At 43.6% G+C, this 72,089-nt stretch overlaps 1 pseudogene; it reads left to right on the forward strand.

The window, feature by feature from the left end:
* Positions 1-16,196: 16,196 nt before the first annotated feature.
* LOC124509700 (phosphatidylinositol N-acetylglucosaminyltransferase subunit P-like) lies at positions 16,197-32,475 on the forward strand (annotated as a pseudogene).
* The last annotated feature ends 39,614 nt before the right edge of the window (positions 32,476-72,089 follow it).

The following is a 72,089-nucleotide window of genomic DNA, read 5'->3' on the forward strand; positions in this document are numbered from 1 at the left end:
AGAACAAAAGGCAGAAGAAGGAAGAATTTGTGCCCTTTCCCTCCTGCCTTGATGATTGCGATGGGACATCTCATTTCATTTTCTCCAGCCCTAGAGCTTGGATTTATACTACTGGCTCCCCTGGTTCTCAGGGCTTCAGACTCAAACTAAATTACACCACCAGCTTTCTTGGATCTCCAGCTTGCAGATGGAGATCATGGGGCCTCTCAGCCTCTAAAATCTATGAGTCAATTCCTCATAATAAATCTTCCATCGATTCTGTTTCCCTGGAAAACCCTGACTTGTACCCTCCTCAAGTCCCCACATCGGACAGTAAGACATGCACCTCTCCCTCACCTCCCACATCTGAATCAGCCAAGTCCTTAGAGACGCAAAGCATCATCACATCACTTCTTACCTCAATTACTGAAATCTTCTGTAACTACCCTCTCCCTGCTTCCAGTCTGTTCCTTCACCCATCCTTTTCCCAATAGCGTACCACAGAGCTGCCACAAAAATGATATAAAGCTGCTCGTGCTTACAATCAAGCCTTCCTGATGCCTCAGGCATAAAGTTGAAATGCCTCTGTGTGTCATGTAAGACACTTTCTGATCTACTTCTCTCTCTTCCCCCAAAATGGAATAGTTTAACCAGTTAAAACAAAAGGAGATTTACTGAAAGGATATGGGGGCTGAGGCTTGGGAAGAGGCAGGAACCATGGATACTAAGGAGGAAATAGAAAGGACAGCAGGAGTGTTCCAATGGGAACAATCCACTAGGCATGCCAGTATTGCAGTGAATTACCTCCAAGTCTTCATTCCAGCCTTGGGTCAAAAGTGAAGTTCAAGGAGAGAGAATCTGAATTGCATAGCTCAGCTTGCTGTCATTGTACTATTGAGATCACTTAAGGAAGGGTGTTTAATTCAAGTCTCTAGGAGAAAGGGACCTGTGTATTCCCTCCTGTCAATAGTACAACAGTGGGCAATGGGTAAGGAGAGAGTTTAAGTCCCCAGAATAAATCAGTGTGGGGTGCAGCTGCTGGTCATCCGAAAAGTAACAATTGTGTATGTCACGACGCTGTTTTTCTTGAAACACTTCATCCCACCCTTCCCACCCACCATTACCACCCTCATCCTGCCTGATGCATTCTTGCTTCTTCTGGGAAGCTTAGCTCTGCATTACCTCATCTAGGATGTCTTCTTTGAACCCCACAGTCTATGTGAGGGGCCCCTCTTCTGCATATCTTCATTATAGCTCTCATCATACCAAGCTGAAATTATTTCTTTGTCCTCTTACACGATTATGAGTTGAATGGCCCCTTGTGAACTGCCAAGGAATCCTTAACCACCAAGGGTAACACTGAAAAAAAATGCAGATGCGTTTCAAACAACTGATTTAAATATAGTGACCTGCCAAAAATGATTTTTTGGACTGCCTTACGAAACCATTTTTAATGAAAGAAATGGAGGCTTCTCTGGGAAGCCCTAAGAAATCCCTGAATAATTCATGCATCTCTACACTGCTGCAGTGATTTGCATACTGCACACCTAAGGGGATTCTAGAACCAAATCCAGTCTCACCTTTGGTTCCTCGCTGATGTAATTCAGCAGCATATCATGACTTTTCTCTCCAGGCTAAAGCAAATAAGCTCATTGAACGCTTGGTTGGGATTCCTAATCTTGGGAATTTTCTGTTTGTTTTAATATCTGCGAAGAATCTTAGTTTAATGTGTGGAAAGAGAGACACATATTAATATATTTCTATAACCATCTTGTGTGCTTTTGAGAATGATTCATTCATTTTTAAACCATGTTCCCTACTAAATTAGTCTGGCTGTCCTCCAGATCCATTTCGTTAGAGGATATTACAAATGTATTACAAAAGGGCTTGCTAAGTGAATCATTGATGGGCTTAATAAAGTCATTTAAAGGAAAACTCAACTACATCAACTGGGCTTTGTCAGGCACTGAGCCATATTCGGAGAGGAATGCATGTTATATGGGAAACAAAGGACATTACAGATAACCTATTTTAAAACAGCAAATTTAGGGGCGCCTGGGTGGCGCAGTCGGTTAAGCGTCCGCCTTCAGCCAGGTCACGATCTCGCGGTCCGTGAGTTCGAGCCCCGCGTCGGGCTCTGGGCTGACAGCTCAGAGCCTGGAGCCCGTTTCCGATTCTGTGTCTCCCTCTCTCTCTGCCCCTCCCCCGTTCATGCTCTGTCTCTCTCTGTCCCAAAAATAAATAAACGTTGAAAAAAAAAAAATTAAAAAATTAAAAAAAAAAAAAACAGCAAATTTAGGGGCACCCGCGTGACTCAGTCCGTGACTCAGTCAGTTAAGCATCCAACTTTGGTTCAGGTCATGATCTCACGGTTTGTGGGTTCGAGCCCTGCATTGGCTCTGTGCTGACCGCTCAGAACCTGGAGGCTGCTTCAGAGTCTGTGTCTCCCTCTCTCTCTCTCTCTCTGCCTCTGCCCTACTCATGCGTGCGCTCTCTCTCTCTCAAAAATAAACATTAAAAAAAAATTTTTTTTAAGTAAATTTAAAAGATAGTTGGGGGGGTGCACCTAGGTGGCTCAGTCATTTAAGCATCCAACTCTTGATTTCGACTCAAGTCAGGATCTCCGTTTGTGAGATCGAGCCCCACATCGGGCTCTGTGCTGACAGCATGGAGCCTGTTTGGGATTCTCTCTGTCTTCCTGTCTCTCTCTGCCCTTTCCCTGTTACCTCTCTCTCTCTCTTTCAAAATAAATAAATAAAAATTAAAAAAAAAAAAAGATAGTTGCGGGGGGAGTAAAGCATGCACACATGCGTACATAAAGAAGAAATCAGTATTTGTGCACTAGTAATTGAACAGAAATCTAACACAACAAGTTCCTAAAGCTGTGAGCTTGGTAGACTCTCAAGGTAAGCCAAGATATGCTAGATCTCCTCCACAGTACTACGGATAAAGTGGGCACCTGGGTGGCTAGTCCTTTAGCATGTGACTTCCGCTCAGGTCATGATTTCACAGTTTGTGAGTTCAAGTCCCACATCCGGTGAGCCCTACTTTTGGTAAAACACAAACCGTGCATTGGGTGAGCGCTGCTTCTCCCTCTCTCTCTCTCTCTGCCCCTCACTCGCGCCCTCTCTTCCTCTCTCTCAAACAAACAAACAAACAAAAAATACTGGGGATAAAGTATTGTCTTGCATGGATGAAGCCCGATTCCAAGTTTATTGCTTGAATTTGAATGGGGTGGGAGTGCCTGCCAGAAAAAAATATGCAGTTGAGGTGAGGGCTTAGATGAATGTGAATCTAGAAAAGCAGGAATAAACAAGCCAGACCTTGTGGCCAGGACATGGGCCAAACTGCCAGTGACTGAATCCGAAATGTCCCAGCGTCATCATAAGAAAGGAGTCCATAGCCACCAACACAAAACCAGGTTGTGGACAGGGACCCTGAGTCCTAACTGGAAGCAACTGCAAAACTGTGAGACAGGAAAGAGTAAACAGGCAGAAGAGAAAGGGATAGAAAAAGAAAGTAAGAGAAACTCTGTGTGACACCCCTCCAGATGTACATCACGAACATTAAAATGCTAACACACTTAAAAAAACTAGCACTAAGAAAGGCAGCCAATAACATCAATATTGGGAGACTTTCATGCCACATTATATGAGAATAATAGCAGAATCTGAAAGTTCATTTATTTTTTATTTACTTAGAGTATGTGCAAGTGAATGGGGGAGGGGCAGAGAGAGAGAGAGAGAGAGAGAGAGAGAATCCCAAGGAGACTCCCACACTGTCAGGACAGAGCCTGATGCGGGGCTTGAACTCACAAGCTGTGAGATCATGACCTAAACTGAAATCCAGAGCCAGATGCTTAACTGACCGAGCCATCCAGGTGCCCCTGAAAGTTTACTTAAAATAAGGGTTTTTAGAATCTTCAAAGAGAAAAAGAAAGAATATCCATTAAAATGGTCAGTAAACTGTGGAACAAAACAGGTGTGTATGGAAAAGATCAGATTGGAAATCCTGGTAATGAAAAGCATAGTACTTTAATTAAAAGTGCCATAGACAGGATTAATTCCATCTTGGAAATAGTAATAGAGACAACTGGTAAACTGGAAGATGATATGGAGGAATTTACCCAGAATGCAACATAAAGAATTAAACAGGGGGCTGAACTGCAGCTAAGAGACAGAGAACACATACTGAGAGGTTCTAATATATGTCTAACGGGGGATTTCAAGAATAGAATAGAGGAAAATATCTGTGAATCAGTAGCCCAAGAGACACCGGCTGAGAACTTTTCATAACAAAGGAAATGACATGTGTTCTCAGAAGAAAATAATACATGAAACCTTTTACGTCTGTAAAAGGGAGCACCAGATGTCAAACAGAATACATAATAGGGAATTTAACCAAGAAACATTTGATAGTGACATTGGTAAACATTGAAGATAAGAGAAAATCTTAAAAGCTCCTGGAGAGGGAACACCTGGCTGGCTCAGTCGGAGGAACGTGCAGCTCTTGGTCTCGGGGTTGTGAGTTTGAGCCCCAAGTTGGGTGCAGAGGTTCCTCAAAAAAAAAAAAAAATTAAAAAAAAAAATTCCTACCATCAAGAAAAGACAGATGAGCTGCAAAGAAATGACAGGTAAACTAATTCTCATGCACAACGGATTCCAGAAGACAGCAATCTTTTCACAGCCTTGACAAAAAACAACTATTAACCAAGAATTCTATATCTATATTATTTGCAACAGAGTCAAATAAATCTTTTTCAGACAAAAAGATTAAGTGGGTTACCACTCACATGCTAAGCCCCCCAAAATGGATGAAATACTTGGACGAATATAATTAGCCACTGACTTTAAATAACTAATTTGTGTTCTAAAAAATAAATAAATAAATCCAGGGGTGCCTGGGTGACTCAGCAGGTTAAGTGTCCAGCTCTAGATTTTGGCTCAGGTCATGATCCCAGGGTCATGGGATCAAAACACCAAATCAGGCTCCTCTTAAGATTCTCTCTCTCTCTCTGTCTCTGTCTCTGTCTCTGTCTCTCTCTCTCTCTCTCTCTGTCTCCCCACCCCTGTGCCCCTCCTCCACTTGTGCTTGGGCTCTCTCTCACTCACTCCACAAAGTAAAATAAATAGAAGTCTAAAAATCTAGGCAGAGATACTCTGAAAGAGGGGGGTGATATTGGGTGGGTAGGAAATGCTAAATTCCTTGAATCTTTCAGAAAGAAGGTACAGATATTGGGTAACTCAAGATTTTGTTAGAAATTTTGCAGTAAACACGTAAAATACATATAACAAATATATATTATAGATCATAAATATAAGTCATAGATTTGAATATAATCACAGAAAGTAAAATCTAAAATATAGGAGTCAAAGTCTTCTATTGAATGGACTCGAACCCTCTTTGGGGCAGAACTTAATGTGTGGAGAAGCAGTTCACCACCGACTGCCCAGGGCCTGAGGAAACAAAATTTTGCCACATTTCTTGTTTGCTACTGAAAAGGAATTTAAGCAGTGAAAGCATCACATGCTGTGAAATTGAAGTCAGATAAAAATTAAAATTTTTGCTTCTTCAGTAACTAAAGGATTTAAGAGAAAAACTTGGTCCTCAATTTGAAGTTGCTATTAATTATGACTCCATTCACTTAAACACTTTTTTGTCTACATTAATCATTGATTGTAAGGTGCCACCTAATTTCAGAAACATTACGCATTTTATTTTTTTTCAGCTGAGTTATATTTGACATACAACATTGTGTAAGATCAAAGCGTACAACAAATTGATTTGATACATTCATACTGAAGTAGGATCACCATCGTAGCATGAGCTAAAACCTCTGTTGTGTCACACAAATATCTTCTAGTGGTGGGAACAATGGAGGCGTAGTGTCTTAGTAAGTTTAATGTTTAAACTACAGGATTATGGCCTAAAATCACTGTACTCTGAATTTTTTTTTTAGATTCCCCATATTACAAGAGATATCCTATAGTATTTGGCTTTCTCTGACTTACCTCACTTAGCATAATGTCCTGAAACAGAATTTCCTTTTTTCTCATTCATCTTTATCCATCCATGTCCTTTATCTATTCGTCCATTGAGACTTAGCTTGTTTCCTTATCGTCGCTATTGTGAATACTCCTGCAATAAACACAGGCGTGTATATATCTATCCCTTCAATAAACCATTTTCATTTCCTTTGGATACCCAAAAGTGAGATTGCCAGATTCTATGGAAGTTTCATTTTTGATTTTTTGAAGAATCTTCATATCGGTCTCCACAACAGCTGAACAAGTTCACACTCCCATCAACATGCACAAGGGTTCCCTTTCCTCCACATCCCTGCCAACACTTATGTCTCGTCTTCGTGATGGGGAGCATTCTTACAGATGTGATGGGATTTCTCATCATGGTTTTGATTTCACTTCCCTGATGATTAATGATGTTGAGCACCTTTGCATGGACCTGTTGGCCATTTGAAGGTCTTCTTTGGAAAAAAATGTCGATTTAGTCCCTCAACCCATTTTTTAATCAGCTTATTTGAGCTCTTTTGTCATTGTTTTTGAGTTATGTGAATTGTTTGTAATTGTTGGATATTAACCCCCTATCCAATACATAGTTTGCAAAAATGTTCTCCCATCCTGTCGGTTCCCTTTTCGTTTTGTTTCTTTTACTGTGCAGAAGCTGTTAAGTTTCATGTAGTCCCACTTGTTGACTTTTTATTTTAAATTAGCATTTTAAATCAATAAAGTTTATTAACTTGATTTGGAGCCAGGTAAAATGGTTCTCAAATGCATAAGAGTCTTCATAGGGAAGCTCATTAAAATCCAGATTGCAGATACAGTTCTCAGATTCTGATCCTGAAAGTTGGGAAAGTCTAGGGCTCTGCATTTTTAACAGGTAATTCTTACATGGGTGGTAGAAAGACTATAATTTCTGAAATGTTGGCTCAAAGTTTAAACTAGTCAGGCAGCCCTGAGGGAATCAACACCAAACATGAAAATGTGTCATGCATTCTGGGAGAAATCTAGGTTGGAACTCTGACAATTCTAATTAATGAGCTAAATCCTACTCTAGAAGTCAAAAGACCTGGTCCTATCCCAGTTCTGCTAGTAACTAGCTTTAAGACTTTGAGCAAGGGGTGAGGAAGGATTATTTTTCCCTCTCTGGGACTCAGTTTCCTCATCTATAAAATAAGACTGTATTAATCCCCGCCAGCTCTAATGATCTTTGGCACTGAGTTTCAAAAAAAAAAAATTTTTTTTAGAATAAAATGTTTTATTAAAATAAAAAACTTTGTGTAAAAGCATTATAGATCAAAACCTCTATTTATGTTTATTGATTTAATGTCCATTTAGGCACCAAATTGGGCACAGCAACAAGGTGCCCATACAAAGAAAACGGGCACACGCCGAGATTCCTCCTGTGCGAAAGGGGGGCTCTATGAGTTTTATGTACCTGGAGTGTGGAGCTGTAATTAATTTCATCATTATGCGTTCTTTGAAAGAAGAGTTAGCCCATTTCCCTGGGAGATAGCGGTGGGAATGTGTCACGTCAGTTAATCCCCAGAACGGCTTCTGTTTGGGGACAGTTTCACTAGCATTAGGACTGCAAGAAGCAGGCTCCAGATGTCACCAAACTGCCCCTCAGACTCCTATCTCCATCCTCCCAGTCCCAGTTACCCCCGGTTAGCAGTTTACCGAACGAATACAGCAAACGGTGAGTGAAGAAAATGAGGGCAAGTTCCTCTAATTGGAAAGTACCTTGGCAATTGTGCAGAGCAGTTTAAAATAAAAACGGTGGCCGCTGAGAACAACAAGGACTCGATTCCCAAGCTAGAATCTCATAGATTCAGCCCAAAGCCAATTGGCACACACAAGCTCCAAGTCCCGGGAGGTGCAGGCCCCTGGAGGAACTGCATGTTAGGGGGCCCTAACCAAACAGCCTTTGGAGAACAAATAGACTGTTAACCAGTTCTAAGAAAAAGAGTTTTTTCCTTGAAAAGCTGTCTTTTGTGAGGCTCAGATTCCTCCAGCAATGAATGTAGTGCCAAGCTGTTAACCCAAAGACTGAAGCCCTCCACACCTCCGCCAGAGTTTCCCGTAGGGTTCCTTATTTGTTCTGGAAGCTCTTTCATCAGCACTTGAGTCACTCCTACAGTGTGGACTCTAAACACGGCTGTTTAAGAAACTATCTGCAAATACTGCAGGGGGTAATCCCCAAAACAAGGTGTTAATTGGTCTCTGGGTGATTCCAGCCCCCCACACAATAACCGGTAGTGGTTTCTTTTCAACTGAAGAGGTTCTGCCCTCAGTGTTAGTCCAGGGTGCTGAGCCTTCTTACCTGGGCTTGTTTTTTCTTTTTCTTCTTCTTTTCAGCTTATGTTTCAGGGAAGGGTAAAGGCAAAAGAAAGTAGTACGAAATACAACAAACAGACCTTTGTCTCCTCATCTAATGCTAATTGTAGGCCATTAAAACCAAAGTCAATCAGAAGACCATACAGTATCTTCGAGAAGAACCTTCGAGGAGGGAAGTTTGTCATTCCTGAAGTCTTCATTCACCAAGAGCACAGGAATCCTCTAAATGATAAACACCTCTTCGTGCCTCTGGCGCAGATGTCCAGTTAACTGTGGCCCAGTTTCCCTGCTGTTGGCTGAGTGGTTTCCAGAGGCAGGGTGCCAATCTGCACATTGCTGACATTAATCCTTTTTACCATCTTTCATCTCATGTCCCACCTCTGACCTCCGACAACTCCACATTGTCAGCTCAGAACGGACCCCTTCCCTTGCCAGTAAAAATGAATCTTTCTCGTAGGACCGAAGTGAAACACCCTTATTGGAGTTGTGATACAGCAGGAGGGACCTACCCCGGCACCCACCAGGCAGGGACAGACTGCCTGCCTCTGGGCCCCACCCCCAAACTCCTTTATCTTTGGAAACACCACCCACCACTGTTATTTCAGAGCGAGTTCTTGGCTTTGGCGCGAACGGGAAACTGACCTGGGATCTTTAGTGGTTTTCTCAGTGGATAGCCCTAGAACAATAGAGTTTCAAATTTCCGGCTGCAATACTCTTCCTTTGCTTGGGAGTGGGGCCTGAGCAGTGTCAGGGGAAAGGACTGCACGGAGCGTGGTGATCCTTCCCCCAAAGTTTCCGTGGCAGACACAGCGTTGACCTGTGCTTATGAGGGCCTCGTGGGGCTGCGTGCACTTCCTCATGGGCCTTGCTGCCCAGTTGCCTCTGGTAGGACTGGCCTGGAGCCGGCAGAGCCCGGGTCAGGAGACAGGATGCAGGGTCTAGCCACTGTCTGAAGTGGGAGCGGGGACCGAGGCGGCCCAGCGCTGGGAACCGAGCGCTCAGACATTACTTCACATCTCAGCGGAATGATGCAACAACGTCCCTGCTGAGGGTTCTGTTAAACAGCTCAACGTTTGCTTCTCTGTCCTCAGTGATATTCTTGTCACCAGGCCAATGGCTTCATCACAGGAATGAAGCCGGGATCCTGTGATAGCCATTTTTTGTTGTTGGTAATGAGAGTAATCATACTGGGCTCCCACTTCCGGTCACGGTGCAAAAGCCAGAAAGAAGAAAAGTGGTACTGCCTTTCTAACTCCTCTTCCTGAAGACTAAATCTTTCTATATGATCCGTTCAACAAATATTCACTGAGTGGTTTTTGTGCCCATGGCAATATGCTGGGTGCTGGCTTTGCTAGCGGATGCTGGGTTCAATAGCATCCTACCCTCAAGGAACTTGTGAGACGTGACAGAGGTTGGAAGTGCCCACAAAAACTAGGTGATCCAAAGTAGCATTCCAGAGACCTGGAGCTAGACAGAAAGAAAGGCTATTTCTACCTGAGGAAGAACAATCAGGGACTGGGCTGTGTTGAGTTGTCCTCGTATGTATGTTAGACTCGAGGGTGAGTGATTTACCTCTACCGTTGTAACTCAGCAAGCGTGTGGGCATGGGTGAGCTTTTCCTCTCTCCATCCCAGGATGTGGTAGAATCTGTATTTTACATCAAATCTCTCCTAGTCTAATCTTTATACCACTTCTTCTACAATAGATGAGAAAAGAGAGGGTGGGGGACCTCTCAGTAATTTAGAGTGACACCTGATAATAAACCCCACTGCCCATTCAAGATCCACCAGCCCAACACTGATAGTCCCCTGGGACCCACAGGAAAATTGACGAGGATTCCTTTTGGAGAATTGAGAATGGCCCGTGGATGTCTTCGCTTCTTCACCATAACTCCCATTCTTCCTTCTATCAGCAATGTACTCACAACACACCCCTTCCTCTCCCAGTGCCTAAAACATCACTTTCCAGGGTCTTCCTACCTGAAGACTCTACCCAAGAGAGGTTCTCCCTTTCCCCCACCCCCCGACCCCACCTGCCTGTTCAATTCATGAAATGCATTAACATGTGTAACGTTTATTTTCTTAGCATCTACCTCTCTGACCGGACTGCAAACTCCTTAAGGGATCCTTTCTGTCTTGCTCATGATGGTATACCCAGTGCTTAACACAGGGCCCAACACATAGTAGATCTGTAAAACTTAGATGCATGAAGAAATTACTAAACGAATAAATGCAGTAGCCAAGACCGTGGTTGCCACACCAATAAGATGAAAGAATTCGAGCCAAGGATCCAGGTTGAATAATCTATGATTATTGGAAAACTTGGCAAACTCAAAGCTAGCTGCTCACCGGAAAGGGTTGAGTATGCCTGATTTACACAGAGGGCCACCTAGGTGGCTCAGTCTGGTAAGCGTCCGACTCCTGATTTCGGCTCAGGTCACGATCTCACTGTTCTTGAGAATGACCCCTGCCATCTGTGCTGTCAGCACAGAACCTACTTGGGATTCTCTCTCTCCTGCTCACTCTCTCAAAATAAATAAATACACTTTAAAAAACAAATAGAGTTTTCCTACTAGAGAGAGAAAATAGGCAATCAATGGGAGAATGTTGGGCATTCTGATGTCATTTTTTAAGTTTATTTATTTTGAGAGACAGAGAGAGAGAGAGAGAGAGAGAGAGCAAGTGGGAGAGGGGCAGAGAGAGAGAGGGAGAGAGAGAATCCCAAGCAGGGTCCACAATGTCAGGGTGGCGCCCGGGGCGGGGGTCCATCTCAGGAACCGTGCGTTTATGACCTGAGCCGAAATCAAGAGCCAGATGCTTAACTGACTGAGCCACCCAGGTCCCCTGATTTCATTTCTTTTTTTTCTTTTTAATGAAAATGCCTAAATAATGTTTGCATTTGCTGACAAGTCAGGAAACTGAAATTATACTTCATATGCAGGTAGATTCATTCACACAGCATGGGTAGGCAGGAGGCCCGGTCTTGGCCCCATCCACTGGGGACATTAATATGAAAATGGCTTCAAAATGCTTTCTGACCATTAAAATTGCCTCTGCTCAAACCCACGAGCTTGCATGAAGTACCTCAGTTTCAACTTAGTTCTAGCACTGCCTTAGTGATCCTAAAAGTGGGTGGTCTGAACCTCTGCTTCTAAGCCTACTTCAGACTCAAAGAAACCACACATTAGTTCAAAACACAGAGGCCAGAGGGATTGACTGGATCAGCAATGTTGGTAAACACAGCGGCTTTTTTTTTTCTGTAATCAGCAGGAAACACAAGCTCCTGTTCAGGACGAGAAGGGAAAAAAGCACCGAAAGTAATTTCTATCTGAAGCTGTTTAGCAGCCCCTGTGAAATGCATCATGGGTGTCATTCTAATTCCCACCAGACCCAGCTCCAAAAAAATTTTTAATCAGTCTTTTCTGTTTCCTGTTAGCAAAGACTTAGAGTTATGAAAAAAAAAAAAAATCCACTGGGTATTCCCAAGTGTTGCAAGGCTTGGAATCCTGCACATCTTACAAACAGAAGTCAAAATTAAAAGTCTTAATTAAAAGTTTTGTTCTCATAATCGAATCTTGAACATGTGACCTGTGGCTGCCAGTTCTGACATGGTAACTCATTTCAATCTTCCTCCAAAGGATAAGTCAATGGTATACGGGATGAACCATTAACAGAAGATTATTACTTATTATTATTTCTGGTTTTGAAGGGAATAGTTTTGAAGGCTCCCCAATCTGGAGCCTATGGTTAGGGCCCGAGGCTTGTAGTCAAACTGAAGTTTTCTTTGCTATACTTGAGCCCTTTCTTCACTTCTCCCATGCACACACGTATGCATGCCATCACAAAATTTCATATTAGTGGGAAGGACAAACACATTTTAGAGACCTTAAGTATTGAAAAAATCAACTGTAAAAATGGTGGATTCATCCAAGAAAACTCCTTTTATTTGAAAATAAGAGTCTTGGGGCACCTGGATGGCTCAGTCAGTTAGGCAGCCGACTTCGGCTCAGGTCATGATCTCACGGTTCCTGGGTTGGAGCCCCATGTTGGGCTCTGTGCTGACAGCTTAGAACCTGGAGCCTGCTTCCGGTTCTGTCCCCCTCTCTCTCTGCCCCTCCACCGCTCACACTCTGTCTCTGTCTCTCAAAACCAAATAAATGTTAAAAAATAATAATTAAAAAAAAAGAAAAGAAAAGAAGAGTCATTTCTGAGAGTGTTGGAGACCTCTTAGAAATGTCTGGAAGGGAAATGATGTGAACATCCTTTCTGCTACCAAGACTGTCAGTAGTTAAAGCCTACTATATTATGAAAAGCTCAGTTTGACTTATTAATTTTTTTAATGTTTATTTATTTTTGACAGAGACAGAGCATGAGCAAGGGGAGGGCAGAGAGAGAGAGGGAGACAGAATCTGAAGCAGGCTCCAGGCTCCGAGCTGTCAGCACAGAGCCCGACAGGGGGCTCGAACCCACAGACTGCAAGATCATGACCTGAGCTGAAGTCGGATGCTCAACCGACTGAGCCACCCAGGCGCCCCTCAGTTTTACTTATTAAACTGTTCATCCATGTTTGGAAAGCTTCGGGTGGAGCTGGAAGTAGGTGGGAAGCCAACCGTTGTGCCCATGTGACAGCAGCCATTGCGGGCCTAGGAGGAATCTGAACTGAAAGTCCCAACCACTGTCCCTGGCCTCCAGAAGACCTCTTCTTCTTGTGACCACCTTGTTAACCAAGATAAGGCCTTGCCTATGGCTTATTATATCTTGGTTATCCAACTGGTGGGTTCCACATGTGCCTGATGTCTCCCCCAGTGTTGGCATACTTTTTGACTATTTCTGGCTGGGGGACATCCAGGAGGTGCAATTCTAATAATTCAATTGTTCCACTTTTTACAACTACAAGATTTTTTGAAGAAGAAACCTTAAAGCTGTGGCACAATCAAGCTTCTTTGGACAATCTATCCATGTAAATCATGCCTGATGGATCTATCCCCTTTGTCCCTGCATGACCGAAATGGAACCAAATTAATCAAGTCTTGTTATTCCCTTTTGCCGTTTTGTATTTCTTAAAAATATAAATGTGGGGGTTTTTAAGATGTTATTTTTAAGTTATCTCTGCACCCAATGTGGGACTCTAACTCACCACCCCAAGATCGAGTCGCACGTTCCACCAAATGAGCCAGGCCGGCACCCCAGACGTCCCCATATTTTGAGTGCCTGTAGGAGCCCTTTTTACCAAAGAGCAGCACCCTCTTGTAGATATTCTCCCAATGATCCAATAGCGATCCAAGTCATATCCCCTAAGTTTTCTGTAAAGGACTCTCGGGTTCTATGAAAGCCTCGGTAGCTCTCCAGCCTACCATGTAACGATGTAACGGAAAGACCATCTCACTCCAAGAAAAGGCAGCAACATGCGGGGAGTGAATAAGGAATTTCACCTGGTGACAAGAAACACCACCAGGCTCAGCACTGCAGCTACCACTTTCTCCTCCTCCTCCTCCTCCTCCTCCTCCTCCTCCTCCTCCTCCACCTTCCCACTCCCCCTCCTCTTCTCTCCCTCCACCTCTTCCCCATCTATGTGAACACAGAGGAGCCAGCTGATCAGACCCCTTCCAGCACAGAGTTGGAGTAAGCTTTCTCCCCTCAGTGCCTCTGAGTTTTGCACCTCTTTTCCTCCTCAAATTCATCTCTGAGGCTCTGTGGGGCCTGCAGGCAGGCGCATTCCAATCTTGAATATTACCTTGTCATGGAATCCTCATTAGCTGGCTTCTGGAGTCACTCTTTTCTCCAGCTCTCTCTGGAAAGCAGGAGTCGTGTCTTTGTCCCACGCTAATTTGCCCTCTCCACCCCTCGCCCCGCAAGCCCACTGTTTCTGAAACAATAGATGGAGGAGAAAATAGTTCCGGGATTCGTCTCATAAATCTTCCACTGACTTTCCTGGAAATTCTCTACCCTTGAGCGAGTTTGGTGTGGAAGAGCCTTAGAAGATCATTCCTGACTCATTAGCCCATTTCTACAATGTGCCAGCTGGATCATCTGAAAATTATTCAGCTACCCAGGAGGGAAGGCTTTTTGCCAAACTATAGGCTAACTCGAAGAAGTTAGTGCAATCCTGTCCGAGGCAAAGCCAAGAGAAGGCCCTTCAGAGAACCATTTCCTGGCCCTCAGAGCATCAGTGCCCCCCTGGAGTGGATTTTTTCAGAGATTCAGTCCCTGCCTGCAAACCTTCCTAAAGAAGTCTTCGGGAAGTTATCCACTGTGCTGCTGCCTTTCTGTGTATCTAGGAAGAAAGAAGTCCTATAGCTTACTATTCCTGAGGGGGTGGGTCCTGGGAAATATTATTACCCTGCCCTTTCAGACCCCCATGAACTCAATCAGGCTGACAACACAAGCCTTTAAATTTCCAAGTATAGGGGTGCCTGGGTGGCGCAGTCGGTTAAGCGTCCGACTTCAGCCAGGTCACGATCTCGCGGTCCGTGAGTTCGAGCCCCGCGTCAGGCTCTGGGCTGATGGCTCGGAGCCTGGAGCCTGCTTCCGATTCTGTGTCTCCCTCTCTCTCTCTGCCCCTCCCCCGTTCATGCTCTGTCTCTCTCTGTCCCAAAAATAAATAAAAACGTTGAAAAAAAAATTTTTTTTAAATAAATAAATAAATAAATTTCCATGTATGCACTCACCATTTATTTTCTGAATAACTTTTATCTCTTCTACTTTGGCCTCTTCCACGTCTAAGATTCTATCATCACTTTCTCATCGTATTTGTGTCTGTTTTTCTATCCCTTGTTAATGCTCTACTGGGCATGTCATTTTATCAATAATGACAGATTGATAAATCAGTAAGAAATTCCACCATTTATTGACCCCTTACCTGTGTCGGGCACTGTGCTGGGGGCTTACATACATTAGCTCACGTAGGTCTCCACAGCACTGCTAAGTAGCTGTGTAATAGCCTGTTTACAATGAAGGAAACCGAGGTTTAGGAAAACGAGCACTGTCAGTCACATCACGCAGTTAGAAAGTAGCCGTCAGCATTCGAACCTTGCTCTATCTGGCTCATGAGCACTCTGGCCATAGCCATTGCCCTAAAACACAGAGAGCCCAGGAAACGTAGAGTTTCTCTAATTACCAGCCACATCCGAGCGCCTGCCATAGAGCTGGAGCAAGGTCCACTGTCACCAACTCTCTGAAGTCTGGTGGTGTAGACTGGGCGGCCACAACAATTTCTGCAAAAAGGCACAATATAAAAGGAATTTAAGAATTGTCAGAAACCTGGAGGCCAGAAACATGTCTAGCTCCTAACACAGAGCAGGGTGCTAAATAGGTGCCTGATGAAATGCTTTTGATGATGAAAGAGAATTCCTCAGGCAAGGGAGACAGGAGATCAGTGAAGAGTATTAAATGAAGGCCCCCAGGGAACAAAAACAGGGGTGCCATCAAAGACAAAGAGACAAGTCAGACAAACATAAAACCAGCACAAGTATGAATGGAAAAGGTGAGGCTTTAGAAGTCAGAGCCATGGGAGAAGGTCAGAGAACGTACCTGAAGTCCCTCTGCTGTCGAATCCCGTTCTTCAAATCTCTACATCTCCCTCCACCTCACTGCTAACGCTTCAGCAACATGGGCCAGTAAAGTGCCGAAACCTAATGAGGTTTGAGTTTAGCAAAATCGTTGGTGTGAATGAGGACAGACTTGGTTTTAACATATGTAGTCTCTCTGTCCTTAGCTTTCTCATCAAATATATCCATTCACCCTAACATATCGAAAGCCCAGGGCAGCACTTGCACAGGGGACTCGAAGCTGAGGTGGCCGAGCTGTCAGGAGGGGCCTGAGTGGGCGCTTCGAGGACCCAAGATTGTCTAAAGCCACAGGGGAAATGGTGGAACATTCACCATCACCATTGCCAGAAAGAGCGATGTATGGCTTTGCTCTTTTCTTTTTAAAAAAATTTTTTTTTCAACGTTTATTTATCTTTGGGACAGAGAGAGACAGAGCATGAACGGGGGAGGGGCAGAGAGAGAGGGAGACACAGAATCGGAAACAGGCTCCAGGCTCTGAGCCATCAGCCCAGAGCCCGACGCGGGGCTCGAACTCACGGACCGCGAGATCATGACCTGGCTGAAGTCGGACGCTTAACCGACTGCGCCACCCAGGCGCCCCGGCTTTGCTCTTTTCTTAAGCTCCCAATGTGGCTTCATACTATATCTTCTATGAGCTTTTATTTCTGAATCTTGGCTAAACTCCTTAGGCTTAACCTACTGGCCTCAAAAGTATTGGGCGTTTGCGTTGTCCGTCTACCTCCTCATTACTATAGTAATCGGTTACGTACTCTTGTTGGGAATAAACATGATGAGTACCTCTCAGCTCAACTCCACTCATGCCATCACAGATAACTAGGCTAAAAATCAACAGCAGAAGAAATACGAAGAAGAGGCCACCCCAACATTAAGAGATATTCCTATTAGTGAAGTAAGCCAAAAATTCTTTCTTGCAGTCAAAGAACTTTGCACCAAAAACGAAATTGTATGTAGACTAACAACAAGCATTTATTATAAAAGTTTTTGATGTAATAATTTCGACCATAATGATTTTGAATATCTCTCTTATTAAAACCCGATATCGAAATGTAAAAAAATAAGTTGAACCTCTCTTAGATTAAGTTCCATGATGATCGTTCAAGGCTCAGCTTGTCCCCTTCCGAGGAGCCAACCTGCCCTCTTGCCCATAGGGACTTCTCTCTCCTCTAAAACACTTACCTTCTGCCCGCCTCACGGAGGGGAGCCCTGTCATCCTCACCTCAGTAAAAAGCAACTCTTACCACGAATTGCTCAAGCTGAGACCCCAACATCCTTGGTTTGTCATTTCCCATCCACGGTTACATCAATCTGTCAGCAAGCCATGCCAACCACACCTTCAAAACATATCCCAGTGTGCACCCTTCCCCCATCCCGTGCCGTTCCCACCACCAACACTCTCTGGGACTCCTGCAGTGGCCTCGCAGCCAGCCTCCCTGCCTCCACTTGGATGTTCCTCTGCTATTTCTCCACACAGCAGCCAGAGTGAGATTTTCAAAATAAATCGGGCCGTATCATTCTTCTGCTTCACCACATCTAAACTTAAATCTAAAACTTCCTACCTGAGGCTACAAGGCTGTATCTGATCTGGGGCTCCCATACGCCCATGGCAACCTCTCTGACTTATCTGCCTCCTCCTATATATACCCTGCAGGTAAATGGACCTTCTTTGTGTTTCTCCAGTCACTAGGCTTGTTCCATCCTTGGGGCACTGAACTTGCTGGTCTCTACACCTAGACACTTCTGGTCCCAGATCGTCCCAGGGTTAACTCTTCCGTGATTCAGATCTCAGTTTCGCTGTTCCCTCCTCAGAAAATCAACACATTCTCCTTGTCTATACCACCAATCCAAAATAGCTGATGAAACACTTTCAGATCCATCGCCATTTCATTTTTGTCATAGTGCCTATTACTAGGTTGTTCTTGATTGCTGACTTGTTTACATAATTGCCAACCACATCTTCCATACCTGCATAATTAGAATGTAGGCTTCATTATATACCCTATGCCACACTATTTCCCCAGTGCCTAGGAAAGCGCTCTGTAAATATTTACTGGATACATTCATGTAGTACGATGTAAGTTTTCCTAACTAGGAAATGGTGCTACTAATACATAAAGGCTAGCGTGTTTCAGAGGAGAAAGAAAGCAGTGTGCAATGGCTGTGTCACGGGGGCCACATGGAGGTGAGACAAGCTGAGCCATGCAGCGGGAGTAGAAGCTGAGCAGTGAGGGGAACAGGTCATGCATATCTGGCCAGGGATACGGCCCAAGGACAATGTCCTCAATACACAGTAAGAAGCAGTAAGGTCTGGACACAAACCTAGGCAGCCCAACTCCAAATACTCCAAGCTCCAACTCCTGGTAAGCTGAGGAATTCTGTATTCATTCAGACCTGAGATGATGACCTACACAAAAGCGAGGCTGGAATGGAAATTGAGTGGAAATGAAAAGGAGGGAAAATGAGAGGGATGTTATAGAGAAGAGGGGAAGAGGCAGCAAGTTATTTTACTATAATTAAACAGAGCAGAAATAAGTTAGAAGTAGCAGAAAGAATCAGAGATGAATTTGAAAATGAAAAATAAACTTTAAAAACTGGAGAAAATGGTAGTGCTATTGACTGTAAAGAGGGAGATCCAGATTATGTGGGAAGGTGGGTCAGATTTTAATAGAGTTGAGGCTGAGAAGGTGGCAGGGGCTTCTAATAGAAGTATCTAGGAAGCCATGGGAAATGTGGACTGATGTCTGGTGACATGACAGCCAGAGAAATGTGTCCCTGAGTCATCTAAACAGGAATCACAGACGATGTTGTGATACATTCCAAGAGAGGGGAAGACTGAAGAGACTGTCCCTATGTCCCTCTGTTCAGCTGCTGCCTTCCAGTTTCAGGAAGGGGAGACCTGCCCCAAGGTAGAGGTGGAGGTGGATCCCAAGCATCCTCCCAGAAGCACAGAGCAGCATGTTAGAGCACTAGGGAATTGGAGAGTCTATGACGTGGGAAAATATGATCCAGGTGCTGGTGCCCAAAGCAGGCAGGGCACACGTATCAGGAAGTTGAAAAGGTAGAAACCATTGGAGACTCATTGAGGAGGGAATGAGAATTTGGTCCAGAAATGGGGACAGATAGAAGAAGGGAGGGAAGCCAAGGGGGATATACATTATTTATGGTAAAAGACCCCAGGGGGTAGAGTCCAGTGGCCAAAGGATAAAGTGGCCAAATGTAACCGGAGTGTCCTGTGTTTCAAGGAGGTCAAGAAGAATAAAGTCTAAGAAAAGGTAATCAGGCTTTCCAATTGGTGAATTTACATTGACTATTTGGGAACAATTTCAGTCGAGTGTCGGGACAGAAACCAGATCACTTGGGTTTATGGGTAGGAAATAGAAATCCCAGATGCACAGAATTGGCTCAAGAGGAAGAATTGCAATAACTTTTTTTTTTTTTTAATACTCTTCTTTAGTGGATGAAGTCATGAGCTCAAAGAGAAGAAATGGAGGTGGGGGGTCAGAGGAACAGAGAAACGTTGGCATAGGTGCTATGAAGACAGTGTAGACGATAAACTTTCAGGTGTGGTGGTTATTCAAAAAGTGAAAAATGCTGAATGCAGTCATTTGTTCACTCAGTAAATACTTTCTGGGCATTGTCTTAGGCAAAGAGATAAGGCCATGAATAAGACAGTAACCCATGCCCTTAAGTAGCTTGCGGTGGTGGGTGGTCAGGGCAGCCATGATCATGCTCACGATTGCTCTTGTGTAAGACTTCATATTTGGAAAAGTACTTTCACGTTCCCTTATTTCATTCAAACCAGACATGCTTCCTTTGAGGTCAATGTAGGGAAATTCACTTTGCAAAAAAAGTCAAACTAAGGCTGAGACATTAGAAGGCATGTTAAAGGCTCCAGAGCTAGTTACTAGGAATGTAAAAATGACAGCTCTTGTTTCTGGACTTAGAAACGACAAACAGAGGACTGGATGGACAGAAATACCTATTTTGGGCATCTCTTTTCTGCACTCTCTCCTCCCTCCCCTCTTTAAGTCAGATGAAGTCTTCTTATATCTAATTTCTCCATCTGGGCTTAGCTCCAGCTTTGAAATGCAATTCAAGTCTAATACTCAACATTGGATTTGCATGTGGCCAAAGATAGCAGCCATCGTTTTTATTTTTTTATTAAAGTTTATTTCTTTTGAGAGAGAGAGAGAAAGAAATTGGAGGAGGGGCAGAAAGAGAGGGAGAGAGAGAGAATCTCGAACAGGATCCACACTGTCAGTGCAGAGCCTGAGGCAGGACTTGAACTCACAGACTGGGAGAACATGACCTGAGTCAAAATCAAGAGTCAGATGCTCAATGGACGGAGCCACTCAGGCACTCCAGTAGCCATCAGTTTTTAGATGAACAATGCGTAGTAGACAATTTTAGGTACATTAACTCAAATCCTCAAGAATCCAGCCATCCCCTAGGATTTCCTTGTTCCTTGACCTCTAGTGAACTTGGCTTGAACCTCAATTCTAAAAACCATGGAAGTTCCAAGCCCTTCCCTCAATTTCCATGAACTCCCAGAGCATTAGTCTAATCTTTTACCTGGTTTACATCCACATGTGCTATCTCCTCTTTGATCCCAAATGGAAATCCAGCCCCATTCACATGTTTCTAGAACCAATCTGGTGAGTTTGATCAAATTTATAGATTTGCTAGGGGGCAAGAAAAGGGCTTGAGGAAATGTCTAACTGAACAATATAGAGCCCTCCACCATCTCCCTATCTCCGCTCTCTCCTCCTTTCCCTTTCCCTTTTTCCTTATAAGCTAAGTCAAATCCTCCTCGTATTGCCTGCAATTGAGTGTATTAATCACATCGGGTGTCTTGAGCTTGCCCTTAGGGGTCTTACCCTCGCCCCGGTATTCCTTCCAGACAAATACAGTGTTCTCTACAAGAGAAGCTAAGGCAAATAAAATGTCTACATCTGGTGACATCTGTAATAACCCTCTGAAACACACGTTATTATTATTTTCATTTTGTAGAAGAAGAACCTGATGTACAATAAATCCAAAGCCTCTGCCCACATTTTCGTAGTTGGTTAAGTAGTAAGTCCAGATTGCAGCTGAGATCTGACTTTGAAGTCCATGTGTTTTGCAAGACACCGTGATCTGGAGGTTATCTCAGGAGGGTCTAGATGAAGGACCAAATCTTGAAGAAAGGGAAATGGGGAAAGGCCATTTTCTTCCATATTCAGGAAGAAAGTGTCAAGCAGAAAATCATGCCTGCAGAAGAATTTCCCTGCGCATACTCCAGTGAGAATAATGCCTAGAACACCCAAATTATTATTTGAGTCTGCTACAGATCCGTCTGTAACTTTAAAATCTGACAGAGGAGTTTATCTTGATGTGATGGTTATCCCAAGCACCCGAAGTACTTAGACCTTAACATTATCCACTTTAGAAAATTGCAGTGTGACAACACGGATGGACCTTGAGGACATTATGCTAAGCGAGATGTCAGATGGAGAATGACAAATATTGCATATTGCTTATATGTGGAATCTTATAAAAAAAAAAAACCAACTTGTAATAACAGAGTAAAATTATGGTTACCAGGGGATGGAGGGTGGCGGGACGGGACAGATGCTGATCAAGGGTACAAATTTGCAATGTGCTAGAGATCTAATGTACAATATAGTGAATGCAGACAACAACGATGTATTGTAATCATCAAACTTGCTTAAGAAACTGTCTTAATTATTCGAACCACTGAGATGATAATTACGTGACCTGAGAGTCGTTTATAATTGCTACAGTGGCAACCATGCTGTAATATACAAATGTATCCGATCAGCATGTTGTGCACTTTAAGTTTACACGATGTGATACGTCAGATATATTTCAATTATAGAAAAAAGGAAAGAAAATTACCGCGGAGACTAACCCCAAGAAAAATGAAGTCATGACTGAGAAAGCATCATTTAAAAGATCCAGAGGTTGGGGCGCCTGGGTGGCGCAGTCGGTTAAGCGTCCGACTTCAGCCACGTCACGATCTCGCGGTCCGTGAGTTCGAGCCCCGCGTCGGGCTCTGGGCTGATGGCTCAGAGCCTGGAGCCTGTTTCCGATTCTGTGTCTCCCTCTCTCTCTGCCCCTCGCCCGTTCATGCTCTGTCTCTCTCTGTCCCAAAAATAAAATAAACGTTGAAAAAAAAAAAATTAAAAAAAAAAAAAGAAAAGAAAAAAATAAATAAAAAAAATAAAAATCACAGCAATAAATGTATAATTGCACTAGCAAATTCTAAATACTTTCATTGATTTATTTGATTCTCATAACCCTAAAAAGTAGGAAGTATTACCTTCATTTTATGGAAGAGTAAATTGGGGTTCAGAGAGATTAAGTGATCAGTGTAAGGTTACATGGAATTGCTATTTGATCTACATCAGTCCAAGTTCAAAGCTATCCCTCTGCCTTCTTGAAACACTAAAAAAAGAAGGACCTCACTTGAGCGTTTTGACATTGAATCATGACACATTAGGTCATGTTACTCTGGGGTTTTTTTAAGTTTTTATTTTAATTTCCGTCAGCTAACATACAGTGTTATATTAGTTTCACGTGTACAATATAGTGATTCAGCACTTCCATACATCACCCAGTGATCATCACAAGTGCCCTCCTTAGTCCCCATTGCCTGTTTAACCCAACCCCCCTCCCCCCTGGTAACGATCAGTTCTCTATAATTAAGAGTCTATTTCTTGATTCCTCTCGCTCTCTCGCTCTCTCTTTCTCTCTCTCTCTTTCTCTCTCTCCCTCTCTCCCTCCCTCCCTCTCTCCCTCTCTCCCTCTCTCTGTTCAGTAATTTCTACACCCAACATGGGTCTTGAACTCATAACCCCAAGATCAAGAGTTGCATGTTCCAATGACTGATCCAGATAGCCACCCCTATTTTGTTTCTTAAATTCCACATGTGAGCAGTATACTCTCTAGCTCCATGAAGAAAATGTGGTACAGGGACGTCTGGGTGGCTCAGTCGGTTAAGCATCTGACTTGGGCTCAGGTCATGATCTCACGGTCTGTGAGTTCGAGCCCAGCGTTGGGCTCTGTGCTGACAGCTCAGAACCTGAACCTGCTTCGAATTCGGTGTCTCCCTCTCTCTCTGCTCCTCCCCTGCTCATGCTTGCGCGCTCTCTCTCTCTCTCTCCTTCAAAAATAAGTAAAAACATTTAAAAAAAATTTTTTAAGAAAATGTGGTACATATATACAGTAGAATATTACTCAGCCATGAAAAAGAATGAAATCTTGCCATTTGCGGGTCATGTTACTCTGTTAAAGTGATAATATGAGGCAGGGGGGATGATTACCTCTTGAGTTTTGTGGAACCTTCCTGGGGACATCCTTACAGTTTCGGCTGTCACATTCCACGAGATTACGGATATGAACAACTCCTTGGATTTTTCTTATCCTGAGCTCTCAGAGATGATGTTAGCACCTGACTGGCTCAGTCAGCAGAGCATGCAACTCTTGATCTTGGGGTTATGGGTTTGAGCCCCACATTCAGTGTAGAGATTACTTAAAAATAAAATCTTTTCTTAAAAAGGGGAGTGGGATGCTTTTAGAACCTACTTTTGATTATTTTCTTGTTTGTTCATCATGTGATTGTTATCCTAGTTTATTTGATTATTTAATAATTGTCCTTGATTATTCTCAACCAGAAATGACCAAAATTCTTAGCATGATAGGTCCCTACGACCTCACCCCTTTCATTCCCTCTCTAGCTCCCAAGCTGGAGCATTCCCCTCTTTTTAAGATCCTGTCTTCTCATTTAATTGCTTTAGAAACTTTTTTTTGTCCTGCATAATACCTGCATAAACATATTGCAGCTATTTCCTCCTTTGCAATCTCACCTTTGTTAAAGCTCTTAAGGTGTTTGTGCCTCGGCAGGTGAACCCTGAGTTTCTCTAGGTAAGAACCATGTCATATCCATCAACACAATTCTAGCGGCTAAGAACAGGCACACAGTATGACCTTGATAAATGCTCGGTGGATGAAAGTATGGATGAGTGAATGTGTGACTGAACATCCCGTAACTTAGGGCTCTAACAGTCCAGGAGAGACATAATTTCAAATTCCTCACAAGCCGTTTCATTTAAGTAGCTCAATAACTAGCATCACAGACTATCAGCTCTGGAAGGTTCCTGAAATAACCTCTTCCAACACTTGTATTTTATAGATGAAGAGCTGGGTTTTGCAGAGAAGACTTGCCCAAGGTCATGTCTTCATTACTCTCCACCTGCCCCACAATCACTCTTGGTTGCAGGGGCTTCATTCTTCTTTTGAGCTCAAATGCAACCCCAAGACTTTTTTTTTTTTAAAAATTAAAATTAATGGCTGATCTACAAAGGAGCCTGTTAGTGTCACAATTACCCAGGGACCTTGAGAGACACTCTGGCGGGTGGAAGGGGGCAGAGGCAATGAGGTCATCCGGTGTCTGTATTTATCAATAGGGATCTTAGTTCCTTCCTTCCATGAGGACTCTCTGCATTTAATGGGGAGTTTTAAAAGCTTGTGGTTTGCAATAAGATCCATCACTGTGGCTTCAGTCAGGTCTATTGTTCCTTGCTGCTCACTACACGTACAAAGTGGGACTCAAACAAATGTGGGTTGATATTGAATAAATATACATACGGCATCGGTAACCTACAATTAGCTCAATCATAGATAGTGCAACTAATACTCAACCGTGAATTGTAGCCAAGAACCTGGCAGTCTCACCCCTAAAATTATGATAGCGTTGAATTATTTACCAAGAGGTTTTACCTTTAAAGAAACATGCAAAAAATGTAATTCTCCTGCTTATCGCTCAAGAAGCACCCAGACTTCACTGGCCTGCCCGTGGTTCTTTGTTGGCTCTTCCCTTTAGAAAGCAACACCACATTTTGTTTACCCATGCATGTCAGTAGACATTTGGGTTGTTTCCCCTTTTTGGCTGTGGTGAATACCACTCCTTAGGAGCTCAGGTATATCAGGTAGGTCCCTTCTGAAGAGCTGGGCAGGAAGTCCCAACCAACTCCCACTTATTTTTACTGGCCACCCTTAACTGCAAGGGAGATTGGTGAGCACATTTTGTCTGAACTTTCCTCCAAGATAGTTTATCTGGAGGCTAAAGGACTGTATCCCCAGAAAGCCCATTCCTGTAGAAGATGGACGTGTTCAGGCCTGAACTTATATTTTTCTGAGCATTTTCACATATCTACCCTCTCATCTCCAGAGCTACATTTGCAATGACCTGTTTAACATCCCCGCTCGGATAGTCGCTGGCATTTTAACTCAACAGATCAGAAAAGGTAATTACCCTGTAACTCCTTCCCACCCACCAAATAGCTCTTCCTCATTTCAAGTCAAATAGGCTTTCTTTAAGTAACCTTAAAGTATCAGGTACAAATATGATCATTCGTATTGTGAAGCTCCAAAAAAGAGATATGGATGAGAATACTTTTCAAAAGTATTTGTCCGTGGACCCCTTTTTTTCTTTTAGGGGACCCTTCTTGGGATAAGTGTGCTGAGCAATGTATTCTGGGAAATAGCCATCAAGTGTGGGAATTCATAAACGTCAAGGCTCTCTTACCTTTGGTGCTTTTCGAGTCACCTCGACTCTGTCTCCCAAAGTCTCTCATCTCTGCTTTCCTTCCCTTCTCTTCTGCTAAATTAGTTAATCAAGGTGGTCATTAGACTGAAGTGGTCCTAATAGCTTAGCAGCCACCAACATCAACAAACCAAAACTGAAGCCTGTAAAGCCTCAAGGTTACTCAGTGGGAACCTAAGGACAACCAATCACAAATGGCCACCTAGGCTTTTCCAAGTAGAGCAAACGTTTGAGCTATAGCTAATCAATAACTTCATTGTTTTGCATTCGCCTTTGGTCTATGAGAGTCTCTTTGTGCTCTGGTCAGAAGAGCGCCCTTAACCCCTTCTGTTTCCTGCTGCCCTCTTCAAACCAATCTTTAAAAGTTTTTTTTAATGTTTATTTCTTTTTGACAGAGAGAGAGAGAGAGAGAGAGACCAAGCATGAGTGGGGGAGGGGCAGTGAGTGAGGGACACACAGAATCCAAAGCAGTCTCCAGGCTCTGAGCTGTCAGCACAGAGCCCAATGCGGGGCTCGAACTCACGGACCGCGAGATCATGACCTGAGCCGAAGTCGGACACTCAACCGCCTGAGCCGCCGAGGCATCCCCAGATCAATTTCTGTTCAAACAAGCTCTTAAAAGTTTTAATGTACCTCAGTTTATCTTTCAGCACTGCCTTTCATTTCTAAGGCTACCAGACCACCTTTCCCAATGTGACTTGTCTCCCTGACCTAGGGCATTTGCCTTGTTCGTTCGTTCCACACCAGCGGTTGTGCTGGGCACTAGGGACGCAACAGTGAATAAAGGAGCCGTGGTCCCTGTCTTCTTCACGGATCATGTTGCTTATGGTCCAAAAGGCATGGAGAGACAGGCCTACATCAAGTAATCACACAGCAAGAGGAAGATGACAACTGTGAGGGACACTGCAGAGAAGAACATGATGCTATGTGGCTCTCTGGGAAAGTCCCTAAGGAGAGATGTTTGAGCCTAGAGCTCCTGGCTGCTTGGGAACTCATTAGGCAAATGGAAGGAAGAGTTTATCAGGGAGAGCTGGGGCAGGAGGAAGTCTCTCGAGGACAGGACCTGCAGGTCACAGTGAACCGCAGTGAGGGAGATGAGCCAAAGGGGGCAAAAGAGACAGTTGGGGGGTGGGGGACAGGGGGGCCTTGAAGGCCTTGTTAAGAATTTGTACCTTTAGCCTTCAAGCCGAGGGGTGATTTATCGTTGTGTCTGTTTTTGAAAAGTTGGTTTCATGTGCTGTGTGGATTGACATGGGACTGTAGAGAGGCAAAGGTGGATGCACAAAGACCAGGTAGAAGTCCCTGCAAGCAGCCACGCAGATGATGGTGGTGGTGGTGGCGGTGGCTTGGGCCAGATGGCCATGGAGAAATGTTGACAGATTCGATGGTATTTCAGAGGGTGGGTCAACAGGACATTGGTTTGTATTGGACGAGGCTACCTGGGGGTAGATCTTTCTTCCCTGAGGACAAAAATCTCCACTATTTCTTGCTTCCCTGAGCCTAACTACAGACCCTGCATTTAGTAGGAGAGGGCCAGCAGGTTTGCTGAACTGATTGGCTTTGGATATTTGCATAAAAGAGCAAAGGTTTGAGGAAAGCCAGTCTAACAGGGGCAGTTGTGATGCAAAAAGGAAGGGACAAATCCCACCCTCCTTTACCTTCCCAGAGTGAGTTAATAGGATTGCAGGGAGGAACACACCTGGGCCCAGCGTGGGAACTCAAAAGGCAACTGTAATTCTCCCCTGTCTCTACCTGAGGGCACAGGCACAGAACCTTTCCGTGGCCGAAATGGAACTGTATAATCAACACTGTCCTCATGCACTGTCCAGAGAGCTGGACGGGCCTCTATCGAGCCATGTGGCTCTACCAGGAAGAGAAAGGTTTGAAGCCCTATTCCAAATTAACATTTTGCAACGAAAAGCCCTTGCTGGGCCACCTCAATTAACTCGATGAATTGGTGCTCTTAGATGTGAGTGGCTGTGCCTGCAAATTGGAAAAAATTACCAAACCCAAAACACAATGATCCAAACAGCTTTTAGATTCGTTGTAGTTCAAAACGCTCAACGTGAGACCGCCAGACAATATTCGTCGTGATCCACAACTCTTGAGAAGACTGGGAGTAAAGGATCATCTCACCACAGTCGTAAACAGAGTGACATTCTGTCAGAGATGCTGAAGAAAGTTCCAGACTCAGAGGTCAAGGATTGCCATTTTTTTCAATGCTAAAGCAATTATATGCCAGAAACAGAGGGCGCCTTGTCCTCAGTGGTCCCCTTCCTCGCTCTAAGGAGCCCTGGTGTTTTCCCCAAATCTTTGTCCCTGACCCCACACCATAATTACAGCTAACCCGACAGTTTTCCAGAGTTCAATGGCTCTCGCCTCAGTGACAGACTTAGAAATAGAGAAGTATTTTCTCGGAAACACAACAATGTTACCAACATCTATGATGCTCTGTAAGTGATTAGATAATACAAGAATGGGGGTGGTTTGGGGAAATTACAAAATGGTAACTGGTTGTGGGATAACAACCAGGAGGAAAAAAGAACGCCTGAGGGGAATTGCTAAATCAGAGCTTTTTTTTTTTTTTTTCCTTTAGCTGTTGCCCTGCATTTTCGTTAGTGGCTGCCTGGGGCTGAGAAGGCCACAGGCCTAATTATACCTGTGGACATCACACCACATAATAGAAGCATTAACATGGTGCCCAGTGACCTGCCAGAGAGCCCCTTCCCACCAGCCAGAAGGTTCTCAAACCAATCAAATGCAAAAGGTCATGAAATTTGGATGACATTAAAGAATTATTGTTAGGATTTTTTAGGTGTGATAATGATATTGCGGTTACGTTTAAGAAAGAGAGGAAGAGTCCATAGCTCTCAGAGATAAGGTTCGAAGTAGTTACCAGTGAAAAAATATGACGCCTGGGATCTTGGTCAAGAAAGTCCTCTTGGGGGCAGGGGAAAGGGTGGAGAATTAAGGAAGCACACTCAGGCTTGAACTGATAATTGCTGATGCCTCGTGATGGGAGGATGGGGCCAGTAGACAATGCTCTCTTTATGCGTGTATGTTTTTGGAACTTTCCATGATAAAAGTTTCAAAACACCACAAGCATTTTCTCTTTGTTGGTTTTTTTTTTTTTTTTTTTCAGAGACCCCTAAGAAAGCCAAGCTCTTGATAGCAAGAAACCCTTTTCTCGAAGCCAGGAAATCAATATAAACATGCGAGTGTTATCACATGTTCTTTGTGCTTCTAACACATGAAACATTGAACCCTTTGCCTACAGAGGAAGGGAAAGCTAGGAATGAGGTTGAGACCCTCTCTTCACTCCATAAAACCATGGGTCACATCAACACATTTTCCTCACTTCTAGTCACATGTGCCCATGACCTGCCAGATGTTAGCCAACTGATTAGTTTCAGAAGAATTTTTAAAATTCTACTATTGTCATCATCAGGCACAAGTCCCTGTGGGTAATATACTCTAAACAGGAACAAAACTGAGATCTGGTTATAAATTCTGTGTTCAGGGGTGCCTGGATGGCTCAGTCGGTTAAGCGGCCAACTTTGGCTCAGGTCATGATCTCATGGTTGAAGACTCGAGCCCCACCTGAGGCTCTGTGCTATTCTGTCAGCACAGAGCCTGCTTTGGACTCTATGTCTCCCTCTCTCTCTGTCCCTCCCCTGCTCATGCTCTGCCTCTCTCCCAAAAATAAGTAAACAATAAGAAATTTTTTAAATAAATTCTGTGTTCAAAAATAGCTTCTCTTCAGAGGCCATGTCCATAATCTCCCTTCAAAACCTCCCATTTGGGGCGTAAGGACTTCTCTGCCCAGGAATCTGGCTTTTGAGGTTCCCCTTTGATAGCTCATTTCTCAGCTGCTTTTGACTCCCTCCATTCATGGCAAGAAGCTAAGACTGTTCTTTGGGAATTTTCCTCCCACCCTCTGGTTTCTTCTTCTTGTGCAGAGAACACAGGGTAACATCCTTTAGAGCCTCCTGCTATAGCTCCTATTCAAGTAGGGCACTCGTCCCCTGTTGACTCTGGTGTTCTCACCAATCAAACCAAGCAAGATCACAAAGTATCCATGTCATAACTTCTGTGAGCCCAGAACTATCTTAAGTCCTGAAATAGAAGAATGAGAGAGACAGAGACAAAGGGGGGAGGGAGAGAGGAAGGAAGGAAGGAGGGAGGGAGGGAGGGAGGAAGGAAGGAGGGAGGGAGGGAGGAAGGAAGGAAGGAGAGAAGGGAGGGGAGGAGAGGAGGGAGGGAGAAGAAAGGGAGGGAAGGAAGGAGGGAGGGAAAGGGGAAAAGAGAGAACAAAGGGAAGGGGAGGAGGGAGAAAAGAAAGGAAAGAGCAAAAGAAAGAAAAGCAATGACTTCCTGATTAACTATCTTCCATGACTTTCAGACATGAGACTATGTTTCTCCAGAACATACTCTCCTTGGATTGACTAATGGAGAACTTGAAGAGAGAAAGAACGGAGGCTGAGTTTCAAAGTTTGTCTTTTCTTTTTCTCTTTTCATCTTCAATCGCCTTGGGTTCAGAAGGCTATTTCTATAAGCTGCATCATCTGGACCTGGACCATCTGGTGGAGGCAGCATCCATGCTTGATGATTCAATTTGCTCAGTGGGTGACTAGATAGTCTTAAAAGCCCTCTGTGTCAGCACAGGTCGTTTGTCTATATCAGAGGCAGAAGGAAGCCCTTCAGCCTCCCCGAATCACCCTAGAATGCTCTCCCAGATGGACTGGATGCTGTGATTTGTCATGAGAAATTGAACATCACCTGGTAAAGTTCTTCCTGAACAATGGGTCCAGATGTCAGGTTGAAAAATGTCCCTTGTGCTTGTTTCATTTTAAAGCGTGTGGTTAAAAGAACTTGGCGTGATTTATTTGTTGGTTGGGGGCATGGCAGAGTAGAGGGAAGGGGCAAAAATTATAGGACAATTTAAAACAACCGATTTTGTTTGGCACTCCTTGGTGGGAACTTGAAATCAAATACAGTAGCAGAGTCATCTGTCAAGGGCAACTTGCTCTGATGTCCAAGAGAACCTCCTTAAAAACCCATAAGTCATCAATGTAAGAAATACATGACATTTTTGTTCTTTCTGTTCTTCATGTCTTGGGGATAGAAGAGGCAAGGAATGGTACCTTGGATTGTAAATCGTGGCAAATGGCTGTTAAATCTGAGACGAGGTGCATAGGTCGCTCACGTGTTCAGCATTGTTCATTTCCAGCTCTCTCTCCTCCCAGCCCTCACCTCCCAGACCACTCACCCCACAGGCTTGTTTTCACCTTCATTTATCTTGGTAAAGATGAGTTAATGGAAAATTGTTACGGCTTAAAAGAATTGCAAAGAAATGGTCAACTGAAAGATCAAATGTGACCCTGCCCCCCCCCCGCCTTTTTGGTTTCGTGATAAAACTAAGTCATAAATGAGAGAGAAGGAAAGGAATTAAATCAGACCAGCACATTTTTGGTCTCATACGGAAAAAAAAAATACATAATTTCTGTGAACGTGACTTGACATAGGCGTCTGTTAGGGAGATCTTTAATAACTCAATAGCTCAGCTAAGAAGATGAACTCCAGCCTATGTCTATTCCCTGAACCTAGAAGAAGTCAGGATTATAAAAGCTTAGCTAGGTTATAGAAGGGAAATTGCAAAGTTGCTTTATTTTGTAAGACACCAACCTAAATGTGGGCTTGAGTCCTATTTAGAGAGAGTGTGTGTGTGAGTTTGTGTGTGTGTGTGTGTGTGTGTGTGTGTGTGTGTGTTTGCATGTTAGGGGAATGTATGGAGTGTGGTATAAGGAGTTGGATCACCTGGGGCGCCTGGAGTGGCTCAGTGAGTGAAGTGTCTGACTTCAGCTCAAGTCATGATCGCATGGTCTGTGAGTTCAAGCCCTGCATCAGGCTCTGTGCTGACAGCTCAGAGCCTGGAGCCTGCTTTGGATTCTGTGTCTCCCTCTCTCTCTGCACCTCCCCCATTCATGCACGCTCTCTCTCTCTCTCTCAAAAATAAAATAAACGTTGAAAATTTTTTTAAAAAGAAGTTGGATAACTCTTGGGGCACCTGGGTGGCTCAGTTAGTTAAGCACCCAACTCTCGGCATCGACTCAGGTTGTGACCTCTCAGGCTCAGGCTCTACACAGAGCATGGAATCTGCTTGGGATTCTCTCTCCCTCTCTCTCTGCCCCTCTCACACTCGTTCTGTATCTCAAAAATAAATGAATAAAATAAAATAAAATAAATAAAGGAAGTTGGATCACCCTGGCCAGGCCCTGGCCTTTTCCACTATGTGTAGCCGGAGCCCTTCTACCTGGATGCAAAGTTTCCACGCAGTTCTGGAAAGTGTGCTCCCGGAGGCTGTCGGCTCTGGCTACCTGGGTCCCTGCTGCATTCAGTGCTGGACATGGTGAAGCCTGGAATCCAGGAGAAGCTGTTCCTGGGTGCAGGAGCACACTCTTTCTGCAGTGTCAGAGGGCACAGAGCTATTACACCTCCCCAGGGGCACAGTGAGGGTCAGGCTAACTCTATCTGAAAACCTGTTTTCGCAGAGGGGGAGAAAAGTTATTTTAGTCCAGACACTGACACATTGATTTACATCAGTTCTGGCAGGAAACTGGCAGGAGAGTAAGTTTTTACAAATGAACAGTGGATGCTGTGGCCCTTAAAATGGCCTATAGCCATCCGTCATTCACAGCCTCTGCGTCTAAATGTGGCGTCCCCAGGGGCAGGAACCTTGCAGAGATTTCGTTTTTACATGTGATTATTCAGGTTCTCTGAGAATGGCAAGAGGTCAAAGGGAGTCAAAATGGTGGGTGGAAAGGAATGGAAATAAATTCAAAACACAGATGAAACCAGAGCACGAGCTGGTGGATGAATGCTGGGTCGCCCTCCGAGTCCAGGGCGTAGAATCACAGTGGCCAGCGGCCCTCCTGGGAGCAGAGCAGCCAGCAGCCCCACTGATGGCCTAGTCTTCTCCTCAAGACCAGGAAGACTCCAGTCATGGAGTCTTCTATGCTTGAGGTCAAGGAGAAAAGCACAGTCGTCTAAAACTTATTCTTCCTTCCCTCCTTTGTTCTGGATGCTCTCCATGTCCTATTTAGCAAGATCCCAGGAGATTAGCCAGAAATCCCAAATTCTGGTCTCTTCATTTAGGGATAAATAGAACGGTCAAGATGACCAGACTTCGCATGTCAACCTCTTAGAACCTTTTGTCCTCATCAGGGAAAACAAAATAATAGCAGATGCTTACTTGGTAAGCATAATCATTGCCAAGAGAGTTGGACTGGAGGAATATTTTATCAAGATATTATAGCGCATGAAGCAGGGGGTGGCTCAGTTGGTTGAGCATCCGACTCTTAATTTCAGCTCAGGTCATGATCTCACGGTTGGTGAGTTCAAGCCCCATGTCAGGCTCTGTGCTGACCGTGTGGAGTCTGCTTGGGATCCTCTGTTTCTGCCCTTACCCCACTTACGTGCTCTCTCTGTCTCCGTCTTTCTCTCTCTCTCTCAAAATAAATAAACTTTAAAAAAAAAAGAGATATTATAGCTCAAAAAAATCACCTTTTTTCTCCAAAGGAATTCACCTGATACTTGGACCAGAATTAGTCTCTCCTTCCCTTGAGTTTATAGCATGGAGACCTTCAGGTTTTCCTAGGGTTAATACACCCCAGATCATCATGCTAAAGAAAGAGTCGGGGATTTGGGGCAGATATTCTATGCGGGCAAAAAAAATTCTCTCTCAGAAGACCAAGTGAGGCAAGAGTGTACAGGAGTATAATTATGATCATCGTTAAGAGTTCATGAGCGTTAAGGAGGGCACTTGCTGGGATGAGCACTGGCTGTTGCATGTAAGTGATGAATCACTGAATTCCACTCCTGAAATGAATACTACACTGTATGTTAACTAACTTGAATTTAAAACAAACAAACAAACAAACAAAAACCAGTTGACACTCTGAGTGTAAATCCAGATTTCTCTCTGTTATGTAATGATCCCTCTATTTAAAAAGATGGATGGGGCTGAGCCTGAGTGGCTCAGTCAGTTGAGAACCCAACTCTTGATTTCGGCTCAGGTCATGATCCCAGGGTTGTGGGATGGAGCCCTGCGTCAGGCTCTGTGCTGAGTCTGCAGCCTGTTAAGAATTCTCCCTCTTTCTCTGTCTCTGTCACTGTCTCTCTCCCTCTTCCTGTGCCCCTTTCTGCCACTCACCCACGCTCTCTTTCTCTCTAAAACCAAAAAAACAAAAATGCCCTGACCTACGATATTATCCAAAATGTTCTTATCAGAAGTAAAAATAAGTTCAGAAGTCAATTGGAAAGGGGAGGAGGAGGGACATTCCTTAGCATAGGATTCCTTTCTTCTAGAGAGGATGCCTGTGACCGTGTTGCCCACCGCTTGGCTGTTGCTCAGGAGACTTGGGTGTCATTCCCACTGGCACACAGGCCATTGAAAAGGTCCTCTCTCACTTACATGTGGGATCTTAAAAAACAAACAAACAAACAAACAAACCATAAACTGCACTCATGGATGTAGAGAACGGATCAGTAGTCGCCGATCTGGGGATGGGGAGAGGACAAAAGGGTGAAGAGGGTCAAAAGGTGCAAGCTTCCAGTTATTAAAATAAACAAGCCTTGGGGCGCCTGGGTGGCGCAGTCGGTTAAGCGTCCGACTTCAGCCAGGTCACGATCTTGCGGTCTGTGAGTTCGAGCCCCGCGTCGGGCTCTGGGCTGATGGCTCAGAGCCTGGAGCCTGTTTCCGATTCTGTGTCTCCCTCTCTCTCTGCCCCTCGCCCGTTCATGCTGTGTCTCTCTCTGTCCCAAAAATAAATAAACGTTGAAAAAAAAATTTTTTTTTAAAAAAAATAAACAAGCCTTAGGGATGTAATCACAGCATGGTGGCCCTAGTTAATAAATCTCTATTGCAATTTTGCAAGTTGCTACGACAGTAGATCTTAAAAGTTCCCGTGGAGAGAATAAAGGAAGTTTGTAACTATGTGTGGTGTTGGATGTGGACTAAACTACACTTACCGTGATCATTTCACAATATGTACAAACATCGAATCCTTATGGTGCACACCTGAAACTAATATAATGTTACATGTCGATTATAACTTAATTTAAAAAGAAAAAAACAAAAACAAAACAAAACAAGGACCTGTGCTCTGAGTAGAGTCTCCATGCCTCCCAGGAGCCGGGAAGTACAGCCCTGCCTGCCATCACTTAGGCCTCATTGGCTCCTGGGAGGAATAACCCCTGACCTGGTCCCACCCCTGCCTTGGCCCCAGCCACCTCTGCCAACTCAGAACAGAGAGAGCAAAGCCCTCTCCAAGCTGTTCGTTTGGTAGCTCTGTTGTTGGGTGTCTTTACTGTTAAGGGTGTCCAAGCTCCTGTAACCCATATGCTCCTGGAATTGACTTTGAGTAGTGACCTCTCCTTCAGGGGCAGATGAACACAAGTATAGCCCCAAAGGGGGTGCAGAAGGAGAGGATTATGAAAACAGAAACGAAAGCCATAATCTCTGGCATCAGAAACAAAATAAATAGACAGTCACCAGCCCAGCAAACATGTAACTTACTACTACCTTTCCCTTGGTCTCTTTATATCCTTCATATCCTTCTGTCCAAAAATTCCACTTCTAAATTTGGCAGGTATTAGAATACTCACTGTAGCATTGTGGGTTTTTTCCCAAGTTTTTATTTAAATGCGCGTTAGCTAGCGTACGATGTACTCTTAGTTTCAGGCGTAGAATTTAGTGATTCAACACTTCCAATACCACACCAGGTCCTTCTCAAAAGTGCCCTCCTTAATCCCCATCATCTCTGTAACCCATTCCCCTACCCACCTTCCCTCCACTAACCATCAGTTTGTTTTCTGTAGTTAAGAGTCTGTTTCTTGGTTTGCCTCCCTTTTTTTTATCTTCCCCCTACGTTTATTTGTTTTGTTTCTTAAATTCCACATGAGTGAAATCGTATGGTGTTTGTCTTCTCTGACTTATTTCGCTTAGCATAATACCTTCTAGCTCCATCCGTGTCGTCGCAAACGGCAAGATGTAGTATTGTTTCTAATGTTTGAAAAATCTCAAGTAGTCTAACTACAATAAACAGTTATACACCCATATTTTAGAATACTATCCAGTAGTTTAAAAGAACAATATAGATTTTCATGTAGTGACTTGGGATGATGTCTAGAACATATTAAAGGGGGGGGAGCAAGTTACTGAACAAATGTAACCCCATTTGTGTATGTACACACATATACCAAATGAAAACAAAATGATTTTTCTATGGGAACATATAAATGTAACTGTGTAGAGAAAAAGGGGAAAAGCAGTCTGGTTCATTGGAGAGAGGGCAATGGCACAAATTGGCCGGAGGGTTTGATTTTCCTGTATTATTTGGGGGTTTTGCAAGAGTGTATTTACAACTAGAGTGTATTCGTGCATCATTGGTATATATAAATATGAATTTATTTTAAGGGGTTATTGGGAAATTTAATGAAATATATAACCTCAATTGGAATATATATATATATATATATATATATATATATGGCCGCAATGTCATTTACATCATTTACCAGCCCTTTCAACAACAAAGGGACCATTTTGTTTGGCATAGGAGGGAAGCCTGAGGCAAAGAGTTAAGGGAATCCAAGGATCCCGTTCTGTTATGAAATCAGGTTTAACCATCTGGTCAAATTAAAGATAACCCATCACCTGTTGAGAGCCACAAATCATTGACTAAATTTGAATCTACCTACCACGCAGGCCAGGATTCATTTGCCAAGCCCAGCAGTGATTCAAGTCAAATCACCGCTCTGCCACTCACAGTGTCCTTGCTGAATAATTTTCCAGTGCTGTTATGTTTATAAAATGGAAGCGAGGAGCATAAGTCACATCTCGCACAGCAGGACAGCCAGGATGCAGTAGGGAAGATGAACAATTCACCTCAGGTTTTCATAAAATCTCAACCGTTCATTCCATATCCTGTCGTGGAATACAATAAAGGGTGATCGAAGCCGTAAACACAGAGCCAACTGCTGTTAGATTATAACGTTTACACTGATTTGCTTATTTTTCGGTCATTCAGCTGCACACTCTCCTACATTTTAAAGGTAACGGTTCTCAGTAAATAAAATGTTAAAGAGACGTTCTGTATCAAGTGCATACTTAAGTTTGAAAGACACAAGCTTAAACCCTGCCACGTCTCCTCCAAAAAAAAAAGCAAACTGGTGAAGAGGCACCAGTTCTATGGTGAGTGGCCTTCCTTTGAGACTCATTTCCCCAGGATGTCGTCAAGAAAAATTTGAATAAATTCTAAGGCCATGACAGGCACAATTGCTTTTGTTATTTCCAAGGCATTTCACATCTATTGTTGTTGGTACAACAACCCTATGGAATAGACACGCAGATGCCAGCAGGTGATAGTGTTCCCATTGCACAGGTACAGAAATTGTGACAGAAATTTCAGAGTGCAAGATCAGACAGCTGATCTGATCTACCGACGGGGCCTGGGCTAGAATTCAGGAATGTTGACTCCCAATCAAGGTCTTGGAAATTGCTAACGTGGAATATCAACTTCCTGATGGCAAAAGGATACGAACTCTCTAGAAATGACATGCCCGGTCGTTTTAGTCAAGTCTGCTAGAAATGACCTCCCACTTACGATAGGCCTTCAGTGGCCCAGTCCCCCCCGCTCTGGGCCATATTGTTGCTTTACAGGCCAGACCTGTGCTGAAGCTTCCAGATGTTGCAAATATGTCATACAATCTCAAACAACCGTCGTAGCCCCTGAGGTTTCCATCCAAATACTTTCAAGGTCCGAACACGTGGGCATCAGAAGCACATGTGAACATGGGTACCGCCTGCTTTATTTCAAGACCCATTTTGCCCATGGGTTCTTCAGCAAGCGTCGGAGTAAGCAGCAACGCTCCATGTCGATTAGTCTTTCAAACTTCTCCGCCATGAGAACAGTCCACATCCCTGTTCCTAATGCTTATCCGAGTCTCCCTGACCTTAGAAATGACAGCTTCCTGGCTTTGGGGAGGACTACAGCTGTCTAATGACATCATCCTCCCCCTGTCGAGCAGGCGCTGCCCTCCCCTCGAGGAAGGATTGGCACAAATGACTTGAGGCTGTTATTCCAGGATCAATGACCTGAGCAGACGGGGTAAACTCCCCTAGAGAATTGGATTCAAGAGACCTGAAGCTTCCCAGGAACCTGAAAGAAATGGCATTTAGGTTTTCATGGCCCACTAGCGCTGGTTAAAAGGTCAGAAATAAAAGGTTATTGACCTGGGAGATTTTCTTGAGAGAAGGAGGGCAGCGTGACTGCAGCCCCCGGGGTCCCTCCAACTCAGGGATCAGAAAGGCACTTGCCGGTCGCTAACTGTGGAAAAAATTAAAGTAGGGAAATGATGGGAAAATGTACTCTACGTTTTATTTGATTTGTGCTGAAGTAAGTTAGGAGGTGATGCTCTGCTTTCAGAAAGGCTATGCTACCTCCGGAATAAGTTGTGTTGGTTTGTCTTGGGTTTTATGTTCAAATTCATATTCCTTTAATAATTTCCACATTGGGACCTCCTGAGGTCCACAGAGTTCGGTTCCTGATCTCCAAGTAAGGAAAGACTTGTATTTCTGGCCACTTCTCTATTATCTCCTAAGAAATTACCCCGTTGACTTGCAACCAGGAAAACAGCAAACATAAAATTCTCCTTAGCTTTGATCAAGACAAAATGCCAGTCATCTGAAACTGCATTTGACAGCGTGGATGTACAATAGGAAGTGAACTAGTAAACTGGGTCATGAAATTGGAGAAAAGGAAGCAGAAAAAGTTCACTGATCAAAAAGCCATCACAGCAGCTAAGATTAAACGTCTCCAGACATGACACTGGACACCCTTCTGGAAAGGTTAGCCTTGCGGAAAGTGCGGTTGTATATTTCCTTAGCATGTTTGAAAAGTTCTCCAGCTCAGAATAACCAGGAGCCTATGAAAATGCCACTTTCCCTCAGAATCGACAACAACCTGGCAAGGCCCCAGTGGAGGCAATTTATTACACTCAGCCTGAGCCATTAACATGCAGCTTCACACACTTGTTGGAGTTTGACACTGGTTGAGCTTGTTTTTCTGGTCCCCTGGGGCAAAAAACAAGCGATAGCCAACAGTAATTTCACCTTTCGAAATGTCCTTTCCTCTCCCGAACTTCTCCCCTGCCCCGACCCCAACACCCCGTAATACCTGAGCTCATATTCAGGAGAGGAATACAAAAGGAGATCTGACACAGCTCAACCGACAGCACTTCCCGGTCAAACAATGGGGCCGTTGGTCATGGACAGCTGGCCACCAATGACTAGATTGAGACCAACAAACAACCATGCACAGGCCTCTGAGCAATCATTAAGTGGGAATGACTTGAGGATGAGCTAGGCTTGAATCAAATGACTTGTTAAGGCATCTCAGTCTACCATCCGTCTCAAACCTTATACTTCCCCGGGTCTTTTGATGGTTTCTGATCAGTAGTGCAAGATACCCAAACTGGAGCTCTCCCCTCGGGTATGAGACAAGTGCCACGGGGCAGAAGGTAACTATATTGTTTGCATAGCACTATATCAAATATAATAGGCCCTTAGGTGTCGTTCTGATAGCAGCGCACCTAGGAAGCCTTATGAGACAAAGCCATTTATGTGTATGTTCACAGCATTTCCTCCTTCCCTCTAGGCTTAAGAGGAAGTGGTCTTTGCTCATCCAGCTCTGTGCATTTGTGATGCAGAAAGAGGGACATGGATAGAGGACGGGAGAGAGGTCATGGAAAAGCCAGGAAACAAACGGAGAAGAAAAGGGCTGGACCAGCTGGGTGGGCAAGAGTTTTTGCTTCCTGGTGATAAGGGCTTTGTTTTGTTTTGTTTTGTTTCTTTTTGGTTAGGAGTAAGAGTGAGGAGAGACAGAGAGAGAGAGAGAGAGAGAGAGAGAGAGAAAGGAAGGAACCGCCCCTGTCTGCAAAGCACCCAGGTGACTGAAATGAGAGCATTAGACTTTGAAGAGCACTTGGCCTCCATACAGCGTGTGTTTTCTTCTGTCCTTTTGTAGTTTCTCCAGGCATCCGTTCAAAAGGAACGCGTTGTTAGGTTTATCTTTCTGTGAAACAACTATTTCTTTAAACCACCCCAAGACTGGGCCGCATGGGGCGCCAGTTATAATCAAGTCACCCTTGAAACCACACAGGGTGGCAAAACAAAATGGAAATAGGATGCTGTGGTCATGGCAGACGAGAGGCCCATTCAGCGCAGAGACTCATTTTTGCCAACAATGCCTAGCCACATCCACCAATGACCATGACACCTGCCTGACTGCTGCCCCGGATAGATCTGAAAGATGAAAGTGTCCCGTGCTGACGGTGACCATGTCGTTCCACTGATAAAAGTGTTCAATCAACCAGACGCCTGCCTTCAAGGAAACAAAAGATCTGGATGATTAACTGGAATTTTCTTTTCACCTGGACGTTTGCTACAAGGGAGATGGGGTCATCTGACGTTTCAGGTGTCAAAACCCTGGTGGGTCTGATGCAAGGCGTGCTGGTATCTCAGCAGAGACACAAACTAGGAATAGAAAGACCAAGTAAGATAGATGACAGGAGGGGTCCTCTGGGTGGAAAGGATGGCCTATAATTCAAATCATAGTGTCCAAGAAGCACAGTGAACTCAGACTCCGTGCTGTAGGTAGAGTATCTGACACAGCGAGGAGATCATTTTTGACACCCTTGCTCCCCTCAACACCAAACAATTATTTTTATTAATTTTTCTTTTTTTAATGTTTATTTATTTTTGAGAGAGAGCCCGAGCAGGGGAGGGGCAGAGAGAGAAGGAGACCCTGAATCCAAAGCAAGTTCCATGTTGTCATGGCAGAGTTCGATGTGGGGCTCAAACTCATGAAACTCGAGATGATGACCCGAGCCAAAATCAAGAGTTGAGCGCTTAACCGACCCAGGCACCCCTAAAAAGCTCTTTTTAGTAGTAATCACGAAATAAACCTAAAAATAACAATGGCCAGAAAAGGAATAAAGGTAGTGAAAGTGTTCTTTTTTTTTAATTTTTTTTTTTCAACGTTTATTTATTTTTGGGACAGAGAGACAGAGCATGAACGGGGGAGGGGCAGAGAGAGAGGGAGACACAGAATCGGAAACAGGCTCCAGGCTCTGAGCCATCAGCCCAGAGCCCGACGCGGGGCTCGAACTCATGGACCGCAAGATCGTGACCTGGCTGAAGTCGGACACTTAACCGACTGCGCCACCCAGGCGCCCCAAGTAGTTTTTTTTTTTTTAATTTTTTTTTTCAACGTGAAAGTGTTCTTTTATTGAACTTCCTGTGTATAATTGTGCCTGTAAAAAGTCATCATAATAAAATACGCTAAAGTATATAAAAGGGAAACATGAATATTAATACTTTCTAATTTACATTAGCATATTTTCTGGAAACAGAGTAACTCATAAGTACATATTGGTCTATTACAGTCTATTACAGTAATGAATCTCACAGTTCACACTGGGCTTCGCTGTTTAAAATTATAAACACTGGGGCACCTGGGTGGCTCAGTTGCTTAAGCGTCCAACTTCGGCTCAGGTCACGATCTCGCGGTATGTGAGTTCGAGCCCCACGTTGGGCTCTGTGCTGACTGCTCCGAGCCTGGATCCTGTTTCAGATTCTGTGTCTCCCTCTCTCTCTGACCGTCCCCCGTTCATGCTCTGTCTCTCTCTGTCTCAAAAATAAATAAACGTTAAAAAAAAATTTTTTTTTTAATTATAAACACAGAAGCTCCACGTGATCTTGTTCCTTCACGTTTGCAATCATTATGCCATCATTTTTTATTTTGAATCTACTGTTTAAATGCAGCGACATCTGAAAAAAAAAATAAATGCAGCAATGGCTGTTATCACAGGGGTTGGACCCTCTAACTTATGCCCTACACCCAGCTCAAATGATTTTGAATTGCTGTGAATTTAGGAAACAAACATCTGTTTCCACCTGGGTTGAGGTCCAACTGTATAATGAGGGGTGTCCTCAGAACTAAAGTCCATGTTTTTGTGAAATGTGTAATTAAAAGACAATAATATCAGGGGCGCCTGGGTGGCTCAGTCGGTTGAGCATCTGACTTCAGCTCAGGTCATGATCTCATGGCTCGTGGGTTCAAGCCCCACGTGGGGCTCTGTGCTGAGAGCTCGGAGCCTGGAGCCTGCTTCGGATTCTGTGTCTCCCTCTCTCTCTGCCCCTAACCCTCTCTCTCAAAGATAAATAAACATTAAAAAAAATTTTTTTTCAAGACAATAATATTAAAATGTGTATTACACAACTGTGTCAAACCATAATGTGTATTAAAGGACAATAATAAACATATGCTCATCTGACATAAATTATTAAAAAATCAGTTGTTTAGAACTTGGAAAAGGCACCCTTTATTTTTCGTACCCTTGGGGGATTGATCCCACTGACCTGCACTTAAAATGCAACTGTGCCGATCATTGTCTACTCTGGTGAAAGAGGTACAGCTACAGGAAACTCCAGGTAGTGACAGGATGCAGGAAATGGAGTCTCACTCAGAAACTGGACACACACAGTGGGAGTTGGAAGGTTACAGCTTATTAGGCACTCAAGACTGACTCCACTCCTGCGCATAGGAATCAGATGTTTGACTTTCTGTCATGTTTGGTCCTGATGGCTCAGGACCAAGAGGGTGGAGCAGATCTCTGGGGAATGTTCTCTGAACTGAAGTTGAGAGGAGCTAAAGTGAGCAGAGCCATCCTGGAATGGTCCTTCAGGATGTGTTTTATCAACATGGGATGATGAGTGGAAGACTGTCAAAGCTCTTCCAATCGAGCAAGAATGTTCACATTGTTATTGCAACATGTGGTTATGTATCAAGTGCCTGTGAATTTGGGGAAGTCCTCATCTGTCTTTTTCACCGAAGAGTTGAAAACATGAAAGGGACCAACAAAAAGATGGTCTGGCAAAGCATTGGTTTGACTGCTTTTCCTTGGATTTCTCATGTAGCCACTTTGGAAAAACTTACCAGATTTCCCAAGTTCTGTGACTGTCGGGCTTCAAAAATCACCCACTCAGCAGGTTCCTGAGCAAACCTTGATTTTTTTCATTATCATAACCACCGTGTATTGGGTGCTATGTCCCAGGTACTGCGTTAAGCTACATTTATAAAAGTGATAATAATAATTGGTCTTTTTGGTACAGATTTACAAAGAGATAGTTCCCCATTACAAATAAGAACAAGCAGACAGAAAATAGCTCAGAGGAATTAGTCATCATCCCAGCTGATAGATAGAATCACACCAAGAATGTCAGAGTTAGGAAATACCACAAGGTTAAGAAGATTACAAAGGACAAAGATGACTATAATTACTGACGTTTAACTGAATAGTATAATTGAATCACCTAATTCATTTCCATTATTCAAGTTCCTGGCTTAAGAGTGCAATGTTACTATGAGTCGAGAATTACTTCTACTCCAATTTTTGCTAGCCAAAGATTACTGGGGAGTGGGTGGTGGGGGACGGGGGGGGCGGGGGATGGTGGTTAGCATTCAATGTGGCAAATAAAGCTCTCCTGCTCAGCCACCCCCCCCCACCGAAAATTCTATGACAAAAGAAGCCTCTGACACTGTAAACTACAATAGGACAGGTCTTTGACTTCTCTGGGGTGTAAAGAATTTTAGGAAGCAGCTAGAAAAACACCACCTGTACGACAGTGCGCTTCATCAAGGCTCTATGTAGGGAAGATCAGGCTACTACAGCAATGGATCTGAATTTGAGGCTCCATTTACAGGTTTTGGACCCTAGTAAGGTCACAGCCTCTGAGATTTCTGTCTGTGAAATGGTGATCATAGTGAACGATAGCCGGTGGAATAGTGATGAGTCCCACCTACCTCGCAGGTCACTTGTGAGGATTACATGAGACGATGCATGAGAACACACTCGTTAGGTCATAGAGTCTACAAAAGGAAGAGATCATCATCCTTAAATGTATGTATTTCACCTTCTATCCCAAGTGCATACTCATAACTGCAGTTTTTCTGAGCAACAGTCAATACTAAATTCAAAATACACTTTAATGTAACCATTATTTCAAGCAATGCTGTCTTCAATTTTTTTTTTTTTTTTTGAAATTGTCCTTTGTGAGAAATGGTTTCGTCGTTTTGCTGTCACACAATCTGCTTCTAATCTTGCTATGGTATTCTACTGGGAGTGAAGGGAAGTGAGGAAGAGTTGGGGGTGGGGGGGGACAGGAGGTGGGGGGGGGGGGGGAGTTGGTTTCCGGCTCTGTGGAAATATCCCTGGCCAGGATCAAAAGTCTCAGAACTTCCCTCAGTTTCCAGAAAAACATCAAGTCAGTGTCAGCCTGAGTCCCCCACCAATTCAGTCCTCAGCTCTACTGTGCTCTGACAAGAGTCCAGTTGGAAAGCCCACCCTTTGGGCCGTAGGGCTTGGTGCATTCTGCTGCCATTCGACGCCTGGAGAGCGATATCAACGTCAGAAGAGCAGGCTTATTTAGGTTGTGGCAAGGCTGGCTTCGCCACAGGGTGGGCATTTGCTTAAGCCTCAAAGCTTATTAGATAGATTAATGGGGGATTTGGGCTAGCTCCTTGTTTCGGTGTCCATGTGCCTTCATGTCTGTTGTGCTCGTTTGTGTGGAAAAGGGTGGGTTGTCAGCATGGGTACGGGAGGAGTCTTTCCGTAAATCATATCAAATAATGTTTCATATCAGGTAATCTATTTTTAATAGAAAATGAAATTCCAATTCTACCAAATTTTGCTTGTCAGACTTTGACCACATTCACATTTTCTGATTTCCATTTTGCCTTCATACCATAAACATCATCTTGCCCTGGGAATATTCCTTATAGGACAAGGGAAAATAAATCAGATCACTAGATGTTGATTCTCTGTCCCTACTCATCCAACACTAGGTGCCCAACACAGATGCCCTAGGATTTAAATAGAGGCATGCACACATTGGGAAGAAGACCCTGGTTTCTCTCCACTCTCCTCATTTGCTCATCAGGATACAAAAGACAGCCCACTCAGCCTAGCAGTGACAGAACTGACCAAGACCAAAATTGTCGTTACAACATTCTAGAGAGTCTTTTTTTTTTTTTTTAATTTTTTTTTTCAACGTTTATTTTTATTTTTGGGACAGAGAGAGACAGAGCATGAACGGGGGAGGGGCAGAGAGAGAGGGAGACACAGAATCGGAAACAGGCTCCAGGCTCTGAGCCATCAGCCCAGAGCCCGACGCGGGGCTCGAACTCACGGACCGCGAGATCGTGACCTGGCTGAAGTCGGACGCTTAACCGACTGCGCCACCCAGGCGCCCCAATTCTAGAGAGTCTTATTGGAAGGCTGAATACTTTGAAGAGAAACACAGCATGAGTGAGGCAACTGATTGCCTGTGTTTGAATCCTAGCTTTGCTCCTTACTAGCTGTTACCTCAGGCAAGGTCTTAATTTCTTGGCACCTCAGTTTCTCCATCTGTAAATCAGGGATAATCACGATATTTTTTCATGTGGTGGTGAGGAGTCACTGATTTAATAAATGTAAAGCAATTAAAACAGTACCAAAGTTATAATAAATGTTCAATAACCATTTCTTAATCTTGTTATTATTAGAAAAATATGCGACTCAATAATTATACCAGAAAAAAAAAAATTCCTCCCTCCTATCTCTCTAACCAGAGGGACTAAAACTCAAAGAGGTAGTAATAGAGAAAAAGAAGATTTGAGCTCACCGAAACATTCAACACAATAGCCATCATCTTAAAACTCTGGGCTAACTCTGCATTAGCCCACATTAGCCACATTATGGCTAATTAGCCACATTAGCCCAATGTGAATTCTGATGTTGGTTTTCCTCATCCTGGAAGATCGACCAAATCCGACACAAGGTAATATTACCTCTGAGTTCTTTATTAACTCATGACTTTAGGAGGACAACCAAATATTTTGCTGGGAACAAAAGAACCCACTCTCTACGAGAATTATGTATAGTTTGGGTACGGTAGATTTGGGCGTATTTGACATAAACAAAAAGGATATGCAATGGCTCGGTTTTAGGATTTCAGTTTTAATTTCTCTTTAGTGCAAAACCAGTAGCAAACTCCTTCCTCGTGTTAACCAGGGTGGTTTCCCTAGTGTTAAGCAGTGCTAAATAGGAATGGTCCAATGTGGAGCCTCTTCTGTATTTCCCAAGTTGACCGTGACAGTGACGCCTGGTGCACGCCACCTGCTTAGGGGCTCTAGTTTCCACTCACATGCATTTCTTAGTTTTTGTTGCTTGTTAACCCCAGGAGTGGCTGTATAATGTTATAGTTCCTGCTCCCCAACTAAGCACTTTCTGTCTTAATGTGTTAAGCAGCAAAGGGAAGGGGGAGGCAGCTCAATCCCTCTTCAGCAAGAAAGGATTTCTGGCTCAAAGTGGAAGTTAAAAGCAGATCTCTCATTGTGCAAAGATAGGGTGCTGTGAAATCTAGAGAACTCTGTTTAAGAGCCTTCCGGCCACAGGATTGGGATGTTACTATCTAATTTTTCTGCGCCTACTATTGTATGAGTTGCTTGCCTTTCAGGCAAGGTTTCTCCCAGCTTTTGCTTTTCCAGGCTTACTTCAAGGAGAAAAGCTTTCCTAGATCTTTGTTCCAGATTCACTGCTGGAACCAGACAGTGCCCAAGTTCTCGAAACCCCAGGGCTTCCAGTTTGAAAGACGCTTAACCTTAAGGCAGGCTTCCTACCCTCAGTTTACCTAATGTGGGGGTGGGAGACAAACTGATGAAGTAGATTCATCATCACTATTCATCTTGCATAGTGTTGCGACCTCAACTCCGTGCAAGAACAAGTATGCCACTAAAAAGGTCAAAAGTAAAAACAATAAAATGGAGAAAAAATAGGAACAACTAGACATCTACATGCAAAAAATATGAATCAGATACAGACCTTATATCCTTCACAAAAATCAACTCAAAATGGATCATAGACATAGATGTTAAATGCAAAACTATAAAACTCCTAGAAAATAACATAGGAGAAAATAGAGACAACCTTGAGTTTGTTGGTGACGTTTCAGGTATGTCACCAAAAGCATGATCTATGAGAGAGCTGCTAATCTGAACTTCATTAAAATTAACAATTTCTGCTCTGAGAAAGACACGATCAAGAGAAGGAAAAGACAAGCCACAGGCTGGGAGAAATTGCTTCCAAAAGGTCCATCTGATAAAGATCTGCTAGGGGCGCCTGGGTGGCTCAGTCTGTTAAGCGTCCGACTTCGGCTCAGGTCATGATCTCACGGTCTGTGAGTTCGAGCCCCGCGCCGGGCTCTGTGCTGACCGTTCAGAGCCTGGACGCTGTTTCAGATTCTGTGTCTCCATCTCTCTCTGCCCCTCTCCTGTTCACGCTCTGTCTCTCTCTGTCTCAAAAATAAATAAACGTTAAAAAAAAAAATCTGCTACACAACATATACAAGGAACACTTAGGATTCAACAATAAGAAAACAAACAACCTGATTTAAAAACGGGCCAAAGACCTTAACAGACACCTCACCAAAGAACATACACAGATGGCGAGTAAGCACATAAAAAGATGGTCTCTATCACATGTCATCAGAAAAATGCAAATAAAAGTGACAGTGAGCTGCCACTACACATGTATTAGAATGACCAAAATGCAGAACACTGACAACACCAAACGCTGGTGAGGGTGTGGAGCCAAAGGAACTCTCGTTCATCGCTGGCGGGAATGCAAAATGGTACAGCCACCCTGGCACACCATTTGGCAGTTTCTTACAAAACTAAAAATTCTCTTATCCTATGATGCAGCGATCACGATCTTTGGTTTCTATACAAAGGAATCAAAAGCTTATGGCTGCGCGGAAAACTGGCATAGACATTTGTGGCGGTTTGGTTCATAATTGTCAAAACTTGGAAGCAACTAAGCTCTCCTTTGGGGGGTGAAGAGATAAATAAACAGCAGTATAAACGGACAATGGAATATTATTCAGTGATAAAACGAAATGAGCTACCTGGCCATGGAAAGATACGTAAAGGAAACTTAAATGCCTATCACCAGGTGAAAGAGGGCAATCTGAAAATGCTGCAAACAATATGACCCCAACCGGAATCATTCTGGAAAAGGAAAAACAAAACAAAAAAACAAAGCCTTGGAGACAGTAAAGAGATGAATGGTTGCCAGGAGTTAATGGAAAGGGGGGTGAATAAATAGGCAGAGCATAAAGGACATTTAGGGCAGTGAAAATACTCTGTATGGTACCAGAGTGGGGGACACATATATTTGTCCAAACCCATAGAATGTACAACTCTAGGGATGAACCCTAATGTACTATGGGCTTTGGGTGATAATGATGTGTCACTGTAGGTTCATCATCTCTAACAAATGCACCACTCTGGTGAGGGGTGTTGATAATGGGAGAGGTTATGCATGTATGCGGGAGCAGGAGAATCTCTGTGCCTTCCTCTCACTTTTGCTGTGAACCTAAAACTGCTCTTTAAAAAAAATTAAGTCTTTTTGTTTTAAATCAAAGTGTGACCTCCCCTTTTGAGCCTCAGGCCCTAGGCCAAATGGCCTGCTTACCCCCACCCTCTCTTGTAAGATCTGTGCATGTTCCGATACAAATCATCCCCCAGAAAGCCTGTGTAGCAGAAATGTGGATAAAGTACTGTTTCTCAGTAATTTCAAGAACATAAAGCAATGGGATTACACATCACTCATTTGCACGACATTTTGGAAAGCTAGGCTTCCATTACTCCTGTGGCCATCCTTGGACCCAAGAGTTCACAGTACCTGAACCAAGAGGTAGCAATCAGTGTTGGGGACATGAAGTATTTGCTGCCCTGGGAGAATGGGAAGCTAGCCTCCACTAGTACTCCAAAGAAAGTCTGTCATCATCTTCTGTCCTTGGTTTTCTCTTCATGGAAACCAACCACGAAAGACCTCAGTTCACTGTGGCAATGGATTTGGTGGTCCACAAGTTTTGGGAAAAGCTACACTGTGATCACCTAACTCTAGCACCCCAGTAATCTGTAAGAATTTTTTCAGGGACCTGTACTGAGGAGAGAGGGCCTTGAGCATTCCTTGCCCTCCCAGCACAGAAGGCTTAAGTTAAAATCCTTGGAAACTTTCACACAACCAATCAAGTTCTTTTGAAGCCCAAACTGTGTGTCTAACATGGGCTAGGTACTAGGAGAGAAGGGGCATTTCCCAAAAATGCGTAAGACATGGTCCCTAACCTCAAATACATTGGGCGTTACAAACCAAATACATATCATTTTATGAAACAGGTGATGGGGAAGAGAAAGGGAAGGAGAGAGAGGGGGAGGGAGGAGAGAGAAAGAAACCATTATGTCAGAGGTTCTTCATAGTCTAAGTGCAGAGTATTTTGTAAAGGCCTGTGTAGCTACTTAAGCTGAAGGTTCGTAGAGTATAAAAACTCTTCCAGGAAAAAGTGGGGCTTAAGCCAGATTTATTTTTGTGTCCCTGTAACCACCGTTCTCCTCAAAATATACTTTCTTCTACCCACCTCCACATTAATCCAGTAGAATCTACCTCTCAAATATTGTCTTAGCAACCTGCTTCCTGATTAACGCTAACAAGCCAGACAGGCCAGCATGAATAGTGAGGCTGAGACTCAGACCTCTGGCTCTGGGCTGTTTTTATACCACCACAGAGTTTCAAGGTCAAAAGGGACTGTAGATCTCACCTAGTCCAAACTCTCTTCCGCTGCTTAGGAAAGAGACATCTGAAGACACGTTCTCCAAACTTTCTAGCATGGTAAACCCAGTAGCTGTGGAAGCCCGGCCAATAAAATCAGCCTTGTGCCCATGAAGAAGCAGGAGATGTTAGGACACAAAGCACACCTGAACAATCTCACTGGCGTGAGCAGAAGACAATCACCTCAAAGATTCAAGCCGCCATAGCTCCAAGTTTTGTAACAGAGGGCCACATAGTGAATTACCCCTTCAACCAACCTTCAAGGGTCACCAGACCAGCCATATTGCAGTCATCAAGGCTAAATTTCCAAGTCAGTTTGGAGTTTAGGTAGTTCATACCCAAACTAGCTCCAGCCCAACCAAGAAATCCTTGAGGGTAAGGATTGAGCCTCATTCATTTGTGCATCTCGAGGCCTGGTACGATGCCTCACGCTCCGTGGACAGCTCAGTGTGGTTTTGCTGAATCGAACTGAAATGCCCACATTCAATTATTATACTGAATAATACAGAATGAGTTATCATGAGTGAGAGCAATATCTGGTACAGAAAATGTGACCATAGCTGGAATGGAATGATGAGTAAACCAGCTGCCCACCTCAACTCCCCGGCCACCTTGGGAATCCCTCAGTCCCGAGACAAATAGCCATTCATAAATACAATGAGATAAAGATACTGATTCCATCTGGAAATAATATTATCATAATATTAACATAGAATAATAGTAATATTAGAACAATTAAGTTACGATCACTAAGTATAGAAATGGGATTTGGTTTTTTTGGAATAAGTAGAAATTGAGCTGAGTTTCAAAGAATGGGTGAGATTTTGTATCAATATTTAGAGAGGGTGAAAAAGGGAGGAAATGTGAGAAGATACTGTCCAAAGGGTAGGAAGAGAACAAGGACAGAGTGATGTCACAGCGGCCAAGAGGAGGTAGGGCTTCAGAGAGGGAATTGAAAGAGTTTTGATGGCAACAGATGCAGTAACATTGATAAGGGCCGAACTTCCCATTGAATTTAGCCAACAGGAGGCCAGAGTTGACTTTAGCAGGTGTCGTATGAATAGCTAGGACAGCAGCCAGACTGCAGTGGCCAGAACAGGAATGATATGCAGAGGCCCCAAGAGGAGACCTGCTCTTAGGTCACTTAGTGAAAATAGCCCGAGTGCGTGCAGAGCAGAATTAAGGAGGGTTCTGTACAACAAGAGAACCTTGAACTTCTGCAGAGGGGACGTGGCAGGAGCAACGTCTTGCCCTGGGGATGCAAGAGAAAGAGAAACAGTGTGGAGGGAGAGGGGTTTGCCTGAGGAAGAGGAAAGAACATACACACAAAACATCCTGCACACTGGCAACCATCGTCTTCCCATAGCCTATGCGCAGATTTTCAAGAAAAAAAAATAGTTTCATTTTTTTTGCCTTTAAAAAAATGGCAAGACAACAAAACTCACAGCGAGGACATATTCTGTATCAGGCTTTGTACTAGATGATTTGACACTTACTCGATCATTATAGAAAAGTCTGGGACAGATGGTGGAGAAGAGGCAACATTTTTGAGAACGGTTTTGAAGTTGATTGACATTTGGATGCCGAAAGTCAGTGGGTGGGGTGCGGGGGGACCAATCCCAGGTTTCGTTCCGTGTTAGTAGACGGACAGTAGGGCTGTTCGTCAGGAGAGAGATACAGGAAGAGGCGAACCGGAATAACAGTGAATTTGTGGTGTCTCTGGGACATCCTAGAATGGCTGTTCACTGGCTGGTTGTAGAGATTGGTTGGGAGTCCAGAAAAGAAAGTTCTGGGCTGAGAATTTGATTTGCAAGCTGTCAGCGTAGGTAGTGCTTTAGGGCTATTCAAAAGAACAGAGATCTTATGGGGCACCTGGGTGGCGCAGTCGGTTAAGCGTCCGACTTCAGTCAGGTCACGATCTCGCGGTCCGTGAGTTCGAGCCCCGCGTCGGGCTCTGGGCTGATGGCTCAGAGCCTGGAGCCTGTTTCCGATTCTGTGTCTCCCTCTCTCTCTGCCCCTCCCCCGTTCATGCTGTCTCTCATGCTGTCTCCCAAAAATATTAAATAAACGTTGAAAAAAATTTAAAAAAAAAAAAAAAAAAGAACAGAGATCTTAATCATGGATCATCCCAGCTGGCCAAAAAAAAAAAAAAAAAAAAGAAGAGGAAGAAAGTAATTTCTTCTTTAAAAAATGAACAATCATTTTCAAATTCATTCTCTCCCAACAAAGGAATTAGCCAAGGGTCTGTTTCGAGACCAAACAAAAAGGGGGAAGGGATCATCTTTCTACATGAACGCAATGGGTAATTCATGAGGCTCTGAAAAATACAGCTGCAGCTTTGCCAATAATTTCCTGTGCCTGTGTAAACAGTGCCATGTTCTCCTTCTTCAAAAAGGTAAACTTTGCTTTGCCAATAATAGAGGCAGAACAATGTACTCAGTCTCCAAGTTCTTTTAGAAGAGTCTTCAGATATTAAACGCTGTCGCCCTTTGGTTACTTCTTCACTGGAGAGCTGGATTAGGAACAGGTTAAGTACAAGTGGCCAGATACGGTTAGCTGTCATTACTGTGTAGCCGGTTAAGAGTGAGAAGGGGGAGGAAGATGAATCCCCACAGCAGATTCTCCCCCATCCCACCCCCAAGCATTTCCCTGCATTGTAGTAACCATTTGCTACTCTTGAGGAATATTTCGCCACTCCACCAAAAAAGAAAAACAGAAGCAGTTAAGTTTGCCATCAAGTCCATTTGGGGGACCCTGGACACTAAATCCTCTCTTAGAAAATCGCAAGAGTGGAGAAACTTGTTGAGGTAAGGGGGTGCTTCCCCAAGGAAACTTCATTTCGCAGAGCTCTAATTAGGATCTTAGGGTCTTACCCAACACCTACACGCATTTTGGGAAACACCGTCTCTGGGGCATTCAGCCCCTGGCTCTGCAGAATCACCTGGGCTTCCCTCCTGGCGTTTCTGTCAGGGCTGACTTGGGTTTGTAAAACCAGGCGGCACATTTTCCCATCTCCACAGACCTGGGGACAGGATCTCAGCTCTGGGCAGTCTCTCCCAATTTAAATTCTGAATTTGAGTGGTCAAAACAGCTGCCTCCCCTCCCCCAAACCTGCCGGGCTCTGGGAGGGATTCCTATTGAAGAGGAAATCCACCATTTCCTGCCCTAGCAGCGCCTCTGCTCAAGTGGGCCTTTGACCTGCTGAATTGGGGGTCTGTCTCTGGGATTTTTCCAGGACACAGGGAAAAACTCCTCTTAGAAAAGTCTCTTTGTCCTTAAGCAGCGCACCTCTAGGGGAAAATAAAAAATGAACACAGTCAGATTTTTGTAGCCTTATTTTCCATTTTATTCCATATATCGAGTCAATGAGAAGCACTCTTAAAAAAAAAAAAAAAGGCAAAATCCAGCTCAGGAAAAGTAAAAATGTTTATGACAGCTTTTTTTTTTTTTAGATATTATATCCTCTTCCACATCAGGAAATGCAACATCTGCGTGTGCTCTTAAGGGTTCTCTTTTTATTTCCTCATCGCCACAGATTTTCATTTCTGGCTAAAATGTCAGACACTATAAACTTGCACGTACCTCTGAACTAACTTTGTGTAAGATGAGACCAGGGGAGCTGAGGGGAAGTGCTTTTAAGAAACGGAAAGGTGGGAGGAATTGAGAAGGGGATGTAGACTAGTATCAAAGTTTAGCCATGACAAATAAACACGGAGATAAATAAGCAAATATGTCAAGGCTCTGACTTCCTGAGAAGATTCCATGTGCTGGGGAAGGTCGTGGGAAGAGAGAAATGCAGCGAATCAGTGAATGAGGGTGGGGGGTAGAGGGGGGGCACCTGCAAATACTTGTATGGAGTTCTGACTTTTCATCTAACTTACATCGTGCAAAATCATTAGACGGCAACATTTGCTTGCATCATTTCCTCATGTGCAAAGTGGAGACTGGGGAATCATCTCTCGTCTTTCTTCTTGGGTCTTTGACTTCTTCTTTCAACCCACACTATATCATTGGCTCTGTGCTCAGGCCCGGATGCTACCTTCCAGGCTCACCTAGACATCCCAAGCCATTGGAGGCCCCAGTGGAGGAGGGAAGGTTGGCTGAGTCACTCAGCTTAGGAAGACCTTTCTCAAGGCACATGCAAGTATGTAGGATTTATATTGATGGCACTCAGCTTCAAGTCATCAACAAGGTGGTTTAAATACAAAGAAATCTAGAGGGAAGCGGCTGCTGGTTTTGGTTTTGTGTCTTGACAAAATCTGTTTGATGTCTACAATGTTTATAGACTTCCTCTTAGGGTCGTAAAATGATCGCCTCTACTGTAGACATCGCGTCTGCATTCAGTCTTTCTTTTTGGGTCTAAGAAAGAGAAGGCGGTAGGTCTGATATATCTTTCCCTTTTACCAGGAAAGCAATATTTCCCAGAAGCCCCCAACAAGTTTTGACTTATAATTCATTGGCCAAATCCATGTGATAGACATTCCTAGCTTCAAGGGCGCTGGAAAAGAGGGTGTTAAGATTTCCCAACCTCCAAAATGGGCCACAAGAAGACTGAGTAGGTCTATTGACTTAGCCAATTATCCATTAATTTTATTATTGCTGGATGTTCCTTCCGAAAATTCGATCAAGGGGCCCATCATGAAACTAGTAAGACCACATTCGGCACATCACTTCACATGACCACTGGTAGTTGAGCTGTGGTATGAGTGAGCTAATAACTTTATTCCCATTTAAAATAAAAGCTTTTAAAGTGGTTTAATTTTTTTCAGGACCACTCATGTCTTCCCAAAACCCTCAAGTGTCTTTGGTTTACATCAAAGTCCTATCTAATTTTCTCCCAAGAGGAAACCTACCACAATAGTAAAGTTGTATATTTCCACAGGGATTTTCCCTAAACTGTTAATGAGTTGTGACTTCCTTATATGTACATGCAGACGAGACTGGTGCACTCCAAGCAGGTAGACAGAATTTGAACCAGATGGTTCAAGGAAAGGAAACTGGATTAGCAGATCATTTCAAACACCTCCATGTGTTGACTGAAATCCATAAGGGGAATGACAAAACATGTACCTTATTTTCTCAACAAACTGTGCACCATATTGAACGTTAAACATTATATTGAGGGAGGTGTCGAGCAAGCTCTGGTTTTTCTTTCCTTGTCACTAGAACCATAAGCCTCGTTTTGCCTAATTAATGTATACAGAGGAAAAAAAGCAAGCAAGCAAGAAACACGGGGCTGCTTCATAAACTCATACCACTGAGAGACCCCATGGTAATCCTCTAGCAATGGCATTTGAATAAATTGGAGGTGGCAAGGGTGTGTCTAATTTCCATGAGTTCCTGTATGGAAAGCAAATCCCATTTTGCCTGATTTTCCAGTTTAAACAATAAACAGTAAGAGTCTCTCATCCCCACCCTTAAACCAACTTCATTGAAACTAGGGCTGATGCAAATTAAGGCACTTCCCAGTACTCAGGCCCCCAAGCCCCTACCCCCAGTTTAATTAAAGCCTAATTTGGTTGAGGAGTAAACTGGTATTTACAAATCAGGAGAAAATCTGGTTCCAGTAATTAAAGGGATTTTCTAAATCTTGTCCTCCGTGTTAGAACACCCGTTTTAATAGTTAATTAAAGACTCCTTAACCATCCTTTGAAGGAAATTTGAAAAAGAAAGATTAGGGACCTGCCACAAAGACATTTCTGACAATAGGGACTGAAATTCTTTGTTAGGCCCTTTAGGGAAAACTAAGGTCTTCATTTACCTAAAACACTTTGGGTATGCAAACTTTTTTTTTTCTTTTAAGAAAAGGAGATACTTATTTGCCTTTGCAAATAAGTATAATTTGTGGGTAGCCTTGCAAATTTTACAGCTATTCCACAAATCTAAGCCAGCTTGCAATCACCAGCATACCGCCGCCATTACAGTTAAGGTGGATTGGGGGCACAGCCATCTTGTTCTTTTGGTCTCTCAGGCTACAGCTGGTATGTCAAAATATCCAACTCCTAAGGCCAGGGGGCTCCCCAGGCACAAGGAAGAGAAACATTCCTTCTTGGAGATTCCACGCCCTTCTCATATTCGAAATGGGTTTAAACCATTTAAATTGACCAATTGACCAACATTTAACCAGCCTTGTGCTAGGTGTTAGGAGGAATACAGTTGAATACAGTTGAATACAGTCATGGCTGCTCAGGGACTTGACTGTAATTCAGAAGACAAACACTTGTCCAGATATTGCTAATGGGAGACACAGAAGATATGCGGGAGGTACAAAGGACAACATGAGAATGGGAGAAGGGAGAGAGACTGAATGAGCAGCCCTTCTGAAGGTGTGAGTCAAGCTCTTTCTTAATAGGTAGGGAGAAGCAGATCTCTGGAAAATAACAGTGCCTAACAAAGAGAACAAGGACACGGAGGCAGGAAAGGGCAATGCACATTCCAGAAAGAGCCTGGAGATCCCTGGGGCTGGAGTTCAGGGTTCTTAGGGCCTGGGGCTGGGAGCAGGAAAAGAAAGCGTGAGGTCAGCAAAGACCATATTGTGGAGAAGCTTCCTGCCCTGGTCAAGACATTTGTTTCATTCCATGGAGAAAAAGGTTTTGTGGGGATGGAAGTAACTGGTTAGGGGACAAAAAGAGACTTGTAAGAGACCAGTTCAGGTGTTACTGCCAAACGCTGTGGTAACAGCACCCAAAAGTGTGCTCTAAGGCAAGAGGTCTACAAAGCAACACTTACACCCCTAGAGACCCACAGACTTTCCAGGGGGTAAAGATGCTAAATAAACCATCTGAAGGGAATCAGTTTGTAGATCTTCATCTCCTCTATGTCCTCTATGCTTTTTTTTTTTTTTTGGTGTCCTATATGTTCTATATGTCCTTTTCTGAAACTGCCTGATAGCCCAAATCACACTTGAAAAAGAAAGACATACCCTTCTCTTAAGCCAGATCTTTTATGGTGAGCTAATCATTCATCAAGTCACCTTAAACATAGGGGCTTCCTGTCTTGTCATCTCAGTTCCTTCTGTTAAGAATGAAATGTGTGGGAATGCAAGCTGGTGCAGCCACTCTGGAAAACAGTATGGAGGTTCCTCAAGAAACTAAAAATAGAACTACCCTATGACCCAGCAATTGCACTACTAGGCATTTATACAAGGGATACAGGTGTGCTGTTTTGAAGGGACACATGCACCCCCATGTTTATAGCAGCACTACCCACAATAGCCAAAGTGTGGAAAGAGCCCAAATGTCCATCGATGGATGGATAAAGAAGATGTGGTATGTATATACAATGGAGTATTACTCGGCAATCAAAAAGAATGAAATCTTGCCATTTGCAACTACGTGGATGGAACTGGAGGGTATGATGCTAAGTGAAATTAGTCAGAGACAAAAATCATATGACTTCACTCATATGAGGACTTTAAGAGGCAAAACAGATGAACATAAGGGAAGGGAAAAATAATGTAAAAACAGGGAGGGGGACAAAACAGAAGAGACTCATAAATATGGAGAACAAACTGAGGGTTACTGGAGGGGTTGTGGGAGGGGGGATGGGCTAAATGGGTAAGGGGCATTAAGGAATCTACTCCTGAAATCATTGTTGCACTATATGCTAATTTGGATGTAAATTTTTAAAAATAAAAAATAAAATTAAAAAAAATAGAATGAAATTTGACCTGTGTGGGAGGTTCTGACTTCAGAATAATCAATGCAGTATAGATTAATGATATTGATCACTCAAATGTTCTTGGAATGTTTCCTAGAATTATCAACTTTTTAAAGATGAAACCCACAAGCAGGGATTCTTTTCAAATTCTTTCTGATTCAAGCAGCATTTCAGGAAGTCACCTAAAATCTATTTTCTCAAACCTGTCATAAAATATTTCTTTTAATTACAGTCAGTTATCATCTTATTTCAAATTATAACATATTTAATGTTTTCTACCTCCTGGTTACAAAGAGTGTACTTTTTTTTTTTTTTTTACTTTTTTTTTTAACGTTTTTTAATTTATTTTTTTGAGACAAGGAGAGACAGAGCATGAACAGGGGAGGGTCAGAGAGAGGGAGACACAGAATCTGAAACAGGCTTCAGGCTCTGAGCCGTCAGCACAGAGCCCGACGCAGGGCTTGAACTCACGGACCGCGAGATCATGACCTGAGCTGAAGTCGGCCGCTTAACCGACTGAGCCACCCAGGCGCCCCTTTACTTTTTTTTTTAAGTTTATTTATTTATTTTGAGAGTGAGAGAGAAATCGGGGGAGGGGCAGAGAGGGAGAGAGAATCCCAAGCAGGCTCCGCAATGTCAGCATAGAGCCTGACGCGAGGCTTGATCCCAAAAACCAGCTCAATCCCACAAACCATGAGATCACAACATGAACCAAAACGAAGAGTTGGATGCTTAACCAATTGAGCCATCCAGGCTTCCCCAAGAATGTACTTCTGTAAATCCAGGATGAAAATTTTAGATGTTAACTCTACCAGAGAGTACATAGTTTTTGAAAAATCGTTTGGGAGTGCCCAGGCAAACAAATGAGTTTTTAGAAACCCCGTTTCTTTGGGATGTCATCCTGAGTTGGGAAGGCAAAGTCGAGGGGAGGTTGGTTTCTGTGGTAAAGTTAAGTTTCAGAAATGCTGAGTTGAGATGGAGCAGGCCTCAGCTACTTTTAATACGCAAATGGTGTTAAGATTCTCTGCGGAGCTGTAGTACTCAGTTTCTCCCAAGTGTTGGCCAGAGGAGAGGTGCAGTGCCACGCGGTAACCTGAGAGCACTTCAAAGCTCCCCCTCAATAATCTCCATCACTACAACCTCCCTTAGCCACCACCCCTAAAATGTAAACTGAGTAAAAACAGTATCAGTGCTATAAACATGAGCTTCGGGTAATGTTCTGGAGCCTGTCCAGATGCGCCCCCGCTAGCAATTTGGGCATAAGTGGCAAACAAAATGTTCTCTGAGAATAAGCAAATGTGAAGCACATGTGAAGAAAATGACAGACCCCCCCCCCCAAGATACCTATGGATTTCTCTTTTTTTTAATGTTTATTTATTTATTTTGAGAGAGAGAGAATGAGTGGCAGAGAATCCCAAGCAGGCTCTGTGACGCGGGGTTCGATCCCATGAACCATGAGCCGAAATCAAGAGTCGGACTCTCAACCAACTGAGCCACCCAGGCGCCCTCCCCCCACTCTGTATCTCCCTTATAATACCCAGATGTGCCAAGTGGATATTTTTCCTATCGAATTATCCAGAAATTTGCTTCAGTTCTTAACATCCTTTTGTAGGCATTCCTGCAACCTCTGTTCATAGAATATTTAGATCATTTTTGGTTTGGGCCTTATGGGTGACATATTCTTCATACCACAAAGTGTGTAGATAAAAGCCAGTTAGCTAGAGGCATGACCAGAAGAGACAAACCCCATGATAACACATTCCTTCATGTATCGTCAGTTTATACTATAGATCAGATCCTATCGCTTACATCGATTTCACGTGGTATGGATTTCCAACATAATCCAGAATTCTTGCAAGTCCTGTCTTTGCCCCTCTTGAACAAGATTCTAAAAGTGTACTTTGTTGTCCGCTCAATGCCCCCTAACACCTCCAACTTAATTTAATGCTCTGAATATAAAGATGTCTTTCCAATTCCTAAATTAATAAAATTTCTTGTTTGATATCAATATAACAAGATAACCTATTGATTGACTGAACGAATCTCTGCCTTTTCAACAGAGTATTCGCCTTTGTGTCTGATAATGATATATGTCATTGTGCAAAACAGAAAGGCCATCTGGCAGGAGCTGCTCTGCTAGATAAGGAAGAATGTCAGTATTCCTACAGCAGTGATGCTCAATACTGAACTATGATGAATGCTGTAAAAATGAATGGTTCCCCCAACGAAAATTCTCCTTCGGATGCGAGCTTCATATCTCCCTTTGCACATCTGTGCTGTCTCTGCGTGATGACGAGTGATTCTGACATAGCCTTCCCTTGCCTCAGAGTCCCAAAGAGCACCATAAAGGATTTGGATAATTCTCTGATGCAGAGTGAGCAACATATAATTTCCAAAATGAAATGGAAGCTCCTTTTCAAAAGACAGTGTGATTGCCTATGAACTTTCTTTTCTTATAACACATCATTACGTTATTTTGTAAATACATATTTTCCAAGCCATCTGTTTTGTCTGCTTCACCGCGAGCTGCTCAAGGACGAGGGCTGTGTGGGCCTTATTTAACTTCATACCCTGAACAGCCAACACAGAGAATGACCAAAAGTGGACGCTCCATAAATATTTGTTAAATGAATGAATGGAAAAGGGAAGGAAGGAATTATGAAGGGAGGAAGGAACTCAAGATTGGAGGGTCTATCTTTTTATTTTAAGTTTATTTATTTATTTTGAGAGAGAGGGAGAGCAAGGAGGGGCAGAGAGAGACAGAGAGAGCGAGGGAGAGAAACAGAATCCCAAGCAGGTTCCACACTCCCAGCCTGAAGCCCAACACAAGGCTCAAACTCACAAACGGTGAGATCATGACCTGAGCCGAAATCAAGATTCAGCTGCTTAACTGACTGAGCCACACAGGCGCCTCTGAGTCTCTTTCTTCTTCTGGATGAAGCAGTCTGATAAATCTAAGAACCATGTATTATCGTGACCTGTCCGCACCACAGTGTGACAGGCAACAACTGACATTTCTGGGTCTTAGAAATTTCTTCTGCCCCATATTCTCTGAGCAGTCGGACTAAAATTTGTAGCCCATTCAATACCGAGCTCTCCTAAGCTTAGTTGCACCTTTTGTACTTTGATATTTAACCTCATGTTTTCCCCAAACACTATTGTATCTCTGATGATGATGATCCTTCCTTAAATCTGCATTTCTCCCCAACTCATCTTCTCAGTCACTTTTAACACACACCGATGTTTTCTGTCTTTACTGCCTGTATGTGCTATACGTTCTATTTTAGAACAAAATATGTCTTTTTTCTTTCCTTTTTTTTTTTTTTTTTTTTTGCCTTTTCTGTAATTTGTTCCCAGGTCATCGGGTCTGAAAGCTGAGCCCTCAATTTTTACTGAATTCCCACACCACTTCCTCAACTGGTCTGCCTAGTGCTATCTCTAAAACATTCCTAGAATTGCTCCCTGCTGAGATCGAAGCCCATGTGCACACCTTAATCTCAATTTCTCTAGACAGTTCCAATTTTTCCTTTTATGGTCCACATACCTCCCTATTGTCTGAAGGTCTACAGATGAAAATCCTGTGTCTGTTCTCCATCCAAGAGGCGCATATATCACTTCCTTGGTTGTTCTCGTCGTCTCTGATATCTTGGGACTTTTCTAGGCTGGTTTCCATATTCAGACCTGATACCACTCTTCATGCTGGTTCGTTAGAGCCAGTGATCAGAGGTGGGGACATGTGTTTTGTTTTGTTTTTCCCCGGTTCTGCTACTGACATGATAAAAAGCTGGAGACGAGGTATTGAATTTGACTGTCTCAGTGAGTATAAAGCAGGGATCTAAAAACACTTGGCAATCGTCCTACTTTGGAGTGTAGCTCTAAGGCTGAGTGAGTCTATAACCATCGTAAAGAATTTATTATTATGGATCTCTATTAGCGGTACTATAATTTGACTGCTGATTGTAATGGAGCTCATAATGATATAGAGAAATATATCAGCAGGCACAGAAGCTCAGAAAAGCTCTATTATCATTGTCTTGAAGAATTATCTACCCACGGCGCACCCTGCCTTCTCTCAACCCTACTGGAATCTTTTTAACAAGCATAAAACTGCCCAGCAGTTAATTTTTTATCTTACCGTATTCTGTGGGTTAGCTTTGTCCTAAAGAGATTATAAAACCTTTGGAAATAAGGCTTATGTTTGATCCGTGTCCTGAAACTCTGCAGTATGAGCTCTAGGACAGGTCATGTAAGTTCTCATTAGCACTTTTTGAATAGCAAAAATGATTCCCTTTATCATATAAGTGAATACGTGCATAAAGATGGCTTCTGACTTCATGAGATTGAAAAGTTGAAAAAATACCAAGTTCAATACCTTTCATTTTTATGTCTCTGGAAAAGAAACTGCTCCAAACCCTCCCAAAGCCCTGAATTCAGTCCCAACACTCCCCGTGTACTTAATAAATTCCCCCAAGATCTCTCTGCTCCCCACTCCTGCTCTCAGGGGTTGATGCTGAGCGCGATTTGCCTCTTTTCAACTCACCCACGTTTTCCTGGCCATGGTCCCCTCCAGCCTCCTCACTCTCATAGATCAACCTCTGAAAAATGCCACATGTATCACAGCCAGTAGACCCAATTGGCATGATGTCCTCCACACGCACATTTCCACGTGCTGCCATACTGGCTCTGTGGTCTCACTCCTCTTGTCTGTTGCTAAAGGGAGGGAGGTATTTGAATTTACTGGGCACCTGCTCTAGGTCAGGGACTTTTCTACTGGTTGCCTCACAATGTCTGTGTGTGTGGGGGGGGGAGGGAGGTATTTGAATTTACTGGGCACCTGCTCTAGGTCAGGGACTTTTCTACTGGTTGCCTCACAATGTCTGTGTGTGTGTGTGTGTGTGTGTGTGTGTGTGTGTATTTCTTCCCAAATCTTTCTCCCTCCCTCTCTTCCTTGCCCATCCCCCCTCTCTCCTAGAGGTAGGCTTGGGAAAGCGATATACTGGTAAATGTGTACCAGCCAGTCTGGTGGACGGAGCCCTGGTTTGCACATTGGCAATTGTCATGGTGTAATGAGTACCCCTATGGCTGACTGCAAGTTATGAATGTGGCATCACTGAATGTGGAGGTGGGAACACATGTACACAATCTGCTCCAGGGAGCAGGATGGAGCAGGCTCTGGTTTGGGGTTTGGGGTAAGAAGAGGTAGCTCTGTAGCTCAAAACTCTCTTTCCCAAATTTGGTGTGAAACCAGCTCGTAAAGACTAAGCACAAGCTTTTTTTTTTTTTTTTTTTTTTTGGCATTCCAGTTCTAGCATCTGACTCGGTTCCCTTGTTACACGCGAACGTCTAAGTATTCACCCCGAAGGGCAGCAGAATATGCCACTACAAACTATGCCATCCTCCACTCAAGTTTTGTTATCGAGCAAGGGCTACCTTCCCTTGCAAAAAGGATTTTTCTCCAGTTTCTTCAATACAGAGCACGCACGGCAGTTTTAATGAAAGGCACTTAATAAAAAATAAATAATACCTTAAGACCATTCATGCATATGACTTCCTGACATTGCTAGAGGTGCCAGCTAGCCCATGAGCTAATGATCCTGTAAATTTCCTTTCCTCTCCCAGTGTGGAGGTGAGATCTAATTTGAAAGATTAAAATCTTTGCATGATTACAGTATATGGTAATTGTTAAGCTCTGTAGTTACATGCTCAATAGCTACTAAGTGCAAAGAATTACAGGTGATTTGCGCTTGTAAGATAAATTCCAAGAATTTTGCTTTGACAAAAAGGCAAGGAAGTAGAGGCTGCAAACAACAGATATGCTAAGTGGAGCGATTTATCTTGAACTCCAGGAAAGAGGGACTTAGGGGGTCTCTGGAATCACAACTCGCCTTGCCACACTGCATTTCTCCAGTTGTGCTAAACTTTATTTACATAAAAGTCGTGCTCAAGTGGGTAAACGTATCTAAGGAGTAGATAGCCTAAATTTTGGAGGAGTACCAAATGCCTGCTCCTCTCACAGTGGAGGAACCAGACAAACTGTGTTCATCGCTTTCAGAGACAAAAGCCAAGGCCAATCTTCTTGAATTCAATACTAGAGCCATGATAGGATATTATTTATGTATATGTTTATACTTGTTTAAAAAAAATAGTAAGGCTTTTAGTATTTATGCCTCCAACTCCACCACTGTTTGGTTCTGTGCCAACCACTCTTTCTCTACCTTAGTAGACCACACCGGAAAATGCATTCATTAAACAAATATTTATTCAGCACCCAGTGCATACCAGGCTCCTGTTCTTGGCATCGGGGACATGACGATAAACAGAATAGATAAGGTTTCTGCTCTCATGGACTCAGAGTCCAGCAGGAAAGAAGGATTTACTAATACTTACAAGTACTCCTTGTAAGTTCTAGGAAAGGGAGGGTGGTGCGCTATGAAGCATACGGGTTTTGGCGCCAAGGAAGGCATCTATGAAGAAGCGATGCTAAATTTGAGACCTTAAAGACGAGGAGTATGATCAGCTCAGAAAAGGGGGAAAGAGCAGAGCCAGTCTTTTCTCCAGCAAACAATGCAAAAGGAGTTTCCAGAGCTATTAATGCCTTTCTTCGAAGCGCCCCTCTCCCTCCAAGCCATCAAGATCCCCAGCACCGTTTGCTTGTTGTAGCTAAGACATTTTTAGTTTTCTAGTTATAACTCCTGATGTTACTGGGGGCGGCAGGCATAATTCTAAAAGAACAAGAAATAGCAGACCTGGTGACCCTGGGCCTTTCTGTAGACAGGCAATAGTGAGTCACTAGAAACTAAAACGCAGAATGGCTTAGGAGTGGCTTGTTCTAGCATTCATTCTGTGGAAGTATCCAGGAGTCTGGCTTCCCCAGTAATGAGAAGGGGGCGCGCGGGCAGGCCAGAGAAGGGGGGCAGGGTGTGCGGATAGGACAGAGTCAGACTGAGCTCACACAGCACAGGTTCATAGAATGGTGGTTCCCAGAAACGTTTCAGCTAGTCCCGTCTTTGGAGTTCATGTATGCAGATAATAGCTAGATAATTGGCACTTTTATGTCTCATGTTTTAGAGTCATGACACAGCTTAAACCATGTCACCATCCAGAATTTTTTGAAAACTCACCTGGTAAGATTTGCCATCTGACACCCTAACTACTTCTCTTAGCGTATAATTGTAACACGTTATTAAGTTTTTAAATTTATGATTTTTGAAGTAGGGTTTTTTTTTAATGTTTATTTTTGAGACAGAGACAGAGACAGAGCGAATGAGTGTGAGCAGGGGAGGGGCAGAGACAGAGGGAGACACAGAATCCGAAGCAGGCTCCAGGCTCCGAGCTGTCAGCACAGAGCCTGACCTGGGGCCCGAACTCACGAACCACGACATCATGACCCGAGCGGAAGTCAGACGCTTAACCAACTGAGCCACCCAGACGCCCCAGTTTTGTTCTTGTTGTTGTTGTTTTCAAAAGACGCTTGGAAAAGTAGGAAAAAAGGAAACGCATGATACATGGGCTACATCATCATCCAAAGAAAACCAGAGTTTCTATTTGGATTTATTTATTTTCAGCCATTTGTCTTATCCGTCATCTTTGAGTTTCGCTGCTTCTTCTTAATGTAACTAACACTCCATGTATGACTCTGAGAACTGTTTTCTTTTTATTTCTTTACTGAAGTACTGTTGACACACAATGTTACCTTACTGTCAGGTGCACAACCCAGTGATTCGACGTCTCTGTACATTGTGCTCTGCTCTCCCCCGGTAGAGCTACTGTCTGTCGTCACCCATGATCACAGTCCTGCTGACTGTATTCCCTACGATATACCCTTCATCCCCGTGAGAGCTGTTTTATTTTTCCTTAACATCCTACCATAAACATCTTCTTCTTTATGACGTATCTTTTGTAAACATTCCATTTAATGGCTGTGCAGCATTCCATCAAGTTGATAGGCCATTGTTCACTGTCCAGCAGTCTGTCACTGGACAATTGGGGCTTGGGAAGCGTTCGTTGTAACCTGAATCTTTCTCACTAAGTCCTTCCACAGTAAGGACACTTGGATGTGGCATAACTGGGTCCAAGGTATCAGCCTTTTTTTCTTTTTTTTTTTTAATTTTTTTTTTTAATGTTTATTTATTTTTGAGACAGGGAGAGACAGAGCATGAACAGGGGAGGGTCAGAGAGGGGGAGACACGGAATCTGAAACAGGCTCCAGGCTCTGAGCTGTCAGCACAGAGCCCGACGCGGGGCTCGAACTCACGGACCACGAGATCATGACCTGAGCCGAAGTCGGCCGCTTAACCGACTGAGCCACCCAGGTGCCCCCTTTGTTTTTTTAAGTAGGCTTCACACCCAGCACAGAGCCCAGTACAGTGCTTTGAGGTCACAACACTGAGATCAAGACATGAACTGGGTGCAGAGTCAGACCCTTAACCGACTCAGCAACCCAAGCAAGCGCCCCAAAGGCGTCAGCCTTTTAAGGATCCTGAAATGGATAGTCTAGATTGTGTCTTGAAATATTGTGTCAAGTTATGCTGCCATTGACAATGTATGAAAGTACTTGTTCTATCATAGTTTTGTCAGTTCTCTCTCTTTCTCTCTGTCTTAACTCTTACTAATTTGTTAGGCAAAAAAAAAAAAATTAGGTTTATTTATTTATTTTGATTGCAAGAGAGAGAGAAAGAGAAAGCAGGGGAGGGGCAGAGAGAGAGGGAGAGAATCCCAATCAGGCTCTGTGCTGTCAGCGCGGAGCCCCGCATGGGGCTCGAACCCAGACTGTGAGATCATGACCTGAGCTGAAATTGAGAGTCAGATGCGTAACTGACTGAGCTATCCAGGCGCCCTCCCATGTTTTTTATTAGTTTTATTTTCTCTTTGATAGACTGTCTATTCAAGTTCTTTGTCCATTTTCAATTATCTGTGTTTTATGCTTTTGAGGAAAAAAATCACTCAGTGTTTGCCTTAAAATTTTAAGCGTAATAATCTTTTCTTTTTTTTTTCTTTTTTTTTTGCTGTTAATTCTGAACCATAATACATAATATGATTTCATTTGAGACGCTATTTAAACACAGCTCCTTTTTATTTCAGATTAACTCAACTACTCTGAGACAGACTATACAATGTACATTTTACTAGGTTTATGCCTTTTCTTATATTCTTACAGCTTGCCTTCTCACCTTTAAAAAATACATGTATGTGTATAAGTGAATATATATTTTTATACTCCTGTACAATGTGCAGGCAGATAAAGGGATAAAGTTTAATTCACTCTTTTAGTCACCAGTTCAGTAAAATATTTAAGTTACAGGTACCAATTATGCATGATATCCTTATCCTTAGAAACAGAGAAAATTCAGAATTGAATGTAAAATAAAAATACTAGGTAATGAGAAACTTTTATCTAAAAAAAGCAAGCATGTAATTTTTAAAAAATAACAATTTGGAAGGTTGTGTATTGATTTCACGGAGAATATCTTTTTAGAAATCTTCACTTGTAATTGCCTTTGGAATTAGTTTCTGAGTCTCCTTCATTTTACCATCAATGAGATCACCCAGGTTGATTATAACTCTTATTGACCTATTTTGATTTAATCTACTTTGAGAGCATTCCAATGGTAAAGTTTCGCTCATCTCAAGGACTACAGGATTGCCATGATGCATCTGTCCATTTCAGCCCATGTTCCCAAGAATCTAAGAACTTGAGGTCCAAATACTCAGAATTGCTTGTATTACTTTAAAAAAAAAAAAAAAACTAAGATAAGTTGCATAAAACCAGAATAAAACTGAAATTAGGCTGCATCATATCAGAGTTAACAAGGATTGGCTACAATTAACTGCATGCACACAATTTTCAGCACTACTTTTTCTAATGAAATGTGAACTATTCAAGTCCACGAAGGTGTAATACCACGATTTAGAAAATTATCACACTGTAGTCCTTCGAGTGTAGAACGGCACTTATGTCAATATGCATTTGTTCAGAAATTCCTAAGATACTCACATTTTGAGGTAGAATCAGCAGCATGATTGATTATTCATTTAAAAAACACTCCTGGGCCTCTCGGCAGCAATGAACTAATGTCTCGGGAAGATCAATAATTTCTTCTCTCACGAGAAGAAACCCAGCGCATCAGAAAAGTCATCAGCAAAATTATCAAAAGATATGTGCCAGCTGTTTCCAACAGCCCACCGAAGAGGGGACAGAAGGAAATAATAAATGTTTGCCACATGTTGAGAGAGGAGTGGTAATGGAAAATATTCATAAACAAATGACTAACACTTGTCTGTATGTTATTCAGGTGCACGGATAAAACACGTCCATCTCCTTAGCGTGGACTCTTGTGGATGCAAATTACTCTAAGTCTTGGGCAGTCATTTCCAGACTCTTGTAATTCTTCATACAGACTGAACCATCACTAGCATCAGCAGTTTTGCTGCTTTACAATTAAATCCTAACATCTGAATTAGCATAAAACATCCCTTGCAAGATAATTCGTAGCCAAGACTTTCCTTTTCGATTTCCCGGTTGGTGTGGCTGCCTCTTCTATTTCAAATCAGCTGGGAAATCTTTCTCCTTATCTCAAATTCCATTTCCTTGGTCCTTGTCCTACCATTCTTCTCAATTTCCCTTGGGCGGGCTACTCTTGTTGTGTTTGCTGGGGCCAACTGTTTGATGTAGGAAGAAAGGAGCACAGAGTCTGCCCCACTAAGGGTCAAATCAAGCTTGTGAGAAAACAACCATTTCCCTGGCTTGTATGTAAGCAGGTATGATAGATTACATCCCCCCCCCCCCCCCCATGAATCTGCGGTCTTCTCCTAAAATTCAGCTTTGCCAAAGCGAGAAGCCGCTGAGGAACCGCAGTGGGCAGTGAAAGTCTGACTAAGTAAAGGAAACAAACCCAGGATGCCCACAACCCTTCCCGGATGCTGATCAGTCAGTTCTAGATAAACTAGATTGTGGCTTTGACGATCAAACACCGGAGGGTGACCTCCCAGGATTTATGGGAGAGCCAGGGGACCAGCACTCAAGGCTGTGGGATCCCACGTGTGACTTCGCTCTTGACCATGTGTGCACATAGCTGTGCAGTCTCTTTAATTTGGACTGCTGTGTTGAAACTGGGACCTAACAGAGCTTGCCAGATCTCTTGCTTTAAGACATCTTTAAAACACCTAAACAGAAGGGAAGACCATTCTGTTTGGGCTAGAAGCAGAGGAGTAACTAACTGAGTTCTCAGAGGAAGGGATATTACTCCTTGGAGAAATAGGGAAATTTGTGAGACTATTTTTGATTGTCACATGGGTTGGGAGGCACCATTAGCATTTAGTGTGTGTGGCTAGAGGTGGTAAACACTCGACCAAGTGTGGGATCTGGTCCCCATGGTGAGGAATTTTCCCATATCCATCCCAAACTTCACATAAATATCTGCTTATGTAAGTGGAAAACGTAATAAAATTAGCTGCGCCTCATATCTAACTCCATTTAACATCTATAACAAAATATTTTTTCACAGATTTAATATACATTGAATTTTCCAAGAATGCAACCTCTGTGTGCAGATACTTGCTCTGTGTGGAATTTTACCAAGAACTGGTCATCTTTTCAGTAAACGTCTGACATTTACATCCAATGACAATGTATCAGTTTGCATATGTAACTGTCACATTTGAGTATAGATACACATACGCTTACCTAGCCCTTATTTCAAAATGCGCAATATAAAGTGTTGACAACATTCAGTTGAGTATTACCTTCTCTTAAGCCCCGACCAGTTGGTTACAAATAGTTGTAAGTATCAAACCACTTCATAATACCTTTCAGTTTAGTCCTGCCGGAAATACACATGCTTTTATTATGAATTACTTTCCTATTATATTTTCTTTCTATTACAGTTTGTGCTGGGCCCTGAGGCCCCTTCCTAGGTCCCCACATCAGGGCTCCCACAGCTGCTCCAGCTGTGACCGCTGGCGGCCCATAGCTGAGTGCCACCGCCCTTCCCAGCCACCGCTCTGGTCTCCGGGTTGCTGACTGCTCTCTGGGAGCCGCCCGCACCCATTGACTGTCACTGAAGGGAGGTGGGTGGTGGGAAGGCACTGGCTGGGCACAATTCTTCAGGATCACCCCAGCTCCAGAGCTCCCTGTGAGATCTGCTGAGTCACTTGGGAGACTGCCTCAAAGCACAGCCCAACCTCTGCCTCAGCCCAGTCCTGCTTCCCTCCCTCTCCTTCTCTCATTGATCCTGAGAGTACGTCTGATATACTTCTTGCCTCCTAATGCCGTCTCAGGTTCTGTTTCCCCCGGGGGAACCTGACACAGAACACTGTAACGGTTATTGGCCCCTGGGCGGTAGGTCATCTGGCAATTTAAATTTCAGAGAGTCAAGAGGAAAATGATACAATATTTATAATTTTTTTAAAAAGGGTGGGGGGCACTGCCTGTGGTTGGACTCTCGCCTGGAGGGCAGAGACACTGCTTGCTCGAGGGCTACCAGCACCGAAGACGCAGAATGACACCTCGTGTGACTGTTTCTCACACGTGTGAATAAAATACTGGTCCTGTATACAGCATCCCTGCTCATCAGTCCTTTCTGCCACATTGTCCTCCCGCCACACCATGCCATACCAGGTGTCCCTCGGTAAATACTCGCGAGACGTGAGACACAGACAGAACCCCGCTGTCCTGATGCCTCACCTCCAAATGGCTATGTGCATCTTTAGCTCTGAGATGCACCAGCTGCCCAGAAAGACAACAAGCTGGGTCCATAGCCCCGGGCATTTTCTCCTTTGAGATTTTTTTTTTTTAGAGGAAATATGGTTTTAATTCTTAATATCATGATATCGTAGTTCTCCTTAACTGTCAACTGAAAAAGATTCACACATTCCGAGTAGAGCTGGAGGGTGCGGGGGGGCGGGTGGGGGTGGTGGTGGTGAGAGAGAGTGAGAGAGACATAGGGAGAGAGAGAGAGAGAGAGAGAGAGTGCGCTCGCACATGCTTTTGTTGGCCTGAAGGACTACAGAAGAGGACAATCCAAAGGCAAGACCAGTGAGCATTACTTTGTCCCTCAGATCTAACCGTCTGGCCAGGCTGCCCCGAACTAGTGATTCAAAATCCTCTGAAGGTACTTAGTCCTCCCATATGCCAGGAAAGTGGTGTTTTTTTTACCCTCAGTAAAGCCAGCATGGGGATTAGCTACCTGGTTCTTGACTCCATTCAAATCCATTGCTGATATACCACTTCAGCTTGCCTCAGGGTCATCACCTATCTCAGTCAATGGACACTGGTCATTACAGACCAGCGTAATGACCTGTGAGTTTGAACTCAGCGCCTCGGTGCCGGTATGCTTGCTGCCCCCAGGCCTTCAAGGCTGTCTGTCTAGCCATTCAGCAGCCCTTCCTTCACTCCTTCACCTGTAATACCGGGATGCTGGTCAGGGTTTCCACCTCTGGTTCCTCCTAGGGGTGTGGTGATAATTAAAGCAATGATGTTTCCCAAGCATGGAGACATTCCAGATTAAAGACACCACATAATTGAACACATTCTGCAGCTAGTGACATGGGTTGGTGTCATTGCAAGCTAGGAAAATAAGGTTAGGTCAGGTGTCCCTGCTATGGCATCCATGATACTTTTCCTACTCTCATGATTTAGGGACTCCCTGCTGCAATTAAAATTAAAACAAAATAAAACAAAACAAAACAAAACGCTCTAGTCCCCAAGAAAGAAGACATCAGTTTAAGAAAGAAAGGGGGGGGCACCTGGGTGGCGCAGTCGGTTAAGCGTCCGACTTCAGCCAGGTCACGATCTCGCGGTCCGTGAGTTCGAGCCCCGCGTCGGGCTCTGGGCTGATGGCTCAGAGCCTGGAGCCTGTTTCCGATTCTGTGTCTCCCTCTCTCTCTGACCCTCCCCCGTTCATGCTCTGTCTCTCTCTGTCCCAAAAATAAATAAACGTTGAAAAAAAAAAAATTTAAGAAAGAAAGGGGTTTTTTTGTTTTGGGTTTTTTTGTTTTTTTGTTTTGGTTTTTTTTTTTTTTTTTTTTTTGAGAAAGAAAGAGACAGCACATGAGCGGGGAGGGGCAGAGAGAGAAGAAGACACAGAATTTGAAGCAGGCTCCAGACTCTGAGCTGTCAGCTCAGAGCCCGATGCGGGGCTCGAACCCACAAGCCACAAGATAATGACCTGAGCTTAAGTCAGACGCTTAACCGACTGAGCCACCCAGGCGCCCCAAGAAAGAAAGGTTTTTATTCATTCAACTTCCATTTCCTCAGTAAACAAAGGTGTACATTTTTATTGCAGTCACTTCATTCAAAGCTAAAAATAGAGTTAAAAAATCAATGGCACCTCTATGTGTTCATCATGTCACTGTTTTTAATAAAACAATTCATGTTGCTGTTAAAGGCAGGAAGACAGGTAAGGTCTACCGGTTAACCTGGGCAAATGCTTTGCAAGTCCATTTTCTTCTCTCCCACGTATCATCGCCATACTGTTCTGCTGTGCACCTGCTCCGCTGCTCAATGCATCAGTTCTTGACTGAACATCTTACAGCCGTGGCAGCGGCGATGGACAGAGGTCCTGGCACATCAACTGTGAGAGGCTGAACAGCGCCAAGGCCACCAACCACAACGGCGGTGTCACACGCGTCGCAAAGGCATCAACTAAAGCGGTTTGGAGGTCTGAGCACTTTGCCAACAGACTGCGCTTCTGAAAAATAAACTTTATGACAGTTAGCGTTAGGAAGTTCTGTCCATAGCAAAGCCGCTGAGAATGTGTTTGTTGATTGCATCCATTCAAATATGTTTGGAACTCAGATCCAAACTGGCAAAGGACCCAAAAAAGGCAGTTAGAAGTCAAGTACAAGTGTTTACTGGGCAGCTTGGATTGAGGAGGCCAATGGAATGTGAAACAGGAAAAAACGAAGACTGTTTCCGGTTGGATATGTCTGCGGAGCAAGTAAGACAGGGTAGGCCAGAGGGCCTACTTATTCCTAATGTCCAGATATCCAACCCCCTTCCCGAGGAAAAGAGAACAAGATTCGGAGAATATTTGCATAGGAAAACCTGAATGGTATACGAAGAGAAAAAATACAAGTTGCAGATTAATAAGGATAGTATGATTGCTCCGGCCTGCTCTGTCCCTACGCCAGATTCATCAGAAACCAGGCACGTGTG

Source organism: Lynx rufus, unplaced genomic scaffold (assembly GCF_022079265.1).
Source record: "Lynx rufus isolate CCGP_SWC_20201006 ecotype Redwood Valley unplaced genomic scaffold, mLynRuf1.p SCAF_1, whole genome shotgun sequence".
NCBI lineage: Eukaryota > Metazoa > Chordata > Mammalia > Carnivora > Felidae > Lynx > Lynx rufus.